General features: G+C 42.2%; 1 protein-coding gene and 1 long non-coding RNA gene across 2 annotated transcripts in view; both read left to right on the forward strand.

Annotated features, from left to right (window-relative positions):
* LOC146583984 (uncharacterized) overlaps nt 1-10,808 on the forward strand; it is a 13,753-nt gene extending 2,945 nt beyond the window's left edge. Inside the window, exon 3 of the long non-coding RNA XR_014898298.1 lies at nt 10,002-10,808. This is a non-coding gene — a long non-coding RNA (uncharacterized LOC146583984). The remainder of the gene's footprint in view (nt 1-10,001) is intronic.
* An 18,529-nt stretch (nt 10,809-29,337) lies between these two features.
* On the forward strand, nt 29,338-55,648 carry TET2 (tet methylcytosine dioxygenase 2). The gene is made up of 10 exons (XM_085325659.1): nt 29,338-29,421; nt 31,188-34,569; nt 36,849-36,939; nt 40,517-40,610; nt 41,789-41,997; nt 42,820-42,970; nt 45,097-45,186; nt 47,700-47,837; nt 49,352-49,712; nt 50,970-55,648. Exons 2-10 carry the CDS (start codon nt 31,233-31,235, stop codon nt 52,370-52,372), a joined length of 5,874 nt encoding a protein of 1,957 aa, XP_085181785.1. The 5' UTR covers nt 29,338-29,421; nt 31,188-31,232; the 3' UTR covers nt 52,373-55,648.
* Nucleotides 55,649-68,961: the final 13,313 nt, after the last annotated feature.

A 68,961-nucleotide genomic window follows, 5' to 3' on the forward strand; every position in this document is an offset into this window, starting at 1 on the left:
AACTATGATAGAGTTTAGAAATCCTTTAAATTTGTTAATTACATACATCAGTTTGCATTAAATGAAGATACTTGGGAGGGGGGGAATGGCAGGTCTTCTGTAAGGGTTACTGGTTCTCTTGTGCAGAACTAGACAGGGAAGCGCTGCCTCATCTGCATGTCTCCCTCCCTCCAGGGAATTCAGCAGTTGGTTTTAGCAGTCACAGAGGACTGGTATGCAGCTAGTACACTAGTACCTGGTTGCAGAGTCACAGAAACTGGGAGGCAAGAAAAGTTTCAAAGTAACTATGGAAGTACTTTAAAAAAWATATATATAAAATAATAAAAAGTTAAAATTCCATGGAAGTACATTAATCTGATGAAAAATAGCACTTGTAAGAAATATTCATCCTTCCATAAAATCTGAGTATCTTGTTGGAACTCGTATCTTGCAGTTTAGCTAGCAGTAAGTGCTGACCTGGACTAGCTTCAGAGAGAACTGGAGACAACTTTGCCATTCCCTTTGCTTCAGCCTGCCTGTTTGTTTCATTTCTCCTAAACTCAGCAGATGTTTGTGCTTGGATGTTTTTCTTCCCTTCCCGCTTTAAAACACATTCCTGAGCCTTACCTAAGCTGGGCACATTGTTTCATGCTTGACCTTTCTTATTGAAGTAAGCACACTGTCACTTAAGAAGCCCTGAGAGGCATTGAACTAACAGGGTTTTCCTCTACCCTCAGACGTGTTTCATTGTTTCCTGTTTCTGTATGGTTACATCTGATTCTTCTACGGGCTTTTTCTATGACATACAAAACTTTCAGAGGAGGAAAATCACGCATGACCTAAAATACCTCCCACTTTTCTTTTTTGTCACTATGGTCCTCACCACTATCATCTTCTAGAGACCAGTCACGTACATCTTCCCTATTTTGCACTGTCCTTTAGTTCTCTTCCTTGGAAACATTCACATATTATACTTTACCTCACTGGTGAGTCATGGACTGCCCCATTCCTGGTTTTACTTTTCTCTCTCACAGCTAGTGCAAAATATTACTCTGAACAGCACTGCCCACAGCTTCGCAGAAGTTTAACAAGTCTAGAGTTTAACAGGTATTCCCTGCCCTGCTTTATACATTATCTGCTTTGTTGCAGATTCATTTGTAGTGTAGCAGTACATCTAAAATACACTGAAACAACTATCAAGCCCTTGTTGATTTTTACAGTTTTAGATAATTCTTCAGTACAACTTTCATGTTCCATAGAGTAGGAAGCTTACCCTGAGACTTACTCCACTTGCACTTACATATACACTAAGCATACAGGCACAGTATACACAAAACCAGACATAGTATCTYTGTTTTCATAACAGGAATATTTTTAGGCATGACAGATAGTGTGAAGGAACTCTGCCCAGCTGCACTCAAGATGGATAGGGCAGGCTATTTTAGATTATTACATAGCAATTCTCAAAAAAGAAAGCTTTGTAACAYACAGGCTGAAGCTCAGCTGAAGAAATCAGTCCCAAGGACACCAACACAAGGAGCAGTAGGGGAATGGGTACCCCAGTGATCTTCGTGTAGATCTACCCCTGGAGCAGCCTGGGGCCTCGGGTGGGCTTGCGTTGTCCTTGAGCACCTCTGTTCTGGTCAGAACTGCTGGCCCGGCCTGGCCCGGCCCAGTCCTGCCAAGCTTTTTCTTYTTTTTTTYCCCCTCTCTTTTACCCCCTCTCCTCCTTTTCCTCTCTCTCCATTAACTATAGACCTGTACATGAGTGCTTTTTCCACRGTGATGATTAGCTAATCTYACAAATGGTTTCATTGACTGCAGTGAGATCACATGTGATTTTAACTGCCTCAGTGTACGAAGCTCACAATATAGCCCTTTAGGAAGAAACAGATAACAGTGAGGGGAATCAAAAGCACATTATACATTCTTGCAGTGTTTAATAGAAGGAGGCCCCTATCTCAGCTGAGGCCCAAAGATATTGCTGTAGTCTATAAATAGCACATGAATAATCATTTTTCTGTATAATCTGTTAATTATTTGTAATTGCAAATACTGGKTAGGGATGCAGAACTCGGGACTCCACTGGGTAAGATGGTGTAAAGCTGAGAAAATCCTTGCCCCCCAGAGCTTAAAATACAGGTTTTATGGTAGAATGCAACACACACAAGAGGCAAAGATCTGTCTCTGCAGGAAGAGAGCAGTGAAAAAATAACCCAGGTTTAGCACAGTTTGCAGTAGTAACACACTGCTGCTTGTCTGTTGTGCAGTGGCTTATCGTTCACACAAGCAGAAACAGCAAAGAAAGTCTAGTGCGCACAACCTCTGGGAGCACTGGTGTTCTGATTATCTCATAACACTATCTGAGTTAGTCCTAAAGGGCTGAAAATCTTTTCTGTTGATGCAGTCATAATTAAATGTGATCCCATTGCAGTCAGTGGAGCTATTTGTGGAATTAACTAATCACCAGTATGAGTAAGGGGCTCATAACTCAGCCAGTAGTTACTGTGGAAAACCTTTGTGGGTTGAACTGAAAGCTGTTGAGAAATGTTGATATTTAAATGGCAGTCAGTACCTCAAGAACATGGGGAGTAAGAAACTCTGCTTCTAACATTTCCTGGCATATGACAGTTTTGATAAGGGGATTACTCTAAACAAAATTCTCAGGCTGCAAGTATGTTCATAGCTTTAATTAGACCAAGCATAGATGGAAATTTACAGTCTGCTTAACCTTCTATTTAAAWCTCTCTGATATGTTCCCTTTGCACACCTGTTTGAAATAAAGTATGAGTGGAAAGTATAACCTCGTGATGCTCTTTCAGGCTTTCGTTGTACAGTTTAGGTTGTTATGTCTGGGTAAGTTGTCATTACTAGAGTAATTTTTTTTACTAGACACAAAAGGCATCTATGTGTCTACAATTCTTATTGGTGAATACAGTGGGCAATTGAAAGTAACAGGCTATAAGAGGATACTGTGATATAAAACAGCATGAAGACTGTACACTAGCTAAGTCTCATGAAGTTGCCACAATAATTATGTTACTGATGTATAATCCTTTGTCAGTTCTGTCTGTGAAATTATATTCTCTTGAGTGAAAATACACTACTCGCTCTTCTAAAACTGTACATGAATGTTACAAGCTACTTGTATTACTTCTTATAGGCAGGACCTACCCTTGTAGGTAAAAGTGTGACTATTAAGACTTTAAAAGTGATTTCACATTAACTTTGTAATACTTACTGTGTTTGCTCAAGCAACATGKTTTTTTTTTTAATCTTGAAAAAATATATATGCAAGGGAGTTAAAGATCCTTACTGCAAAATAAAAATTCACTCATGTCTGGTAAAATTAAAGGCCTAAAGTAGCAGCTGAGAGATTATGGCATTGTAAAGATAGCACAGCTGTACCCACCACACCTACCAACCTGACCGAGGAGACGACAACCTCTGAGCTATGTTCTAAATTACAGGCATTGCATATATGCTGACGCTCTTTTTATACATAAGTTCTGAAAAGACCTTCTTACAAGAAGATGTAACCACATGAGAGGACTCTTGATTTTATAAAGGGCAAGAGCACATTCCTTCCCTGCACGCACACACACGCACARAAATGGTGCTTTTTAGAACTTAATCCTGAACCCACTGAAGTGAATGAAATAAATCTGATTTAATGATTTGATCCCAATATCACTGAAGTTTGATTAAGCAAATGCTGCTTAAGTGTAAGGACATGAAGAACTGTGTTGACTGCAGTTAGAATGTTCCCATTCTTAAAAATCCCACCTGAATTATGCATGTAATGAGGGAAATGAGCCCACCAAATTTATAGATCAAAGTCTCTAATGATTTACATTTTAGCAGTAAATTTACTTGGCCACTGAATATGCTCTTTTCTCTGCTTGCCAACTTCCCTTCCCCCCCCCCTTTTCCTCCCCCTTATTTACTCTGTTCTTTTCCTATCAGTACGTGCCACTGTACTGTACATTGTGCAGTTATATTACCATTTATCTGATAGAGCTGAAAGCCTAGATCTTTCTCTCTAACTTCTGTGAGCCAAACTGTAAAAGCTTCTCCCTCTCCTCCCCCTCCTAGATCCCTTCAGGGAAGAAGCAATATGAACAAGAATACGCACAGATCTCTCAAGAATACAAATTATGTTCTGAACAGAAAGTTGGCTCATGCATGTCAATTACTTGTTACAAAGAATGAAACGTTCACCTATATTTAACCTTTAGAGGGAATGGAAAAAATAAAGTTATTGCTTGCTATGTGCTGTTTACTAAAGTAGCAACTGGCAGGATGAACTTTAGAGAACAAAAAAAAAAGTTGCTCTAGAGGATTCTGGGAGAGTAATTTTGAGCAGGCAGAGAAAATCTTACAGCAAAAGACAAAATTGATTTGTTGCCAGGGTGTGCAACATGGGAAGAAGAGACATGCTCAGCAGTGATGCTTAATTGTCCTTTTTATATTCACTACACTGTCTGTAGTCAGGCAAACTCTCCTGAGTCAACTAATGCAAATTCAGAGGAGTTTTTAGCCTGCCTATTGCAGGGCAAGTTCAAGTTCGTTACTTACGTTAATAAAACACTAGTGGTTTTGATCACTAGGATATATGCCATGGATAATCCACTTGAGGAAAGCTTGTTTCATGTGTATCTATTAGTAAGTGCCTTTTTCAAATGATCTTGTTTTTTTTGTTGAAGAGGATCAATCTTCTTGTATTAATGCAAGTAGCATTTGGTGCTTTATTTATTGTAATCTCTTGCCCTCTGTTGAGGGTTCTCAAAATAGTATTATCTTTAGGAAAAAGTTTTATTGGCCCATAGTGGCACAACTGGAAATCCACTACTTTAGTCAGATAAATGGATTAGCCCACACCGTGAGCTACTAATATAAACATCTAGCAAAATAATAATTAGGAGGGCAGAGGGAATAGAAAGTAACTGGCCAGTAGTAAAAGCATAGTTTTTCTTATAAGATGTGAAATACAATTTGAGTACTTAAGTTTTAATTTTCTTTGCCCAACTTTCTTGAGAAACAGGGCCTTATTCAGTTTTCCCTTAGAACTGAATAAACCTAATTCCAGAGTATCAGGGAATACAGACTTGTACACTTCACATAAGTGTTGTCCTGTGGACCCCTTCAGACATGGCAAGGCCAGAAACATCCATTACACATTAGCTAAAACAAACTTCTTGTGGCAGGCTGTAAACTACAAATGAATAGTGAAGAAATTTTACAAACACAGTAGAAATACTATTTGCTTGAGATAGGTCTTGTTTCTGTGTTTAAGTCTGGATTAATAACAGAAACTAAAGTCTTCCCTATTCACAGCTCAGGTCCAAGTGAGAAGTTAATGTGTGAGTTGATTTAGTGGTCTAGATACTGCTCTGATGATGTGTGCCTCAAAATGCATGAGAAGTAATTCAGTCCCATGCTTGCTCTAGATGTTCACATTCCTGAGCAAAGAGAGACTGATACATAACTATAATATTACCCATGCTCACAGTCAGGTGATGAGGGTCAGGGGGCAGGTTTAGCTCAGCTGGTTAGAGCATGGTGCTGCTAATGCCAAGGTCACGGGTTCAATCCCCGTATGGGCTACGCTGAGGGCTGGACTAGATGATCTCCAGAGGTCCCTTCCAACCTTACCCTTCTGTGATCTATGTGGCTGGTCTTGCTCAGGTCTTTATATTACTCTTGATTTCTGGTTATGGAGGTGAAAGCAGAGCACTTTAACTAGTTATCCAGCTAGATCACTAGGATATCAAAGGATATAGGAACCGTGATAAGTCATTCCTGGTTTGTTTGGGGTGGAAGGTGTTAAACAAGGGCATTTCCTTCTTCGGGAAATGGGTACTTGTAATAGAAAGTTATTTTTAGTCACTCGCTGCTCCAGGAGTTGATATATAGAGTCCTGACCTGTCTGCTGATAACACATTACCTCATTTGCAGCTCCACTGTTGACGTGTGCACCACTATGTCCTTGCTTGAACCTGGCAGGCACTGTGCGGTACAGTTGTCGTGGCATTGTTTAAAGGATTGAACWGCAGCTGTGAGGTTCCTACCTGTTTTACCCGAACCCGAAACAGCATCAAAGCATCTTAGTAGTAACAAGGGAGGGGACAGATTTGCATCTGTGTTCTACGAGGAATATCTGGAACGGTGTTGTCCGAGATGCTCCAGCGAAACAGTCCCATTGTGCTAATGCAGTTGTTCAGGCCTTGAGGTAAAACTCAACAGACGTAAATCAGTACGGCTTTACTGAAATCGATGGAATTACCCCGATCTACAGCAGCTCAACGTCTACCCTGTTGTCCCTCCATTTCTTGTGAAAGTATCAGAACGTGTTGGCCAAAGCAAACAGGACATCTGCTGTAAGCATTCGCTCTCCTTAGAAAGCTGGATACGGAGGGCCAATGACTATCGAATAGTCTCTCGTCCTCTTCTCACTCCTGTTTTTAACTGCTGCCGGCATAGTGCCACATCCATCTGGACAGCCAGACAAGTCGCTCCCGTTGGAGGCGGCACGGTTGCCTTTCCATGAATTGGCACGGGGACGGCGTGGCCGCGTGCCGATCGGCTGGAACCCTTCCGCCGAGAGTAAACGCGTCACCTCTGTGAAACGCTCGACATCCCTTGGCCTGCGGCCCATGGCCTGTAATCCCGAGTCAATGCTCAAACTAGGTTTGTCACCCAGCTGACAGTGTAGTGACCTTACTCCATGACACAGATTCAGTTCCATGGGTCACGGGAAGATATCGTATAAACCATTTGATCATTTTGAATGGGAAACTCGTGCCGTCCATTATAAACCAGCTAGACGTGTAAATTCGTCCTAACTCATTCTCTTGGGTTGAGTGTTTCTTTGCCCATGTAACCATTAGAGACATTGGTATAATTGTACTCATCACTATATTATTTGGTCACACCACACTAGCCTTAGAAGTAGGTAAGAGCAATAATCATCATTCTTAGAAAGCCAAACCTCACAATTTTCATAGTGATATGGCTTTAAAAGGAAGGAAACAGAATCTTATTTCTTTATAGTCTCCTTTCTTGGCTATGTAAACTTTGTTTCACCTCTTGCTTGCTCTGTTCACTTCCTACAAGCTGAAAAGCATCACTGCTTTATTTCAAAACTTGCCTTCATAAGCTTTTTCCTCCACTGTGTCCATAACCTCTATCTTTCATATCTAACCTTCCCCATTTCACATTCTCATTCATCCATTCGTACCCTTCTTTAAGATCCTTCCTTTTATCTTGCTGCTTTTTTTTTTCCCGTGCCCCAAAGAAGGCCAGGCATCTCATTTCTCTAATCTAATCAAGCTCTGCATTTGTATCTGGATATGTATGGCACTCTCCTTAATTCATTACAGCTTGCTTGCTCCCAAAGTACCTACGCATTTTCTGCATGTGTGACTACACTGTTTCCCTTCACATCCTTCAAACTTCTCTCTTTTCAGTTGTTATTGCCACACTTTGCAAACACCTCCAACTATTTCCAGAGGAATCTAAATTAAAAACTAGGAAGGGACTTCCTCTTAACATACTCCTAACTTCCTTTTCCTTTTGGCTCTGAGAATCTCAAGCCTTTCATGTTAACATGTGTGAAATGGTTCTCTGGGAGAACTCAGTGACTGACACAAATTTCTTATCCTGCAGTTGTGTGACTTAACAAGCAGTAAAAACAACATAGAATTTTTTTAAACTGCAGCACCTCTTTGCACTATTCCTGTCCGAAGCTCTGCTCTGACTGTGTGGTCAAACACTTCTGACTGGGTTTCCTCAAATCAAGAGTTACTAAGTTTCTCTGCCTGCAAAACAAGAAGACTTTGAATCCAAAGTACCACCCTCTAATGAGCCAGTAACAAACTGTAGTAAGTCTCTTGCTTGAAAAGGCTTGCGTGTTTGTACTTCTTACCTTCTCTCCTGTCTCAGTGAACCTAAGCACAGGCTGTCTTCCAGTTGCCTCCGGAGGAGGTCCTCTCGCCCCATTAATGCCAGTGACCAGTCTGCTCACTTTCACTAGCTACTACCATCATACATCCCTCCTGTAACTAGAAATATACTTCAAACTGTTTTCCTAGCAAAATGGGTAATACATGGTCGTACTGCCCATATGTGCCTGTCCCTCCCCCACAATCCCATCAAAAAGAGTTTGAGGCAACTGCCTGGTTTCAGCAATGTTTGATAGTTTGGTGCTCTAGGCTTTATGAAGATAGGAAGCTGAGTAAAGGAGAAAAACCTCCGTAAACTTCCTGAGTGAGAAAAGAACTAGTGGATAACCTCACGTGTTATTAAATGCCAGAGAATCCTCAGGGGAGAGAGCCTGTATACATGTTCCAGCCATGGGAAGAGCTTCTCTTGCCTCTTGCAATCACTCAGAAGCAGCAAACCCATTACTACTCATAGGCTTCATGAGTTTTGCTGATCCCAGAACTACCTGCTTGAAAAGTGCAACATGGAGCTCAAGTCAGGACTGGTTACCATTCCCGTCAAACTTTGCATTTAGGTGCGAGAGTAACCAATACTAATTCACAGCCTTGTGTTCTTAAACCTCAGAGCGTACATGACATAGCACTGAAACCACTTGTGTGATTGCACTGGCTAGAAAGACTTCTTCAGTGACTGTTCAGAACTACAAAGCTCTGTAAGCAAGTCAGGATGAGAACAGACACATGTCAGTTCTGAAGGAGTCATCAGCTTGTTGGTATATCGATCTACTAACTCTTACATCATAGCAATTCAGCTCTCTTCTAGAGATGTTTTTTTCACAACCTGCTCATTGCAAAATAACCTACTCTATGGGATAGAGTTACAGCTTTAAAAGATCCTAATAAAGTATTTATTCAGTAGAAACTGTAAGATAAACTGGGCAGTTTTGAGGAAGTCTCAGAGTACATAGTATTCATACAGCAATAACTACCATAAAAGGCAACAAAATTTATTGTAGATAATGCTAAAGTGATTTAAAGGAACCTATGCAAGGCTGCAGAGGAAAGAAAGCCTACATGGCTGAAAACACTGGAGAATATGCTGGTTTGTACACACTGTCATGTTCAGTAATTACTCACATTTCTATTCTAGCACTGTGTATCTCAAAGATTGTCAAGGTWTTCTGTACAGTTTATGTGGATAAAAAAAAAGAACACCATATAGAGATCATTTTCTGCACTCCCTACCCTCCCCTTGCTCTGAGCAAAAGTGTAGTTAACTGTTTTGGAGCAGGACGGCTTTTTGTGTGAAAAGCCAACTAAGCTGCTTTGTCTTTCTGTGTCAAGGGTTTGGTGCTAAGGTACAGAAGGATGGTCTTAGGTAAGAAAATATCAGGCCTACTTCTTGCAGCATATGTTTTATTCACAGCATCCCAGAGTAGTTGGGGTTGGAAGGCACCTCCGGAGATCATCTAGTCCAACCCCCCATGCTCAAGCAAGGTCAGCTAGAGCACATTGCTCCCAGCTCCCCCCAGCTTTGTATCATCAGCAAACTTGCTGAGAGTTTCCCTTGTAGCTTTGTTAAGTTAGTTTACCTGCTTAGCCAGGGAAGTCTAGTATCACAGCTCAAGGTGGAATTGCTGCTGCGCTTTTTACTTTTTGCACAACTCTGACCTAAGTTTCATAAGGCTGATCCTGGCAATTCTCTATATATTGACAAGATCTCATGGAGGTCAGTGGAAACACCATCAACTATATACAGGACTGATGATCAAAATGCTAGAGACAGAAGTTTCAAGGACCTGGCTACAAAAAGCACAYGTTTGGTACACAGCAGAGCTTAGGTACTGTGCAGGAGAGTTGTGTTAACAAGCATCTGATCTGGTCACTGAAACCACATACCTGACTTGCTGAAGAGCAGGCCCTAAGGAATGTCTCTACTGAGGCATATAGATGTCTTGAGATTCAGGACAGGTACTTTTGCAGTTCCCATGAAGTACGTAATTATGTTAACTGCAAACATGATTTCATAAATCCTCACTAGATGCCTATCTGCATGGTATGTGCTTAACACTGTTGCAGGTCTTGGCCCACCTTTTGCTCCAGCCTCGTTCTTGACATTTGTTAAGCTTTCCCATGCGACTGCTGAGAAAAGCAACATCCACCCGCAGCCTGGAGGGACGTCCCTGGGTYGCACCATAGTCCCTTTCCATCATAGGCAGAAGAAACACCGCTTCCTCTCAGCATCCCTCTACGCCGTGGCCACCTGATTAATAGCCAGGCTACATGTGGAATCAGGGGCTGCTTTCTCAGCATGTTCCTATCTGGTAACTGGCTCAGACCCAGAGATGAGACTGCCTCCAAAGCACGTGGATGCACATGCAGCTTTTTCCAGCTCGGCAAAGCTGTTCCTCTCCAACTCTAGAAATCAAGGTCCTCACAAGGAGCCAATTCCTTTCCCCCTTGCAGACTGCCCACTGTGCCTACAGAGAAAGGTCTCCATTTAAATAAGTCTTAGGAAAATTCCTATTGCACTTAAAGTTTCACATAAATTATTCCCAAGTTTACACAGAAATAAAGTCACATTCTATAGACTCATTCCTCAGCTTTTTATTTACACACTGAGCTTATACATTAGTCATATACAACAGCTAGATAAAAATCTAGTGCCTGTAGCTTGATGATCTCAGATCAACATGGAAATCATTCTGCTGCCCATTTTGTAGCAGCTGCCTCAGTGTTGCTTGCTCTCGTGCATTTGCTGGTTTTCCCCATTATACAGTCCAGTTATTTTTCCTGAATTAAAGCTACTCCCATTCCTTGCATGTTTCCGTGATTACCCCGTGATTATCTATGATGTAATTAAGAACGCTGCCTATTTGGCATCTTATGCACTTTTTTGACTCCAATTTTGTGTCTTCTCATTTCTGAGCAAGGCTGTGAGAAGATAGACATTAAGTTGAACGGAGCCTAAAGAGTTTCTTCATTGAAACCCAGTTTTCTTGACAACTGTCAGCTCACAGAAAGTCAGTTTATTCTCATATCACATATCCAAACTGCTTTAAGGCAACAGAAAAACAATTCTTAAACATATTTCCTCCTTTTTTCACTATAATTAAAAGTTGCCTCGAGTGACCCACCTTTTCCCCTACACCCCGTTCTTGCATGACTTCTTCTGGGCTTATATTTTCCCCGCAATGCAAGCTGAAAAGGCTGCCAGTAGGGTGCAGGGGAAGAAAGGAAAGGCATGACCACTTTCGGCATTTTCTGCCGATGAAATTTTTCCTGAAGTGCTCCTTCCTTAACCTGTTCATTGTTGTTGTTCGTAAAATAATAAAAGAAAAAATAGTGCCTACATTAACTCGTCGAGGGAAGGAAGCAGGGCGAGGCACTTGTTTTTAATTAGTTATTTTGTGAATGTTTGTGCAAGGACGCAGTCTGCTGCCAAACAGCATCTCAGTTAGCACATCCCTGTGGGCAGCTCTTGGTTGATCTGGCTCTGTGGCTTACAAAGGTGGCAGGCGRATAAGATAGAGAAGGGATTTTGGGGGCTTTTCTCCCCCTCCTTTTTGTGTTACTAGAAGAGGAGACAGTGGGTGGTATCTAACTGGGACCAGTGACCTGCTCTAGTCAGTAAACTTGGTTTSGCCTCTGTAGGATCAGAGAGGGGTGGTGCAGAGCAGCTGGCTGGGACACCACTACACACTGAGCAAGAAGCTATTTCTCGTCCTTTGTTACTGAAGACACATGAAATGTCAGCAAGCGAGACGAGGACGAGGAAGGATCACAGAAAGCACAAGGACACCAAGCAAAGACATGCCAACCCAGCCAGCAGTTTTTGTCACTGATGAGTATTTCTTTGCAAAGGCTACTGTACTTATAAAGCTCTCCAAAGGTTGGAGGGTTGTGTTTGGGTTTTTTGTGGGGGGAGTGAGGGTGATAGAGAAGAGATAGAAGGAAAGGGATAATTTTCCCTCCAAAAAAAAAAAAGCTTATGAATATTTTTTTTCCTGATGAAAACAAGATGTGCATCCAGGCTTCAAAAACATAGCTTATTCTAACACTAGCAGGTTTCAGCTTTTTTGTCACACAGCAAAACAGTGTTTTGCATCATTGAAATTCCCTGAGGAGTGCAGTAGCATTTCTCAGCATGTTGGCTGTCAGATAATGCACCCGGTGGCTTCTGCTCAGAAGATGGGGGTGGCAGTGAAGAGATTAAAATGATGATTCAATCGGGAGACTCACAGAAATCTGCCTAGTGACAACTTTTTGGTTGTTGTTGTTTTTGAAGACTTAGGCTCTGTGGCATCATTACAAAGAGGGAGTCTTAATTAAAATTAGCAGGCAGATGAGGCATTTGAATGGGCATAGTAAACTCTCCTSTCCTTTTCTTATTCTCACAAGTAACAGTTTAAGTCTGCATCAACGGTTTCACTTGTCCATTTTCTTTCCATCACAAAAAATCCCTTAAATTATGGTCTCTCTAGAATGTGATGCAAGTAACTTGCATTTCTACAATTCCTTTCAGCTAGGAGTAATTTAAGACTCAGTTCTGCTTCTTATCATCCTGTGAGTTGGCCTGTGTATCACTATCCCCTGGTACAGCTTGTGAAGCAGACAGAAATTAACTTAGGGTCTGCATCACGATTAGCTTTTGCTGCCTATCCGTACCAGAAGTTACATGTGGTTTATTTGCAAGTTTATCAGATCAGAACAGAAACCTTGTACAGCTCCATTTCCAGCTCTTTCCATTTCTGACACCTACTGACAGTTATGGATAAAAATTCCTGCACTAGGAAAAGTAAGTAGACCTGTGCAAACCATAAAGTAAAAATAAAACCTTGAGCATTCATTTTATATATGTGTGTGTGTGTGCATGCAGCATTTTATCACTAATGGCAGAATCATGTCAACTACATGAATTTAGGTAGTGCTGTTAAAACTGCGGCTAGTTGGCAGTTTAATCTGGACCTGCTGGTTTGTTTAGCTATTAGCTGTTCAGTAAAGCAGGCAAAGTTTCATTGTCTACTTTCRCCTGAGAAATGAAGTGCTTTTTTATTTTTAAATAATGTCACTTCCTTAAACCAAGTTGTCTTTGCAGAGCAGATAAAAAAGAAGGGGTGACAACATTTAAAGAACAGACTGATGAAATTTATTTTCTGATTATAATCATCTTAAGTCAAYTGGTTAAATGGAGCATAAGGCCAGGTAATTTGGCTTTAAAGTTTGTTACATTCCTGAATTTTGGAACAGCTTTCAGTCCAGTGACTTGTTCTGTATGTACTTTGCCAGGCATAGCAAAAGCCAGTTTGCTTCATTTCTTGCTAAGATTTGAAATTAAAATGTAGATTCAAAGCAGATGGGGAAGTTTCCGCAGCAGCTAAATAGAAATACACAGGAATTGAGAAAACTCCCTCTTTCTTCCCCTCCCCCTTCAAAACCAAGTCAGCTATCATGCAATTCTGACAAAAGCCTGTTCTTCTACAGAGCACATAAAATTATCTATCTGGTGAAGATGTGAATTTATGTACTATCAGGYCTTTTGGGAAGAGCCCTTCAGTCAGCAGTAGCGTTGCTTACAATGTCACTAGCACAAAAAGGAGCAGGGTGACCTCAACTCAGGAACTCCTTGAAAATTTATTTAACATGCAAATAGAGGAGAAAACAACAAACAAACAAAAAAAACCCCAAATCAATGAAACGGAAAATGACTTCCTAGGTGGCTGATACCTCATCGGCAGTTCAATCTAGCCTTGCTTTATTGGAGCAGCATAGCAAAACAGTCCTCTCGGATTAGAGGTTAGTAAGTACAGACAGCTGGTCTCCCCCTGGATCTCTCTCCCACACTGACCTTGCATAGGGAATCCCTCCCCCTTTTATCCTTAGATAAACTCCCATCGTCCCTGAAACGGGAATAACTGTGCCATCTCGCAGCCACACTGCCGCTGCATCTGTCATGCGTCATTGTGAATCACCTTTGTTTTCAGCAGGGAGTTTCAAGTCATTACCTGCCTAAAATAGGATTTATTCAGTGCATTAGCGACTCTGAGGGATTTGTAAACCAAGCCACAGAAAAATTTCCTACTTTTGCCTTTTTCTTTTCTCCTGTAAGCAAACATTTCATCAGATGCTAAAATGAAAAAAACTCTTTCTTTTTATAAAAATAGAATTTCAATCTGAACACTGATCTCTCTGCCATTTCATCACTGGTGGGCACAATTTCCTTCTCCAAGCTCTGGATTCTCCCTACTCGCACACAGATACAGACACACACAGACACTTTCCATCTCTTTCTTGTGCAGTCTTTTCAGAATAATTGATCTCAGCTGTGACATTACATATTTTCTCCTTTTTTGGGGCAACATATCTCCCCAAACAGTTTTTGTCTGTTCTTTCCCTGCCCCCTTACATAACCACTTACCTACCAGGAAAAGACAGCTCTCTCCCCTGTGATACCATCTTTATCTCCTTCATGCACAGCAATAACAAGAATTTCTGCTTCTAGAGAAAACACCACTAAAGCTCAGAGAGAAAGAAGATCAACTGTGACAAAGATTCCACATTTCTATAACTCCTTTTTCTTATAATCTAGAAAGATTCCTATTTTATCTCTGAACTACAGAATTAGTTTTCCTTGGAAAACTAACAATTTCACTACTCTATTCAGATAGCCTACAACAAGATGAAGCTGTTGCTCTTCATTATGACAGATCCAAATTTCTGGATTTCTGAAACACCATTTAAAGCTAAACAATAAACCTTCCCATCCCTTAAATATGGTCAAGAAAAAACTATTTTAAAACTGGGAAGAATAAAAGAAAAATAAATGCACAACTTTTCTCATAGGACAAAAATATAAACACAGATTTGCATAAATTTTCTTCCTTAGTGACTCTAGGTACAGCTAATACTGAAATGAAAACAATAAAAATAAGCCAATTGTAAGGACTGTGAACCTTAGGAAAGAAAAAGATGTTTGCCCTTGCATTATTGATTTTGTCTCCAGTTATTCTGCTTGTAATAAAGACATTGTCTGTAGACTACCGTTGCGTGAGATATGAAGATTCACATCTTTCTGGATTTGCAATATCTTTTAGGAACTTCCTTTTTATCTAAGAACTTGCAGTGTCATTTGACTTCATGGGGCTCTGACTCAACTCTCAGTTCCTAAGTTGTTGTGAATGGTCACGTCGCCATACAGACTGGTGGAATTTGGGACTACACATGCAGGAGTAACATCGTACAGGGCATGAAGCTCTAACATGAACGCTTGCTGCACTTTAAGTCAACAGGGAGTTTAAGTGAAGCAGCACGGAGCTTCTAATTTGTCATATATGACGACTATTTTAACGAGGCTTTGTGTCATAGCTAGAAGAAAACGAGTGAGAGAACTGCATAAATCTTCCTAGAAGATGATCTATATGACAGCGTAACGTTGCCAGTGTACTTTCTACTATAACAGTGAAGGAGAAAGTTGATGATCTTTGCTCTTTGGAGGTGTCAGGTATTAGCCATCATTTTTGCTTTATATAGATGCTGTAAATCTACTTTTTCTCCTTTCTAGATGAGAAATATAGAGAATAGACTTCAAAATTACAGTGTATTAAAAAAAGCTCACAGAAGAGTTTCCCTTCAAGCAGAAAGAATGCAAATAAAAATTGTCAAGGAATGAAAGGCTTGGTATTACAAAACAAGAGCACTCTGGGAGCTACTGGGACACGACCAGTATAAAAAAAACATACCACCACTGACTATTTTTCCTGTTACTGAAAGTAACACCTCTAGTTTATTAGCATTTGTAATGTCCATGCGTAAAATCTACTCTCTGCTCTGGTCAATGTGAGTTTTCCTGTCAATTGCAAGGGAGTCAAAAGTTTGTGGTCTGCCTTTGCATTTATAGTACCTGTAAATGACACCAGAAATAAAGTATCACTTTGCATTTATTTTCTAGTAGCTGTATGCAATGTGAAAACTGCCTAAAACTGAATCCAAACAATCATGGAAACACAAATGAGGATAAAGAGTTAAGAACAGATGTTGCAGCTGCCCCTCTTGAAAAATAGGGGGCATCTACTGAAAACCCCTACTAAATATCAAGCCAACAAAGTTCATTTAAAACTTTAAGCATAGTTAAATGCTTAATGTTAAATGTTTAAGTATAGTTATATGCTTTTATGATATGTCTAAACAGTTCATCTCTGAAAATTTTCAGTTAAAAAAGATCCTATATCGTGTACCATATGCTGTATGTTTTCCCATGCAAAGCTGTGCGGGATGGGTAGTCTCTGGCCACTGCTTTACACACATGCAAATGGCAATTTGAATAGGCAGATGCGCAGCCTCCCACCTTTCATGCTAGGTCATAGGTCTTTCTCCAGTATTCAAATGAGGAACTGTGCGTAGGTACAGATACGCCCCGGCGTGCCTTCCAGCTCTCCCCAGGGGGAGTCTAAGGTGGGAGTGACGTTTTGCCAGTTGCGTTCCACAGGGATGGAGAAGGTGGGGGGGTTCCCAACCAAATAAACCTGGGATGTGGTGGCAGTCTAACCACTCTGAATCCTTGGCAGAGACTTACAGTTTAGCATAGCACGCACGAGTTACAGCCCTCATGGTTTTGTATGTGAAAAGCAAAACTGCTCTAAAAAGATAAAGTTGGCATTACTTGCTTGGATTAATCTGGATCTATATATTATAGATATGTATCTRTATGCTTAACTGAAAGCAGTTTCCTCAATTTTGCACAGTTATGTATATATGTTGTAATTCTTGCGAGTCTACATCAGCAACTGTGACCTATATGAACGAAATAATTAACTAAGGCTGATGCCCTATTTCAGCTAGAATGTAAAATGAAGGCTAAGTGATACCACATGCAATCCACAGTATCATTCAGTAACCAGCTGCTCACTGGAGGGAGAAAGAAGGGTTTCCAGATAGTTAGCCTCAAAGAAATGGCTTTATAAACCCTGCAGTTGGTAACTCAGGTCAAATGACCATGTCTCTAGATACAACACACCAAGCTGGATCTGAGGAGATTTCAGTGCAGATCTGTGGGTTCAGGAACAAGTGCAAAGTGCTGTGCACTGAAAGACACGGAGGATCGCCCGTGAGAGTTCACATGAAGATTGATTTGAATCAAAGTAGTTCAGTTACTTGGAAATGAGCGTTGTAATTGCAAAGCAAGAACTTAACTTTAAATTAAGAAGGAAGGCTTTTCTCATCAGCCATGTCCAGAGGAATTAGCTTGATTCTCCTGCCTTCTTGGGGCCTTCTGGGTAATAGACACACAGGAAACATAACAGATAAAATGCTGCCATCATTTAGCATGAATTTCACTACAGTCCTCCTCTATTTGACTCCTTTACATACACATTGTTTTTAAAGCAGAAGTTTTTTATAAKCTGTAAAAATAGTAGTAATCTTTAGTTGCACAATCAGCACAAAGTATGCAGTAAGTTCCTAATTTTCATCCTTATTAACTATTTGGGCACTTGAGCAATGGGGAGGCCTTCTGTAATAAACACCCGCTGGATGCTATAGGAGCACCTCACCAGGGGAGACTTGAAGACTAAGTCAGTTGGCAAACCTCAGTAATTTCATCTCCCAAGATTAACGTCAGCATTTGCAATCATYGCAATTCATGAGCTTTAATTTCTAGTTATTGTGCTGCCTTCCTTCAGCTTCAGCTTCCTGCAGCTCTGGAGCACATTCCCCCACTTCCCCATCCACTTCCTCTTGTTAACCTTGTCTGGAAAATCTCTCTCAAACCCTGTCTCTTTCTTTCCTCCTTGCTGCTATCTGCAGTGCGCCAATCTTTCCTCCAACATAAATACAATCTAAGACAACAAACACAGTGAGAGTCATTACTGTTGACCACATATTTTAATCTGTTGTAGCAATTTCCTTTGTAATCCTGAGCAAGCTTTTCAGCATTTGTTAGATGCAAGCTCTCCCTATGAGTCTCTTGGAAAATAGGTCACAAGTCTTGGTTGTTGTTTGCATTTCCCTCCTTACAAACTAGAGCATTACCGGTATTTAGAAGCATCTAGTTCTRTGCCTGCTAGCCTGTTAGATCAAATCAGATTTTGAAACCTAACCCCAAAGAAGCACTCCTTATTCTATTGCGGATATTCTATTCTTTTGCAAGGCTGCATTTGTTCCTCAGCACTAGGCATGGTTTTAACATAATCTCAGGATCTTTCCTTGAACTCATTGGCAACAGCACTGCTAGAGTTAAAGATTTTTTTTTTTAAAGCTGTAACATCTTTTTGCTGATTCCTGAGTATCTTGTTTTACAATAGCTTCCTTCAGGCAATAGAGTCCAGAGCAAAATTTAATCTTCAGAGAGCATAACAAAGGAAATCAGCCTTAGTTACCAAAAGATCATTAAGTAGTAGCAGCTGTTTTAAGACATCAATTTTTTTTCAATCAAGCCAAAAAGCTAAGGCATAGACTAGAATTTTATGCTGCCTGGTAGAAGGAAGCGGGGTGGAAGGAAGAGGAGCAAACAAACATTTCACATGAGGGTAGCCAGCATCCTGATCCTACAGGTCATGTGTCGTAAGCTCCCGACAGCTTTGAGGAACTACGTAGCCCCGGGAGCAAGGGCCGGGGCAGAGGAGCTCACGCAGAGGGGGCAGCAGCTGCTGGGAAGCCCGCGCRGGGCACTCGCCTGCCGCAGCGCCGCGTGCCAGGCAGCCCCCACCGCCACGCGCCGGCCCCTCGGCTCACAGCGAGTTGCACGGCTTCGCTGGCACCGTCCGGTTCAAGGCTGCTCCCCACGCCGACGGGCAGGGGGAGGAACGGGAGGGACTGGAGCCGGGCGAAATCGGCACCCTGAGCACGGAGACTGATGTGCAGGCTGGACAAAATGCTGCAGAGTTGTCTCAATCAAGATGCACAGCAGTATGGAAGCACGCATCCAGACTTTGGTGCTAATGTGATTTGCTTTAGTCCTCCTCAGACGACTTTTTTAAAGTGTAACCGCAGGTACAGCAGGATAATTTTTCCCATCTCATTTTTAGTTCCAATTATAGGTGCCACTAACTTTGCAGAACTTTTGCTTAGTCATCAATACCTATCTTAAACTTTAAAGATCATTTTGGTCTGGGGAGTTGAAGCATGTTTCTGATTTATTACACATCGATTACACGTAGGCTTTTGCAAGCTGGATGAGGCTGTTAGGAAGGGTTGTTTACTGGGGAGTGTAACGAGCAGATAAACTTTGTCATTGATCATCGCCCCCCCACAGTAAAATTACTAGCTCATTTTCTCATAACCAACCTAGCAGGCCCTCAAAGTGTTAACAAACCAAAAATAAAGTGACCTTATATGCATTTGACAACAGCATGCATTCCAGCTTAAGTGACTGCATTAGACATTTAGTATCCTGATAGCTGCCTCTTCTCCCCACCCCCCACTTTTTTTTTTTTTTTTTTTAATTCTTTTTTTTTAAGGCAATGCAGCTGTTCATTTTCCCCAAAGGCTGTGCAGGAGTAATACTACCAAATGCAGGCTGTGCTGTGCTGTGCTGTGCTTTCTTCTGAGCAAAACTAGTTGGTATGTCAGAGCTTAAAGCCTCTCTTCCTCACTTTACCCTCAGCCCTGCTCTCTCCCCTATAGGCTTTGGGGAAGAGGGGTGGGAGAGGGGGCAAAGGTTTCTCGTGGCAAGCAAAGGAGCGACTGTGCGATGCAACCACACTAAACGCAGGTAGGGCCCGTGGGAATTGGAGCAGCGCAGTCTGAGGGGTTCCTTCGGCTGCATACCTGAGCTCAGGACCACCAGATGGATTAGACTTACGGCTGAAGGGCTCGACTGGCAAACACTTAACATAATCTTTCCAGCTGTGAGTAGTCCCACAGGGCTTGCAGGATCAGGTCCTCATTGCTGAGTGTGTATATTTAAATAAGAAAAACAGCTGCCTGATCCTTTTGAGCAGAGCTCACCTGTTGCCCTTTCAAAGAAGGGTAAAGAGAGGTGTTTAAAATACTTCTATTATTTTCACTGTCTGTAGTGAGATGTTGACCTAAGCTGAAAAAATCTCAGCTATGATTAATCAGTTTCCTTCAGAGAAGTCAAATATCTTAGATTCTCAGCGTTCTAAACCAAGTTGAGTGTGTACTTCACAATGGTGAGCTTCTTACCAACACTGCCTCTTTGTACGCTACAAGCAGGACTGTGTTACGGACAGACAATAATCAATTAGTGAAATAGGATCTCGTGACTGAGAATATGAAGCAGACTTTGCGGGCAAGGACAACAGTTCTTTTAACTTACCCATTTCTGTATGTCTCTTTTAATATCCCCAAATATCAAGAGTCTTTCATAAGGTCTTTGGCAGTTTCAAACTCTCTCAAATCCACTTGGGCTACTGGATACCTTGGAAGATTATGAACTGATTTGAGCTGGCAGGACATGGCACGTTGCCAGAATGAAGAACAACCGACTGTTTTCAAAGCTTTGAAAATATTTTAAAAGGAATGACAGAGAGAGGAGTGTTGAAGTTCCCTTTAGGACTGTTCARATATCACTGTTCCAAGTGTCAGCTGTGGGTGTCAAAAAGTCTTAGCTAGAGTTAAAACACAATCTGCTAGATTTTTTTCCTCTTCTAGTTTAGCAGCAGTGAATTTTCTATCTCTTCATGTTGCATCTTGTCATAAAGAGGAAAATTTAAACAGGAGAAAGAACATGCTTTGAATTATTAGAAATTAAAGGAAAGTTGGAATGCCAGCTCATTCTACAATTCCAGATAATTTTAGAACTGTACTTTTAAATAGACATCCTGTCTGTAAGAACTCCACAAATTTTTACTGGTTTCCAGTTTCCCTGAAACTCTGGAAGCAAAGTTTCCATAGAAAGGCAAACACCTGTCCCCCTTTTCTTTTCCCAGTAGCTTTCTGATCAAATGTTTTTTTTGGCATAAAATGCATAAGTTTACCCATATGCTGTCAGTTGATTTTTAAATAGTATGAAGTTTTAAACAGCCATAGATAGAGAACAAGTTCTGTGTAAGTGGGAATGTAAAAGACAAGAGAGAACTCCAAAACTGCCTCAGTTCTGTGGAAACAAACTGAAGTCCCTAGCTTGATCCCCAGAACTGCATTAAGAGCAGCCTTCCAAAGAAAAAAGATAAGCTCTCTTGCCAAATAATAAATAGATAACATTAGAAGGAGGGAAAAATACTGTAGTCAAGAYGGTAACTACAGAGGACCTGTTTTTTAAACCAGCCTTAGGAAGCTAGGCTGTAACTGCTTGATAAATACTGGCATGATGTGAAGTAGGTGTCTCTTGACTTGCAATTTGTTTGGGTCTTGGGCCGTTTTATCTGAGATTGGTTGATGATCAAGTCTTTTCAAACTAGTATGTTGAGTATTCAACAATGAACATTTAGTCCCACATCTTCATCTCTAAGCTAAAGTTGAAGGGGGTGGCAACAGTACCCACGCCAGGCACTTCTGCATGCTCCAAAATGTGGCGAGGCGGTGCCAGCTCTCGTGTTTCTCTCCCAGAGTTGTGCTTTTATCGAGGTTAGGTATTTTACTGCTCTTCGTTCATCAGCTGGCTCTGGTCATCAAAAACACCTTGTCTTTCATCTCTCACACATCTGGTAAGGCAGTTGTAACTGTTTTCTCAGATGGAGATTGCAGCAATGGTAATCCATGCCATTGTGGCGCCTAGATTACAATAACCCACATCAAAACTACTMCTGAAGACCACACACAAACAGAAAGAAGTGCAAGTGTAGCTCCGGAGAGCATCTTCTAATGGACCTTTAAAAATGCATTAGATTCTTACCTTCTGCAACAGCACAAGTCAAGAGAGATGTTTGTGCCAGTAGTTCCAGACTTAAACATACTAAAGTTAAAGGCTCACCGTCTTTAAGGAAAAAACCTCCTCTAAAAGTGTTGTTATGAGTTCTGAGTTGTTTCTGTTGGTTTCCATGCAATTTATTCAGTCCCTCTCTTACTACSGAATAAAATTGTTGCTTTAATTATGAGGGCAGAGTTAATTATACAGATAAGCTATTTAAAACCTTATCTAGACACGTATTATAGCTGTTTGTATATCAAGTATCTTAACTCAGGGAAAAGCTAGCAAAATGTATATTGCACGGACATAAGTTCTGCACAGAACACACTGTTGCGTTTGCTTTCTGCCCTTAGCGCAGCTGGTCAGGGAACAAATGGTATGTATATAGATCCACCCGGGAAGATGATCAGATGTTGCAAACTGGGTTGTTTATTCTGTCTAAGAGGGGAACATTAATAACAGTCTTCAGTTACACGGCGGGGGGGAGGGGAGAGCAGGAAGAAAGGCTGTAACATAGAAGAATAAACTGTTCACATGTCTCTAGCAGATAGGAAGAGAAGAACAAGGTTTATAGTTTAAATAAGATGGTAGAAGCTTTCTAGTAAGTAAGGTTAGTGAAGCATTGTAGTTAACCATGGATTATTACGCGACCTCCACCAAGAGAGACCTTTGCAAACAGGCTGGATTGGAATGATACAGGTCAGGCTGGTGCTGCCCTGAAACTGAGCAGGGTGCTCGTCTCAGCAGCTCCCTTACAACCCTATTTTTCCCATACATTTATAAGCTRTTTTTTCCTAAGTCACACATGCCACTAATTGAAAAAGAATCACAAGTAGGCATGAAAATGMATCAAATTATGCAATGATTAAAACACCACAAGATCCTTCCAAAGAAAGTAACCYTTGTTTTGGCTCAACTCCTCCATCTTCCGCATGTGGAAGTAAATCCTCAGAACGAACTAGGAAACCAAGCTAAAGCTCCAGTTGTGAATGGTATCTAGCAYGCTGACATACAGGGATCTCCCATGGAGGCCCAGCTCGCTGGCTTGCCGCCCCCAGCAGGGAAACCCAGCACCTGCTCCTCGGGCGCCCCAGAGMACGCTGTGCCTTCTGCATAGCATGGAAGCAGATTCTTTCTGCTACCTGTCATTGCTCAATGGCCAAGAATTGTAGCCAAAAATTTGGTTCATTAAAGCATCCCCACCTAGGCGTGGTGGAGGCATGAAAAAAACATGGGAGGAATGTGTTTAAGGGTGTAAAGGCTTCAGTGGTGAGGCCAGCGAAAGGGTGCAAAGCTCCGCTTCAGACTGAAGTTTTGTCATCTGGGCATGTGAGCGCATCAGAGTCATCAGCCCTCATTACAGTCTCTGCACTTTCCCCGGCTCCAGTCTCCTCTAGGGATGACCTTCACCTTCAACTTTTGGAGAAGAAATGTAAGATAACTGCATTTCATCCAAAATGCCATTTTGGTGAGAACTAAGAGACAACACATTTTCTATTTAAAGTTCAAAGGATAATAGAAGGCAGAGCTCTGTAAATAGGCCTTCTGAGGACACTTTAGCCTGCAACATTTTACTCTTCTGTCAGTTTTTCCCCCGCATGTTGARCAGGACCATTTTTGTCCCATTTTCTCATATTTCTGTTCCGACATGATGAAACCCTGAAATCTTTAGCAGGTATTACAGCCTGCCAGGTGTTTTCCTTTGGGTCCTCCCTTACTTCTTTATAAAGRGGTGAAGAGAGCCAAGAGAATCTCACCCATTGCTTCTGATTCTCAAGGACGACGTGCTATTTAATAGTGAATTACTTAACTCTGCCGACAGCTGTGATGAAATCACCATGGATAACTGACCTTCATCTGCTGTCAGGAAGTGATCAACCAAAGAAATCCAAGCAATATCCAGGTCTGAAGCCAGATGGACAAAGATCACAGAAACTGGAAGATAATGACGACACTGACCTCTTGATAACCTTCCCTCAACAGCAGGTTAATAAAATCAAGTGCGTCTTGAACGGTTCGGCCACCAACGCTTGCTTATTCTGGCAAGCTCGGGTGCTCACAAAGAGGCACTCTGCACTACGGAGCTCGGCCACAATAGCGTTAGCAGTTAGTTATTGCTCGTAGGTGGCTGTTTTGGGGTGTTTTTTCGTTTGTTTGTTTCTTAAAATGAGTGGCCCGTATCATGATTACCACTTGACACATGGGGTAGTTGAAGTACAGAGAGGAAAACTATGCCTCAAATGTCTCCATTTTTATAGGAACCAAAAGCAGGTCTGGGTACCAATTCAGTGTTTATGCACKTGGTAAGACAACCACCCTACCTTGCCAGCCTTTGCTCAGGAAGCCTAACCTAGCATAATAACTGACTGAAATGAAGAGGGAAAAAAAACCCAAACAAGACTTTAAGTAAGTCTCTTTCTACTTTCCCACCCCAACATTTGCCTTATGCTGAATCCACAGGCATAGTGTATTACTAAGTGATACCCTGCGTCAGCCACAATTTGAAACAATTTTACTGGTCCAGACTTCCTTGGCACTTAAGAAAAGCTTCTGTTTTTGCCAAGGCATAGAAACGTCTGACTCAGAGCACGCCTATTTTAACATCCCCTGCTTTTGGGACTCTGACTCTCATCCCTGCAATTTTCCTATTATGACTATAAACTGCAGTGACTCTCAAGAACCGCAAAGGGAAATGGGTGTTTTAATTCAGCTTCCCTGGATTTGTGAAAGTTGTATTACAGTCAAGGTTGTGCTCAACAAATTGAGCAATACTGTTCTTCGAGTGTGTCGGCATACCAACACTCGAGGTGACGCCGGATAGGCTAACTGGGAGGCAATATAGCTATGGGTAATATCAGCATAAGCCACCTGGATCTACCACCCTGCAAATCTAAACCACAGAAATGAGCCTGAAAACCAGCAAGAACAAAAGTAGGTGCCAACATTATCTCTAATATTCTGGTCATTACAACAGGAAGAGCCTTTTGTCTCTGAAATCCAAGCTGGCTCTGAAAATCAACTTTCAGAAAACRTTTCTAATACAGTAACACTTAGGTGGCATTACAAGTGACTTGAAGATTTGTATTCTTCTAATAGAAGTGTTACAGGGTACAATTAGGTGCAAAGTTTGTATAGGATATAAATCAACTGTCCTATTCCTTTTTTCTTTTTTTTTCTATGTGCTGTGATATTATAATTCCTTTTTACTCACATTTTATATTCCTGAATTCATTCCTGTCACATAATTGTTCTCCCTTCCTGCCATATTGTACCTGGCATTTAATTTCGGTTCTCCTTGATTTTATGCAATTGCTAAAATAGTGCCATTTCTCATGCTTGCATAGATATTATGCAGTATCCAGTGTTGTTAATAGTTATATAATGTAGTAGGGAGAAATTGCTGTGCAGACCACTTTAGCTTTACTTTCCTGCACTTTGTTTTAAGGTCAAAAATCAAACTGATTCAAGTGCTTTTGCGATTAGATCATTGCATCACTGAAATGCAAGAACTGGTATCAATAAACTGAGGGTTTCTTAGCACTAGTTGAATTAAAAATGCATGAATTACGAGACTTCTGGCTTGGATAAGATTTAATGAATTATTAATCCTCCTATTTCACAAATCCCATGCTCTTCACTCCCTTATGTCTGCTTATATCTATATTAGCTAGTCATCATGTCCCCTGTAAATTAAGGATAAGTTAGCTACAAATTAGGTAACAAATTTTAGCCATCCCACATTTTCTCTTCTGTTTGACACAAATTATTCCTAGATCTAAATACCAGAGAAGACAATTATATTCATGTAATATGATCTCCTGCAGAATACAACCAGAGTTTTATCCACTAGTTTCTGTATTAACCCCATAACTGCTATTTAAATCTATAATGCATATTTTGGAAAGAAATAGTCTTGATCTAAAGACTTCAAGTGATGGACAGTGCCCTGTGTCCTACTGAAATATTTCCACAGCATTTCTAATGCTCTTGAGTAAATATACTTCCCAAATGAAATGACAGCTGAATGCAGTGCAAAAGGACCCTGTCGTAAGGCATGGTCCCAGCTAACTGAAAGTGTCCTGGTCTTTCTGGAGTGGCCTTTACATCCACATTGGCGTTTCATCAGCCACCACACTTGTGAGGGGCAGCAGTGCGTATTGTGGAGTTCAGTCTGCAGTGATCTCTGCATGAATGCAACCTCATTTTTGAACGATAAATCTATTTTGTACAATAAGGCTGAAGGTTTTTCTCATGGATGCCCTGGCTTCAGAAAAGCGCATTAAATCCATATTTAAGCAACAGAGAAGTTATCACATGAACATCCATCATATGAGTCATTCAAGGTAGTCTGCTCTTCTGTGATACTTTCTCATTTACACTTTACAGAACACCTTTACAGGCCAGCAAAGGAGGTGCTTTTTGAAAGCACTGTATTTATTACCAACTACTAGCAATCCTGATTTAGAAAAAGACCATTCTGCAAACTACAAATCATCCAGAAAGTAGGCAGGAATAATCCTGGTTTTGGCTCTCCTATTAGGTTCTGTTTAAAAGCTTTCTTTGTTCTTCAGTGTATAAACACAGTATATCTCAAGTGCGAAACAAATACGAAATCCTTAAACTACAAGAGAGTTTTCATGTGTTCAACATTTTATCCCACCCACAATGAAAACATCTCACTGATAATCAGCTTGGATGTGTTGCATCACCTAGTAGTAATCTGAGTTAACTGCACCTCTTCTCTCCTCTAGAGGCATTTGCAGCTTGCTTGTAGGAATTAACCCAAAGCACAACTGAAGCAACTAGAATTACATAGGCCAGAGAAAAATAACATGCCATGATAACCACACAATTATGAATCATGGTGTTCAACATCATTATAACTGCTTAAACCACTTATTCCAGAATAAATAATAAAAAACCCCTTTGATACAGAGTTAATCAGAAACAATTTCATGTGTATACAAGTCCAGAAGATTGCAGCTTTTAATGCTGAAGTTTTTATAGTGAATTGTCTGCAGTCTGATGAACTGTACTTGGTGGATTACAAAGGGATTCGGTATTTTCAGTAGACATTGGGACTGAAATTTCTGTCACATACTGCTTCTTACAAAGACTTGAAGAGTGAAAACATGAGGCTTTCCATACTTACCTGCAAATGGGGCTTTCTGGTAACGCCATGTGTGAATGTTCTTGCTCAGGGATAACTCTACTTATGACATGTATTTTCTCAAATTTTCATTCATTCTTCAAATAGGAAAAAATAAATCCCTTCACTTAGGAGCTTTTTCCTTAGTCGGAAGTTCAGGGTTTTAGACCTCATCGCCCATGGCATGAGCTTCTGAGGAAAGAAGCAATTGGACGACAGCACAAAATAATACAGAGCAAATTAAGCCAAAAGTAAAGTCAACTATTTATGCTGGCAATAGGAGCAAGAGAATGTAAATATAAAGTGTGCAACTTACCAAATGGCAGTTTTGCAAGACATATAAACTCACGTCTCTTCTAGAAAGTGATGTATGGGTTTCATGTCTGGAAGCAATTTAGACCTCCGTTTCATCCAGCAGTAGCAGAAAGGTGCCAGCAGTTTGGAGGTTGTGGCCGCGTTCCAGTAAGAGCCCGAGGAGCCATCAGCTAGCTCCCAAGTGTCCACTCCGCTGATTCTCATCCTGATGATGACCTGAGCACAAGCCGGCTGAGGTCGTGGTCCAGGAAGGTGCATTTCTGCAGGGGGCTTCCCTATCCCAGCTCGCTCTCAGGAGGGGGAATCAACACAGCTGATATCCCACCTTGACTACTTTTAGGGCCGCAAGTACCTTAACACAACATAACTGCGCCTTTTTCTACTGAGATTCTTCCCCAGCTTTACAGAAGTGCCCCTAGAAGATCATATTCCCTGCAGAGGATGTATTTGTTCATTTACACGAGCATTCATTCACAAATTCCTGAGATACTGGTGCTATACAAAATGAGGTATGAACCTCTAGCTCTGGCTTAAAGTAAAGAAAGATTTTCCACAGAAGAAAGGAGGCTACATAACCACGAACACTTTTGTTATTGTTGCAGAAATATTTGCCGTGTTCATAACACTGCCCTCACAGCCTGTGAAGCTCTTTCAGAGCTTGATATCCAATTTGTGCCCCATATGTGGCAAGAAATAAATGCACATAGCATGTATTTCAAAAAGTCAAATAGTGGTGGACTGAATTATAACTTGAATGCATATTGGTGGAATGAGATGCTGATCCATTTGCACAGTAATGTGCTATATTTAAGTCATGCATCGTGGCATCTTCAAAGAGGCCGGTCATAATTATGATGGATTAGACTGCAGAGTCAGTCCTAGATGCAGTAATTGTTTCACAGATGCTGCTGATGTGACTTGAATTTCTAATGAATTATAGCTGAAGAAAAATGTGTAGAGCTCCTAAATGATCTGGACAAAATACAGTTATGGGAAAGAAACAAAACTAACTGCTATGCTTGGGGAAAGATAGATTTAGTCTGAAAGACAGACAGTTTACCCCCACAACAATTATAAAGAAGACTGTAGAGACTTTGTAAGCCTAACCAGTTCCACTCAGCAGTAGCACCAAGAATATCTTCGTGGTGCCATGGCTGAAACCAGTAATAAAGGTATTGCTGCCATTTGTCTTTTACTGATTTTAAATTACAAATAATTGCTGTGATTTGTAACTGCTCAAGCAAGATTTGTACCAAGATGTGACTCAAGGGGATTATGAATAACTGAGTGTAGACACAGGGAATGATGAGTAACACAAAGTCACCACAATCCTAGATGCATTTCAGAGAATGCAAATCTGGCACTTTTTAATCAACAAACTAACTGCAGATTTTAAAGAACCAAATGACTACGTTGTCCTTTGCCGTGCTTGCCACCAGTGCCTTTTACGCTGGAGATAATCAGCGTTCAAGGGAATTGGTTGACTCATACTGTGAGGTTTTTGAGAAGACTGAATAATAATCCACGTCATGCAGTGGAAAAAAACTCATGGTTTTAAGGATGGCATGAAYGTAAGAATCTTTCTGAAGCACAGGTGCACTCCTCTGAGGCATTTGCATGCCAAGCTTAGAGAAGTCAGCCCCCACTTCTAAATAAAAAGGTGGCTTTCCCTGTCAGTAAAAAGTTAAGCAGAAAGATTGTCTGAAAACTCTTGGAAGGAATTAAGTTTTAACCCATATGGTATGCCAGAACCACAACCAAGACTTTGGCTGCAAGACAGACTTTAATAGCCAAAGGAAGCTTCTCAAGGCTCAATCACACAGATGAAAACATTTTTTTAAATAAATAAATATTTTAGAAGCAGTTTGACAGTACAGTGTTAATTACTACGGTTCCTTTTATTTTGTTTCATATTTGTGAAATACAGCAGCCTACACACTCATGTCTGAGTTGTGGTTCAGCTGCAGTTTCTAGCTATGAAAGGTGTGAAGGCAAAGAATCATTTTCAAATTAGGCTGACATTTTATTTTTGAGAAACTCTGGGAGCATAATTCTGCAGCCCAGCCTAGAATGACACATCAGAGGAATCCTTTTCACACTGCTTTCTGTTAAGCGTGGAATATAGTCCCCTGGGAAAGCTGCAARGTCTTGTGGCACTTTAAAGCTAGATTGAGAAAGATATTAAAATACACGTGGATGGGAAGACGCCTGCCTTGTCAGGAAAACAGGTAGGATGGACAAACATTCTTTTCCATCTTCTTATTCTCAGCTTTTACTTCAAAAGCTGTGGGTTTTCTGTTTGTTTGTTTGTTTTTTTGCTAAGTAGCAGTATTTGGCAAAACAACTTCCGTCATACAAAAGGTAGTCTGGAGCACAGACAGAAAAGAATTTCAGGAGGTTGAAAGTAAATCTAAGACTAAATTTAGGATAGGGAGAAAATAGGTGCAAGTCATCCCAGAAGTGCTTGCCAGTCAAAAATTTATGTTTGAATATTCTGATACTGAAATCAGAGCTTTGAGTAGTGAGGATTCTATGCAAGTAATGAATCTCATGAACTAATCTTACGTTAAAAAGCATTTTAGAATTGTATTACTCACTTTAGTAATGCAGTACTGCACTTAAAACTGTATAAATGAGATATTCCTTAGTACCATTTTAGTAAAANAAAAAAAAAAAAAAAAAAAAAAAAAAAGTGTAGGATAAATATGTAAGCAGAGCAACTGTGAAAGGAGAAAATTTCCACTCTAGTAGTTCTTCCTGTGTAATGGCAGTAAGAGCCATGCGATTGTGCTGACTCTGTAGTTCAACCAGGTATGACCTGGTAATGGAGAACCCTTCGTTTTGCCTCTTGTACAAACTGAAACCTTCCTGCCAAAAACACGCATGAGCCAAAACCTTCCCTGTGCAATCTCACATCTGTAACCCCCTCTGTCAGTCTGTCTTGTGTCATTTGTAACTGTTTGAGAATCTCAAAGCCAACAAAGAATAAATTACGAGCAGAGTCAAACAATGGCTTTATCTGTGTTTACAGGGATTGTGAATCTCGGGAAGATCTATGTGAACAGGATTAGATTGTCATTACATGGAATTTGTTCACTGCACATTGTCAGTACTTCTATGCAATGAAAATTTTCATTTTATAAATAAAATATAAAGGTTATACAAGAAAATGGGATTTTCCATCCAAACAGGGAAGAACGAGTTTTAGTTCCACAGCTGTGGGGCTCAGTTCAAAATCCATATGCATAGTTTAAGCCATGGCCATATTTGGTGGCCATAAATTAAAAAGAAAATTAATACATGAAAAATGTCACTTCTATCAAACCTTTTAGAAATCTCTTAATTTGTTTCTATCAACATTATTAAGATGTTGATGAACTGTAAGAATTTCTATGGACAGCAATCAGGCATAGTTTTGTCTCACATGTATGTATTGTGCCACTTGTATGGTCTTTGGAATGCCAGTTCTAAAAGACCCTGTCAGACAGCTTAAGAGTAAAAAAAAAGAGGGTTTTTTCTCCTCTAATTGGCAAGCTTGGTGGCAATAATCCTTCAAGTCAGACAAAGGAGGTTTGGCACACTATAATCAAATAACAGGATTAGCACCAAGTCTGGGAACCACAGTTTCTGCATGACTTTCCGCCTTACTGAGGAGTCTRTCTATACAAATCACACAAAAGCAGAGAATACTTCTTGCACCATTATGAGAGATTTTTTGGTAAAATATCTGTTTGTGTCTTAAATGGGGATATGGAGCTGCAGTTTATTTTCACACTCTCTTTTCATCCCAAAGAATAAACGCCCAAGAAAAAGGGATAAACGGAGGCTGCAAAATCTGATAGCATTAGTGAAGTGAAACCCCCTTAGGTGTGCCTGTGAGCTCACGYTGCATGTGAAAACGAGTGAGGATGACAACCACTTGAATGCTGCAAGAATTGTCAGTAATCTGCTGTCCATCAAGCAAACCCAAAATCCCATTTCTTTTCTCTTTCAGATACGTTCAGAGGGTAGCCTTGTGGATGGCCCCGGAGCAGGCCAGATGGAACAGGACAGAACCAACCATGTTGACGGCAATAGATTGAGTCCATTTCTAATACCGCAATCTTCTCACGTTTGCCAGACAGAGCCTTTTTCAATGAAGCTACAGAATGGAAGTCCAGTAACAGAGAGGCCTGAAGTTGAAGTAAATGGTGACCACGAGTGGCTATTCATTAAAAGCAACCACGGAGTGCCCCACGTGAAGGGAAATCCAAATAACCGAGTTAGCCCTGACCTTTTACAGGAAAAGAAAGTATATTCTAAATATATGCAAAATGGTGGGATAAAACGCACTTTTAGTGAGCCCTCTCTGTATGGACTTCATCAGAGCAAGAAATTTAAACAAGACAAAGAAGTAAACGGAGAAAAAGCTGAGCCAGAAGATAATTATGAAAAACCAAGTGTCTCCAATTGTTACAGTGAGAAGAAAACTGAGAGTTTTACAGGACAAGAAGATGAAACTCCAGATTTGAAACAGACTTCAAGATACAACAGTGTTGGTTCAGAAAACCCTCAAGACCTCCTGGTGCAGAATGAGCAGGAGCGGGAAAACGTTCATTGTCACAACAGGGACATTGTCTTACTACTTAAGAACAAGGCAGTGCCAATGCCTAATGGTGCTACAGTTTCTGCCTCTTCCATGGAAAGCATGCATGGTGAACTCCTGGAGAAAACACTGTCTCAATATTATCCAGAACATGTTTCCATAGCAATGCAGAAGAACACATCTCATATCAATGCCATTACCAGTCAGGCTACTAATGAGTTGTCCTATGAGACAACGCATTCATCCCATACCTCAGGGCAGATCACTTCCCCACAGACCTCAAACTCTGAGCTGCCTCAAGTGCCAGCTGTAGTGGTTACTGAGGTCTATAATGCAGAAGACTCCAGTAAACCACCTGTATTGCCAGGTAGCTATTCACTTCAGAAACCAGAACTACAGCTACAGCAGCAGATTCCAGGCTATGATACACACCAGTTATCTGTAGGAAACAGTGCTGTTCRTGGAAATATAGGGCAGGTTCCCAACCAAGACCTCTCTCTTAGTTCCAGCAGTAACCTGCAAGCTCAGAAGGCCGCTCTGGAAAGGTTTTCTGAGCAAGCAGAAAATAATGGTGCTTTGTTTAAACAAAACTCAATGTTTAATAACGATTCCTCCGCTCCTCCTGCTCCAGAAATGAACAGTGCACTATCCGTTGCGGTGCAAGAAGGACACCATTCCTATGACAATAGAAGCAATGAAACTCTTCCTAAAGAGATTAAGAATGAAGGGCAACAGCAGGGACCAATGTCAGGAAGTCCCGGCCTCAGCCAGCAACAGCTTCACCCTCAGCAGAGACTTCCACAGCAGCCTCAGGCATCACAACAAGATGTCAGTGAAAGCAACCCGCAAGCTGCTACGGCCGCCTCAATTCAGCAGCGCCCAGAAGAAGTGATGCCAACATCAGAGCCTCCCATCCAAAACTTGCAAGTATGTGGAAGTGACAGTGAGTTGCAGCAACACTATCAGCATTTCCCAGAACAGMGCAAACCCGATATTCCTCCCGAGAAAGAAAAGGACCAAGTGAAAGAGTCTGTGCAACAGGCTCCACATTACTCAAAAGCAGCCTGGATAGAGTTGGTCTCCACTCAGTTTCGCCAGAGAGAACCTCCTCAGAAGCCCAACGAAGCATTATTACGCTCAATTCTTCAATTCCAGGCAAATACAGCCGAACCAGCCTTTACAAAACAGTATGCTGGAAGTCCTGATGCATTAAAGGGGCCATCGGGACAGCCCCAGAACCAGAAGATAATGCAACAGGAACAAATTCCTCTGCTGTACAAAAGCGAGACCTCCCAGCTACAGCCGCCTCCCCCAGCTGACCAGCAGCTGCCGTTCCAAAAACACTCACCACAGCCACAGCTCACGAAGATGGATTCCCTACTCAAGTCCCAAGTGCAGCAACACCCTACGCAGCAGCTCCATCTCCAGCAAAGGCAAGAACAACAAGCCGAACAGCCTTTAGGGCCCCCACTGAAACAGCAGCACTTGAATCCCCAGCCAGGGGAAAATGAGCAATTCTTGCATTCGCACATTTTACAACAGATGCTTCAAAAACAGGCACAGCAGACACAACTGTCACGCAGTCCGCAGCTAACCCCAAACCAGCAACAGGCTCTGCAAATGAAAAGTAAAGAACTGCCTCAAACCCGCTCCCAAAGCAACACCGAACAGCCGCTAGACAGGACAGCCTTCGGTCAGCTTAAAGCAGATGAATGTTTTCAAACTGGGAATAAGTACATGAAATCAAATGCATTCCCATTGCATAACCCTCAGCTAGGACTAGAGCAGGTCCAGAGCGTGAATAGCAAAGCTCCCCTTTACAGTCAGAAAACGAATGCTGGTCTGCAGCATCCCTGCCAAAACAACGTGCACTTGATTTCTGAGAAGAAGGAGAACGCCGCGAATATTGAACGCTTTGGAGCAAACAAAATGCAGGACTTACAACATGTGCAGTATTTTTCAAATAACTTGACCCCAAAGCAAGATGTGAATCACTGTTTTCAAGAACAAGAACAACAGACACAACAAGCTTCAGTTATACAGCTACCACTCCAGCAAACACAAGGCTATAGCAGTAGCCTGAATCAAGATATCCCTAGCCAACAAGCTACACAGATTCCTCAGCGGTACTTACCACACAGCCAGCAAACTCCCCTACACTCACAGGACCAGAGAGGCTGTCATTTTCAGTCCCAAACCCATAAGGATTTTCAAAAGCATGCTGCTCTAAGGTGGCATCTCTTACAAAAACAGGAGCAACAAGCATATCAGCAACCCAAAACCGAGATTGGTCCCAGTGCCGTGCGTAAGCCTATAAAAATTGAGGCTGGCTTAAAGTCTAATGTCTGTATGCGTCCATCAACTGGCCAGTTGGAAAACAAAATGTGGAAAAAAACAATTAAACAAGAGAATCAGCACTTTGGCTGTGAGAATATGCAACAAAAGAGTATCATTGAGACAATGGAACAGCAGCTAAAACAGATACAGGTCAAATCACTGTTTGATCACAAGACTTTTACTATCAAATCACCCAAACATGTGAAGGTTGAAACAGCAGGCCCCATTACCATACTATCAAGAAATACCAGTGCTGCAGAATTTGACAGTCAGACCCCCATCTTAGATCAACAAGCAAACTCCTCTGCTGAGAAAACCCCGACCAAAAGAACAGCTGGAACTGTTCTCAATAATTTTTTAGACTCACCTTCCAAGTTATTGGATACTCCTGTAAAAAATTTATTGGACACACCTGCCAAAACCCAGTATGATTTCCCATCTTGCAGCTGTGTTGGTAAGTGCTGAGAAATGTACTAAAAGAGACTAGTTCAAAGTAAGGAAATTAGCCTTCAAGCTGAGATTGTGGGGGATAGTTGGATGTTTTTGTTGCARAGTTTTTTTTTTCAGAACAGTAATTAGTAAAGACTTATAAACCTGTAGCTCTATACACTTATGCRTACTACACTTATCCAACACTACAAATGGGCTCCTTTCAATATTTCATAAAGCAATTATCTGTCTATTTTTTGAGTCAGAATGTTTATGGATGGTATAAAAATATCTGATTTATCACCTCATATCCATTCTCCTTGAGCAGCAGACAGATATCGACAACATCCTGATAAAAAGTAGGTCAMAACTTCATAATCTAACTTGTTAGCCAAGGTCAGATATAGCATTTATAAAATACTTGGGTCCAAAACTTCAGATCCTTACTCCAATTTGCATTCAAACAGTGAAATTACTGATGTTTGCCTCAGTCAGGCCTAGGCAAAGAAGGGATGCCAGATTCCTGACTTGCTGCAAAAGTTTTTCCTTCCTTTCACTTGCTTGTCATACGCAAAGCAAAACAAAACAACAGTTGCTTTGAGAAGCTACAGAAGCAGCGCCAAAAGAGCAGTGCAGGGGCCCTCACTGTCCATCGCACCATGCCTSGTCCCCAAAAGCTGGAAGAGTAGAGCAGGGGGAAGAGAAGCAGCAGGCCTGGCCCCATAGCCCCCGCTGCCCTGCAGCACCGACACTGCACCCTGTTAGCTCTAACAGGCACTTTTGGACTCTGCTTCTGGATGAATTTTGCACTGCTGTTTCAGGCTGAGGAAAAAGGTACACGTGCTTCAGCACCACCACCACCATCATTATTGTAGTTTCCCTTACTGATAGCCCCCAAAAGCTTGGAATTTTGTACCAACTGAAAAGGGAAAGTTGAAACTGCAAAACAGACCTTTTTGCCTTTTTGAATGTTTAGGCTGTGATCTAGATCAGTGCCTAGATCAGTGATGATCTAGGGGAACAAAAAGAGGAGGTAATAAATTTCCAGCACTCCTAGGAAGATAAGAAAACTGGAAGCCAGCTCCTTGCTGTTTCTAGTTGCTGTATAAGAAACAAACTACAAAATGTAGCTTTTTAAACTCAGCAGTTCTGGGGGCTTTTTTTAAGATCATTTCTCCAACGGAGTTGGCACAAGTTTTTTTTTTTTTTTTTTAGCAACCATTCATTCTTCTCGCTGTCTTTTTATCCAGTACAGCAACTGGGAACTAAACAGAGAGAGCTTATTCTCCTCTTACATTTTAATTCTTCAATATCCATTTTAGCAGACCCTCTAGGAAATAATGGAGCATTAAACCTAGTTCCTGCCCTCTTTGAAGAACCTAGTGCCATGAAGTGATTGATAGGGCTTACTGCTCTTTCCTACTGATACTTCTTTTTTAGGGAGATTTAAATTAAGCCATTTCCCCATTGACATGTTCAGGTTTATAGCGTGCCTTCATCCCACTTCCAGAGGCTGTGTGTTAAGAGCAACATCACCTCATTTAGCCTTTGGAGTTAACATTGCAAAAAGCATAAAGTCGGCTCCTTCCACTACCCACTAGTGAACCCAAGCAGAGCTCAACCGTTTCTTACTTACTGCTGGAGCCTGCCTGCTGCTATCAAAACAAACGTATAGCGTATATTGTGAACGCTGACGTGGGCCAACCTAAACACAGAGAACTGAGACAACATTCTTAGCATACAAGTGTTTTGGCTAAGCCTTGTGCAGGATTTCTTTCAGCAAACTTGCTTTTCTCATTTCACACAGTCTCTTTTTGTGAGTGGCAGGAATTCTGTACGTAACCTTAACGGCCACTTTCTCAAGCTGCAAGTTCCTACACTATAACACGTCCGCAGAAAAGCAAATACCGTACAGCTCACTAAGGTCAATATTTGCCATTGTTATCCCATTTATCCTCCTTTCTAGATACTGGGAGAGGAGGAAGCGGGAGAAGGAGAAACAATTGTTCAGTGATAACTGGAAAAGGCCTTTTGAATTTCAGTGTAAAGCCTCAGATGTGAAACAACTACTTGTGCTAGCAAAAGGCACACAGTCTGTATCACAGCTATTTGCAGAATTAGCCACGTGCTTTGCATGTTTTGTACAAATTGCATGAGCATACTTTGGACATAAGTATTTGAAAACTCAGCCCTCCCAGACCAATACAGCACTATTCCAATTAGCTAGATGTAAGCTTTGCAATGTGACTTTTTACATTAAAGAATTAAGCTTCAAAGTAATAACCTTTATTTTGTTTTAAACAGAGCAAATTATTGAAAAAGATGAAGGTCCTTTCTATACCCATCTAGGAGCCGGTCCTAATGTGGCAGCTATTAGAGAAATCATGGAAGAAAGGTAATTAGTGCAAAGGCACAGGGCAGATTAACGTTTATCCTTTTGTGGATGTCAGAATTTTTCCAGCTTTTGCACATAAAGAAATAAACAATTGCAAATCAAGTAATTACTTGTAGGCTTAGCTACTCCAGTGTTGCCAACATTACGCGCTGTGCTATTCACCAGAGAGTCACAATATTTGACAGGGCTAATAGTCTGCTGGCTGGCAGGCTGTGCACTTTGAGACAGATGCCAGCAAACCCAAGCAGGAGCAAGTATTCACCAGCCTGCCAAGCAAGACTGCTGGCAATGGCCGTGAAAGCAGGCATGGACCTGGTGTTCCCTCTGGGTAGGAGAATGCCAAGGTAGGGGGACGATGGAGAGCAGAATACCAAACTCCAGTATTACCTTCTCCTCCCACCATTATTAAACATATAGTATCTCTAAAGAGAGATACCTARCTCAGTCACTTCCAGAGGACTACAGAGTTACTGGGTGGGATTTACAGGAATCGGTAAGTAGCTTTTTGACAAAACATCCCCCTTCCACAGAGAATTGCATATAAACAGCCTTATCTCGTGTGGGGAGAATTCTCMTATCATGTTGCATCCTGTGATGTATTTATTACATCAAATCCAAGCAAACAAGTGATTTTGGAATGGCACAGAACGGACACCTGATCTGTGTGATTTAAAAAAATGCCCAAGTGCAAAACACACCATCATTTCAACACTATTTAAATTAAGAACTCCATCACACAGAAGTGTCTCCTCCACTCTGAATTCTGCATTACTTGTGGCTTTTGGCATGCATWGACACTAGTAGCCAGATTTTTAGAGGTATCTGGGAATGCAGTTCCCCCTCTGAACAAACAAGCAAACAAAAGAATCTCCTCAGTAAGTCGTAGACAAATGGAAATTTGATTTGTTAATACCTTAAAAATCTGGACTTCCAGAATTGTGAAGAAGCTCAAGCTAGCTGTGGAACCAAGAGCAAAGAGGTGTCACGGCAGTGCTGTGTCTGAGCTAAGCAGTTGTTGCGCTGCTCTCAGCAGGGTCTGCTGGCCTGCACTCATTACTGCGCGACTCTGGACCACTGAGGGCRTTTTAAACCCTTCGTATTAACTCTAGGTGGTTAGTCCAAAGGTCCTTTCTCTGCTTTCTTAGCACTTCCCTCCCTGTGATTCCTGTGCAGGGCTTGCCCTGTTTTCAGCTTTGAGAGTGGCTCAGATGCATGCAAGCTACCTAAAGCTGCTGCTTCCTGTGCAGGGGGAGTGAACACTGACCCTCCTGAGAAGCTTGCTACAATTTCTTATTTCCAGAGCTCAAACTGACCGATTTATTCCTTCATATTTACAAATAATAAATAAAACAGGGAAGTCATTCATGTCATGCTGTCAATTATTAGAGATGAAATTGTTTGCATTTCTTGACTTTAAATCGTGATTTTTCATCCTTAATATTGACCTCACTTTTTTTTTTTTTTTTTTTTTTTGCATTTGATTTCATTTTATGTTGGCAGAAGGAAATCCTGAGAGATTAGGTAACATGCAAATACTCAGCAGAGTACAATAGAAGCTAATTGAACAACAGCTAGTTTACAATTGCTCATATTGCATGGAGTGTGTGATTCCATGACTGAAAAACTCTGGAGCTGTTTCTTATTAGCAAATTTTGCATCCCTAAGTGAAAAAAGCACTTAGCTGTAAAGGTACTCTCAAGCACAGGGGTGCAGTTGGTGACGTATAGTAACGATTTAAGCACTTTTGAACTAGCTTCCCATGAATGTGGGTTGATTTTTAAGGTATTACCACTGCCAAACAAAACAGAAATGGAATTCCTACTTACAGTTGATATTTTAGCTATACTAGAACAAATATCTTGCAGAATCTGTAGTGGATGCCTACATTCTACCTTTTCCTTCTCCCAGTCCCTACTTTGCACTCAGTGAATTTTGCTCAGATTGCAAAGCCAGTCAGCTTTGCTCTGCAAGCAAGCATGACAAACATCAGGCGCAAATTCCTTTGTGACAGTTGAAAAGAATTGAGACAAAGTCCATTTAATTTTCAGTGTGTAATGTACAACATATTTCTACAGTGGCATACAAACAGTTGTGTTGCAATCGAGATTAGCAAACTGATAGAAAACATTAAGACTTAAAAATGTTTTTTGAGAATAATTAAAGAAACAAAAGTATACTAACATGCTAGCCTAAGTAGGAAAAAGTGACTTAACAGTTGCCTGCAGAACATGTGTATTACAACGCTATTTCATTCGTATAATTTCCTGTGACACTGAAATTTCACAATGAGATCACATATAAGAAGCAGCATTTTTCATTTGCTTTAAAGGACTGAAGTTTAAATACAGGTATTATCTCTTAAATGTGTCACTAAGATTTTAGTGCACAAAAAAGGGATGAAAGTTCATAAGTTCTCAAAGTGGTATTAGACGTCTGTGTTACATGAGCAAATATTGTGGAGTGCTATATAGGTAATGGGCAAAGGACAAGGAGACTATGATTTAGTCCACACACTTGGTTATTTTAAATAATGTAACACCACTGAGGGCAGCAGAATTTCAGAAACGCTGCTGAAGTAGAGTTTGCCCAGGCCCCGAAATGCAGCCGAGTCRGCTCCCTAGCCGGACGCGTACGACTGCAGATGCTGAGGTTTACARCCGCGCAGCCCGCCAGCCCCGGGGCGCGCTCGCAGATTGGCACCCCGGCTGCGGTGGGAGAACATGCTTGGGAACAGCCTAACAGGCCCGGCACTTCTCCTGTTGAGCCAAGATTTGCTTCACTTAGCATTTGTCACGTATTTCCAACCRGCAAATCAGAGGCCATAGAAAGGTGATCTCGTTTGCTCTGGGTAATAGCACTGCTTGCTTTGGGGGCTAGATTCTGCCTTGAGTGCATAATCCCCTTGGCTGAAGCGTCACCTTGATGCTTCAGCAAGAACTAAGCTTGCCTGCCTTAGTCTCAACAGCCATAYGAGTGACATCATTTGAGGGCATCTTGCAATCCTAATTCAGTATAGAAGTGAGGCAGAAGTACAGAAATCATAATTTTTAAATGGATGATAAAGGAAATAGATACAAAGCAAATTAATCATGGCATAACTGATTCACATCGTATCAAGCATAGAAGCGCAAGCACAGAAAATTAATAGAGCGACTACTGCATGCCAGCCATTCTGTGACAACTTCATTATTTATAYTGCAGAGTAATAACTTTAAATTTAACCTAGAAATTAAAAAAATATATATATAAAATTTTCCCAGAATTAGACTTCAAGTCCACCTTTCAAAATGCCAGCTGAAACAAATTCTCTACAGAAGCAGTTAAAAGGTTTGGGAACATTAATATGATATGGRCAAATTTTACTCATCTATGATGCCTTAAAAACATTCTCTTATTTCAACACATCAGTCCGCCACCATAATAAAACGAGCAGGATAAACGGTGTTACATATCCCTCCCTGTTTGTAATTAACAGCGTGTATTTTTTTAAGATAAGACTCACAATGTGCTCCATCTTTTAAGTGCTCATGCAGAACCAAAGGAATCTGCTTATTGTACATATTTTTGTCTGTTTAAGATTTGGACAGAAGGGTAAAGCTATAAGGATTGAGAGGGTTGTCTACACTGGGAAAGAAGGCAAAAGCTCCCAAGGATGTCCTATTGCTAAATGGGTAAGTGATGTCCACAAACATTAATACCAATCTAGCTCAGCGTGATCGTCCACGTAAGCAGATGGCAGTGACATGTTGTTGTTTTAGTTAATGCTAAGAAACGTAAACCAGCTGAGCAGAAAGCCTGTAGCCTGCTCCCATTGCCACTCATACTCCATTTACTTGAGTTGCCTGGAGATCAGCAGGGATAAAGTTTGGCCTAAAGGTATCAAAACCAGAGAAGGAAAGCATTTTCACTTAGATCTAAGATACACAACATCAGACATTCTCCTTCCTGCTTAATTTACTTTAGAAATAAGCCCTGCAAAGTGCACCACTGTGGTGTTTTTAAAATGCACTCCCAGTTCAAGGCAGTTGTTAGTACACCCTCTTAGCAAACATTGCCTTGCTTTGGCACAAACATTACTGAGTAGTTTGGGTGGGTTGGGGAAACACAGGATGAGGAAAAACTGATACATAATTGCAGTCTTTATGCATGCCAGACTGCACCTTCTTTCAGCAATGCCCACAGTAGCAAAGGCACCAAGCAGCAAGGACACCCTTTTTATTTGAACAGTATCTCCTGCTTTGTTGTTATTGCTGCAATGTTTGTACGTAGTAAGGGCGGGCAAGGTCACAGCATCGGGAGGCTAATCAGAAATTTAGCTGTTTAACTTCAGGAAGAAAAGGGAGAGAACTCCTATGTCGAGTTACTCGGTCCCTTCCCCTCGCTCCCTTCCTTTCCCCTCGTGGCGCCTGTCCTCAGTGCAGATGTCCGCGCTGCGGAGGTAAGCGTCTCGCCGCTTGCTTCCTCTTGCCCCTAATCAAAGCGGGCCAGCTGTACCGTAACGTAGATTCAGGAGAATGTTTCTGCCAAATCCGAGCACGGGGAATGCTTCTACCAAGCTAGTGTCCGCCACCGTGGCTTTCCATGCCATCAGTAAGGATTTGCATCTCGGAGCCTGGCCTTGCTTCATTACATGGAAAGGGGGGCCCTGGCCCATATCACTAAATGATAACAATCTGCGTTGCCAGATATAAAGAGAAAGTAGAAGCAACTACCCTGCCCCCTGCCCGCCCTCTCTCCCCCCCCCCAAAAAAAAAAAATAATGCTGAGGTTCCCTCCGCTCTTGCTCTTCACATTAAGAAACACCCTGTTTGGGTTGGGGCTCTGTGGGGGTGTGTTGCTGTGCACGCAGGTAGTCCGCAGAAGCAGTCAGGAGGAAAAGCTACTGTGCTTGGTGCGCGAGCGAGCAGGCCACACGTGTGAGACAGCAGTGATCGTGATTCTCATCCTGGTCTGGGAGGGGATCCCGACAAGCCTGGCCGACAAGCTGTATTCCGAACTCACTGACACCCTGAGAAAGTACGGCACACTCACAAACCGGCGGTGCGCCCTGAACGAAGAGTAAGTAAAACAAAGGGGACGCTCAGCAAACGTACAGCTGCACCTCCGCCCGCTCTCGTACCATGAAATGTGCACACCTTTCAAGCTATCTCTTTCAGACAGCTTGAAACCCCATAAACCTTTTGAGAAAAGCAAAATAAACATCCTTGAAAATAAGAGGAAACATCTTCCCAGAGTTAAGAAGCATCTCAGTATATTTAAAACACGGCATCTCTGCTGGGCCTAGGACAGCAGATACCTCTGCCTCTTCTTTGTCATAAAAATTAGATGCACTAAATCATACTGGAGGCCTTTCTGGCTTCTACAGAAGCTAGCTTACATCTAAAGGAATTACCATGTATCTTTTTCCCCATGTCTTTCTGATGGTGAAGAACACTTAGGCCAAAACTGACTTAGTAATGACTATGTTTTACTTCCTTTGGCTTTGTGGGTACAGTCTGATTTCAGAAATTGTTGCCTAACACCTGCCAGAGCACTCCACATGCTTACAGTGCCATCCACAGAGACCTTGCAGGTACCTTTCATATCACTGCCTAGTGAGGCACCACCTACCTAAACGTATCCTCTTTTTGATCCAAGCCATGTTTCTCACAGAAGTATAGGAAACCCATAGACCTTGCTTTGCTGCCGTGAAGTTATTCATTCCGATAAATTCATCTGTTACAAAACATGCAACTCCCTCTTTCCTTTCTTCGTTATTTACTGGTGGAAGAAGATCTGAGACCGGTGGCTTCCCACAGCACTGGCAGAACACTGACACCCACTCTGAGCGCTACAGGCTGCCTCGCCTGCTGCTAATAGCTGTATTCTCTTATTCTTTAGACGGACTTGTGCATGTCAAGGGCTGGACCCTGAAACTTGTGGTGCTTCATTTTCCTTTGGTTGCTCCTGGAGCATGTACTACAACGGTTGTAAGTTTGCCAGAAGCAAGATTCCAAGAAAGTTTAAGCTGATGGGGGATGACCCAAAAGAGGTTGGTGCCCATTTTTAAAATGAAACTTGCCTCGTTTGCAATGAAATGTTTTCTGTCACTCTGCAAGTAAGAGATACACTACAAGACACCAGGGGCCAGAGCCCTGCTAGAATTGCATACGTGCAGGGTGATTAAATAACTGCCAGTCAAGACTGATTGATTCCAGTCACTGAGACAGCTGAATTGACTGTCTAAATTCTGACAGCTGGTTAAAGCCCTGAGACCTGAAACCATGTTTGCAGGCTTTCGCAATTAGAGGAGAGGGCACGGCCTGAATAATTGTGGCTGCGTTAGGCCTACAGTCGGGCATTCCCCAGTGACAGAGTGGAAGGTTTACCAACTGAAGGCATACAAGATTGCAACTGGGAACCGGAGTAGACTTCATGCAGACAAGTATGTTGAAACTCTGAGATTACAGTAGGGAGACTCATTCTACATACAGTCCCGCCCCACAGACTGGAGTCCAGACTGGACTCTGTATTACAGCAAAAACAGTTGAAAACAGAGTAAAACAACATTGATTTTACCTTAGGCACACGGTATCTTTGAAGYTGCGGTCACAGTGAGTCCTGGACACCTCCAGCTATTCATGTGCCTGGGAAGGTGTAGTGGCCTGGTCTGTTTTTAGCATGCATATGCCAATTCAGTCCCTAGACTGCTGCTTGTGTGCTGTTGCATAGGTCCACAGCTTTCAGTGTGTTCTGGCATCTTAAACTCGAGCATTTCTTTTACAAGCTCAGAGAGCTGGGCATGTTTGCAACTTATGGACTACGCTGAGAATAGCATCATTAACATTTTTCCTCCCCGCTGCCCCCGTCTTGCCCCAGGAATTATAAAATTGCTCTCCTACAACCGTGTGGCACAAAGCCCTCTTTATCATAACCTGCAGCCCTAAGCCCCCCAAATTTTCTAGGCTGCAGATAAAGGCCAGAGCCAACCAGGGCACCCTCCGAGCCTGCATGGAAGAGATTTACTTCCCATGGAAGCCAGAACTGGGCAGGGAAAATGTTTTTACCCTCCAGTCTCGTTCCCACACAAAGTCAGGGGGGCGGGAAAAGCACGCATCCAGATCAGGGGGTGGTTAACACACAGCAGAGGCAACCCAAATAGGACCCTCCCCAACAAAAACTAGAAGTAACACAAATGGTAACCTACAGGCTGTACAAAAGCTCCAGGTTTCGGCAGCAGCCACAAGGTCACAACAAGATATTTTTGACCATTTTATAATGTCATTCTGGATTCCGACAAACTCAAAGTTTTACCAGGAGATACAGAATTGTAATGTACCAGACAAAATGCACCCTCAAACCCATAGCTTTTTAACAGCTCTTCACACCTTCACTGAAATATGCAAATTTCTAAAAGCAATTACAGCACTCCCTGACACCTCTATTTTTTTATGCACTTGAAATGAGGCCCTTATTTTTAACTAAGGAAGATTTTGAATATGGGATTCTCATCCTGCAACAATGGGGAACAGCTTTGGAGTAGATTATTGGAATACTTTTTTTTTTTTTAAGAGCCTTTCATTTTGAAAGCTTGTACCTCTCCTTCTTAAAGGAGAAAGAAAAGTGGTCATTCCTAATTCTGCATCACTGACTACTAGACATGTCCACAGTTCTTGATTACTAAAGAACTGGGAACTTGGAAAAGTCTGAAGGATTGTAGTAATTGTAAATTGCCGCAAGAAAAGATAATTTAAACATGTTGAAGTGTTATTATCTCAGTAGTGAAAACCCTTAAATTAGTCAGATTAACCTGATGGAGCATTCCCATATTATTTCTCTTGAATTTTCTAAAGAGAAATATTATTTTCCCAAAACTCCAATAGGAAAAATAATGAAGGTCATCATGCTTGGATCTAAAATATCTCCGTGTTGAAGAATGTGATTCTTTTTAATATAAATCAAATTGAGGTTATGGTATGTTATGTCCTCTCACGAGGATCAGAGTTTTGTGGAGATCAGCATAATTAAAAGAAGATTGACAATAGTTGTTGTGTAAACAGGAATGACAGTGATCTAGACTTTACACAACTACCTATGAATTGTAACAGACCCTAACTTGTTAGATCCCATGCATATGGTATAGACATGTCATTGAACTTTATTTCATCTGGCTAACAGGAAGAAAAACTAGAATCCAATTTGCAGAATCTATCAACCCTGATGGCACCCACCTACAAGAAGCTTGCACCTGATGCATATAATAACCAGGTACGCTGGGGGGAAAAGGAGCCAGAGCAGCCATGCAAATAACTAGATTTTTACCATGTTTTGTTAATGCTTCATCCTTTGGTCAAACCATTACGTACATTTTGCGCTAGTACTACTTTGACATTGGGCTAAAGCCAAATGGCAACAAACAAAATCCTCTGTTTCAATTTAAATGCCTTCAAATGGTATATATGTGAGCCACTAAAGAAAATTAATCTCTGTACCTGCCTAATGACAACAAAGTCCTGCTTCACGCTCGAGCAGAACTCTGCAGCTCTACAATATAAAGTATCTGGCTTTAGCGTGATTCACAAGCCAAACTAGCAAAACAGCTACAAAGATGGTGTGAGATTGCTAACAGTGTCAGGAGGCCGTGTATTATATTCATGTACTTGAGTTCTGAAACCACAGTTTTGGTTCTGCTCAAGTGGCAAATTAATTTAGCTTTCACCAAAATAGCCATTATAGACATGCTTTTAAAATGAAGCTTCGTATTTAAACACACACATGCACACAAGTGCCAGCACCAGCATTCTTGCACTAGGGGAGAACACATGCATATTTTCTGTCAGGCAGTAGTCACAGATGTTGGCACATTCTAAGCCGTATGAGGTCCCCCAGTTGTGGCTGTCTCTCACCTCTACTTCTTTACCAAATGTCTTTCAGATATCTGCATCAAAATTTGATACCATGCCCCTTGCAAATGCTTAACTCATCTTCTTCCTTGTCTTTGCTGAGGTTCAAAACCCTTTGACAAAGTTTATAGTCTCCAAACTCTATCAGCATTACAGCAAACTATGACATTTTCTTGCTGTCCTATTGACAACACTATGTCTAAACAACCTGTGAAAATACTCTCTGCTGTAGCAGTCATCAGAACAAGCTAGGTTTTGGAATGCAACAGAAACAGTAAACTGTAATACAAGACTGTCCATTTTAGTTTTATTTGTGGTAAGATCTACTCTTGTACTGCATATTTGGTAGCAACTAGGCAGAGTAAGCAGGTTCAGTACAGACTCACACGATTTCACTTACTTGATCAGATAATGTTTGGAGACTCATTATGGAGGAAATTGTGGCTGTGTGCCCATTAGCTGTGGTTATCTCTCCAAATATCTGAGAGTCATTCTGCAAGAGAAGAAAGGAAGAGGAAGAAGAAAAAATGAGGGGGTGGCGAACAATAAAATGCTTCTTTGCTTGGGCTGCTTTTCTTTCCCCACAAAATTCTCTACAGAACTTTTCTCCATGTAAGATACGGTTCTGCCTGATGCTTGTTGATGGTATATGCTTTTACGAGTTTCAGTTTTTATCTCATATAATAAACCATGCAAATAGCTTGCCTATTTCAGGAATTTCATGCAAACTTTATTTTTGGGGGGAAACCCTGGTCAAGCTACTGTCATTGGCTTTAAAGAGAGGTGATCAGGGCCAATTTTTCTGGTGGTGGTAAAAAGTTATAAAAAGAAGCAGCCCTAAAACCAATACCCCTTTGAATCCTGAAAAGAAATGCAAATTTAGATTAGAACAAATTAGATTTGTAAATCTAAACCAAATAATAATATTTCAAAATATTCTTTTAATTCCAAAGTTTACATGTTTCAAGTTTTGTTTTGCTTTTATGTTTAGATACCAGTGATAATAAATACAGCAATAAGTAAATATTCCAGTTTTAAAAAATAAAAATCAGAGAGCAAGCTAAACATTTTATTGATGAACTTGGATCAAAACTTGGCAAAACCTCTAATTTCACAGTAACTTTTAAAAAGTTCCATTAAATGTACTAGTTGTTGGTTTTTTTACATTCATTAGAAAAGTTTAGGAATTTCAGCAAAGCATTTTACAAATTTGGTTTAATTTTCATTTTATAAATAAAATACGAAACCAAAGGTTGTATGAGGCTTGGTATACTTTTAGGTATGGTTTATTATTTCATTATAAACTTTTGTAACGCTCCTTAATAGTAAATATATGTATAGAAAATACAGTCTGGGCTGAATTCTCTCTCTTTTTGGTCAGGGGTTAGTATTATACTGAAGCTAATGAAATATACTTCTAGTGTGCCAAAATATTACAAATCAAAAAGCAAATTATCATTTTTTATGAAATCATTCTGAAGTCAGTTCACTAAAGTCATTTTCCCTAAATAACTTGGTTCTTTTCCAGTCTACACAAACTCTTCCAGTGTCAGACACTGAAACTATGCACTTTGTCATGTAAAAACACAAACTATTGGCAGAGAATCAAAAATAATATGTGAGAAAAAGTGTTATTGGCTAATTTCACAGTCATGGCAGTGACGGAAGGTAACAGGGAAGAAAGCAACAAGGAATGACGTATGAGTAAGAAACCTCTATAAAATAATTGCTTGATTTTATTTGCCTTTAAGATCTCTATGTTACTACCTCCAAGATGCTAGGAGACTTGCATGTTACAAAGACCGAGTGCTCAGTGCTAATTCCGTGTAACAGAGTATCTGCAGGTAAGTTCCTGTGACACCTGTGCTCTCTTTCCAGATCGAGTACGAACACAGAGCACCAGAGTGTCGCTTGGGTCTCAAAGAAGGCCGCCCGTTCTCAGGGGTCACTGCCTGCCTGGATTTTTGCGCTCATGCTCACAGAGACTTGCACAATATGCAGAATGGGAGCACACTGGTAAGTCAGTGATGCACACAGCCTCCTTATTTCAGCTGTAATTTTATATATTTTATTCATTATTTTCAGCCTGTTTAAATTCATAATTACGTAATGCAGAATGATACAGAAAAGAAACATTAAGCAGTAATTGAACTAACTTATTACCCCCTACACAATTGTTCATTCAGATGAGTGAGGCTTATGATGGATTAAAGAAAGGTTTAATATAGAACTCGTAAAAGAAAGAAATTGTGGAGACAACTGAAGGAAGGTTCCAGCAGGGCCAAAATGCCCATTTCAACATTTCTGGAACAAAACATTTTATAAAATAAAAATGGAAACAAATGGTAGAAACAAATGGCTTCTTTCCATAATTTTCTTTTGAAGAGATTTTTGAAAGTTGGGATTTCGTTCCTAGTTGGGATGAGCAGAGAGTCTGTAAGCCTTACCATCGTTCTTTTGTTCATCCAGTTTACTCTCTTCTATTCAGAATTTGAGCATTTTACAGCAAAGGTTCTATAGAAAATACCAGGAAAACTCTGTTTTTCAGTGTACAGTAGATTACTTCTGTTCCCTGCATACTTCCTGCATACTTCTGTTCCCTGCATTCTGTGACAATACAGTTGGGATAAACAGGGAAAGAATAATTTCAATTTTGAATAATCATTGTAATTTGACATGATTGCCTTGATTCCTATACACAGAGGAGTTCTTTTATGACTAAAGAGACTAACCACTTTAAGATCAACTAAGTTTGTCCTGTTTCCAGGGTTTGACTTTATTTACAAGGCAACCACCACCACCAAAATATRTATTTCTAGCTGAGCTTTCTTCCCAAGATTGATTGATGCAATAACTTGGCTATRAAATATACCTGTATCAGCCTCTTTTTCCACTGAGATACTCCCAATACCTGTTTTAGCTGGAGCTAACACAATAAACCTGCTGCATGATGCAACAGTAGCTTCCTTAGATCTCTATGCAGTGTTCAAGCATTGACATTGGAATGACTTGCTCCTTTGCAAGGCCCTGGAACCTCCCACCATAAGGGGGTGTGAAATACAATGGCACTATTTGATATTCTCCACCATTTCCAATAGGCAGCTACCTAATGTATTATAGCAAAAGAGAAACAAACAAAAAACAAAAAAAACCCCTTTGGTTGAGTTCAAAGTGCCAGTTCCTGCTGTTTTAGCATCCCAGCTACAGTACCATCCACCACAGTTCATTTCAGCATAAGCAGTACGTAACTATAGTTTCAGCACAAATATAAGAAACATAAATATATATTGTATTGTATTGTTCATGTATTTTGTATTTACATGAACACTGTCAAACAGAGCAACAGAAGACATGAGACTGCAGGCTTGCTGTGATTTGCATAAATTGTACAGAAACGTAACGCTTACAAGTAACTCGCCAGACGGCGACACTGACAGTGCGAGCGCAGGGTGAAACGTGCAGGCTAGCATTTCAGGTCTCTGCTTCTCAGGTGAGTTGGAGAGAGTTGCGCTAACCTGCCCTTTTGACAGGTTTGCACACTAACTAGAGAAGACAATCGTGAAATTGGCCAAACACCAGAAGATGAGCAGCTGCACGTGCTCCCATTGTACAAAGTCTCTGACGTAGATGAGTTYGGAAGTGCTGAAGGCCAGGAGGAGAAGAAGAGGAATGGCAGCATCCAGGTCCTTACCTCCTTTCGCCGGAAAGTAAGGATGTTAGCAGAGCCTGTTAAGACCTGTCGGCAAAGGAAGCTAGAAGCAAAGAAAGCAGCAGCAGAAAAGCTTTCCTCCTCAGAGAACGGGTCTAGCAAAGCTGAAAGAGAGAAGGCTGCTGCAGCACGCAACAAGCAAGGCAATTCAGAGGCAGCTGGCCATGCAAAGCAGCTAGCAGGTAAGCACATGAATCCGATCAGGATCTTTATCAGTACTGGTAAGCTTCCTGGAAATTAGGATCATTGATAATGAGTCTCAGAAAAACCCATTATTCTCAACACAAGCTCATTTTCAAGTAAAAAGCAAAGGTTCTTGAATGTAAATGTGGATACTGTACATTTATAAAGTGCCAAATCATGGTCCACTCTGTAGAAGCAGAAGAAGAGATGCTGTGTTGAGAAGTCATTCACTGTTGGTTAGTTAGCACCTGCAGAAGTCAGGTGCTTTTGCAAATCCTGCTTGCCATCCAGTGCACTGTTAAGTATCTTTACCTGACTAACAGTGACAGAAGCCATGAAGGAAACAGTGTGATGCCAGTCCCCAAAAAGAGTGACCTACACATSACTCATTGGTTGCTGTAGATTCAAGTTTAACCTCTTTATCACTATTACTATTTTCTGTTTCAAGACCAAAAGCAAAGCAAGTTCTTCCCCAGTGGAGTAAAAGTTTACAAATCCACTTAATCCCTGGCAGTTTTCATCAACAGATCTTAAAGAGTCCTGGGCATAGGAGCTCATCATGACTATTTTGTTGTTACAGTAACTTTGTCAGAGAGGAATAATGTGATTCATTCAAGGCCACCCAGAAGATCACTGAAATGCCCACAAATGGATGTCAGCCTTTCTGTGACTCAGTCTAGGGAACCCTAACCATTAAACTATGCCATTTCACTTTAATGAATTATATTTTTTCCTCTTTTCTATGTTTCAGTTATTCTCAGTTGCTACTGAACTGTTATCCTCATCAGTGAATGCCACTTGTTTTTTTACATACAGCAAGGGACACTTTTGAGACAGATCTATTTATATGGCTGTTCAAGAGTTATTTATTTCTTCCCMGTAAAAGACAGTTACCTTATGCATGGCTATTTGGGTGCACTTTGATGCTCCATTTCATGGGCTACTTAAATGACAACTCAATTCGCTGGATTATGTGCGTGTGACTGAGCAGATTGCACTGCCCTCTTTTCCTCATGGCCACTAGCGTCTGATCTCACTGGATGCATGCCATAAAGGAAGAGTAGCTTTAGTATTTATTCAGCTTCTGAGAGGATGGTATTTGAGATAGTAGAAAGGGAACCTCTGTTAACATATCATATGATATGCTTAGAAATTTCATAGATGGTTATCATGAAGACACTCTATAATAGAAAGCATGCATGTTAAAAAAAAAGAAGAAGAAAAGCTTTTTTGTTTATTTCTTTTTACATCTACAGATCTTTTACGTCTTTCAGGACCGGCCACACAACAGCAGCAGCATCCACAGCGCACTCTCCCTAACAACCCTCAGTCAAATCCTGTTAATTCTTACTCGGGTTCAGGTTCTGCAAACCTTTATGCGAGGTTGCCTAATCCACCCAGTGCTTACCCAGGCTCTTCGTATACTTCAGATCCTTATGGAGGGTCCAGTCCCATGAACCTCTATACAACCTCATCACAGCCTACAGGTTCTTATTTGAATTCTTCCAGTCCCATGAACCCTTATTCAGGATCACTAAGTCAAAATAACCAATATCCACCCTACCAATGCAATGGAAACGTACCTATGGACAACTGCCCCTCTTACTTGGGCTCCTACTCTTCCCAGCATCAGCACATGGACTTGTATAGGTGTCAGAGTCAAGACCCTATGTCTAAACTAAGTCTACCACCCATTCAAACATTATACCAGCATAGGTTTGGGAATAACCAGAGTTTTGGTCCCAAGTACTTGAATTATGGAAACCAAAATATGCAGGTAGACTCCTTCAGTAATTGCACCATTAGACCAAATGTACACCACGTAGGGTCTTTTTCCTCTTACTCCACCCATGAGGCTGATGGCCATTTTATGGAGGTTGCCTCAAGATTAAAATCTAATCTGAGTAATCCAAGCATGGACTATGCCTCCATGAGTAAGAACAGTGAACATCACCACGTGCAGCCCCCTCCGCATTTGGCGCATGAATACCATTCTGCTCCAAGTATATTTAGTGGTGCTCCTAATTCGCTGCATCTCCAAAATAAGGATAGTGAAATGATTTCACACACAGCTAATGGTCTGTCTAACATGCTTCCAGGTCAAAACCATGATAGGACTACTCCCCAAGGTGGTTTAGATAAAACTGATGTGCTGAATCCAGAAAAAGCAGAGGATCCTGATGAAGTCTGGTCAGATAGTGAGCAGAGCTTTCTGGATCCAGAAATTGGAGGAGTGGCAGTTGCTCCATCTCATGGGTCAATTCTCATAGAGTGTGCAAAACGTGAGCTCCATGCAACAACCCCCCTGAAAAACCCCAACAGGAACCATCCCACCAGAATATCCCTTGTCTTTTACCAGCACAAGAGCATGAATGAGCCAAAACACGGTCTGGCTCTGTGGGAGGCGAAGATGGCTGAGAAGGCGAGAGAGAAAGAGGAGGAGTGTGAAAAGTACGGTCCAGACTACGTGCCTCAGAAATCTTACGGCAAAAAAGCAAAGCGAGAGCCCGCCGAACCTCACGAACCCTCAGAGCCAACATACCTGCGCTTCATCAAGTCTCTCGCGCAACGGACACTGTCGGTCACCACAGACTCCACAGTAACTACATCTCCATATGCCTTTACACGGGTTACAGGGCCTTACAACAGATATATCTAACATCATACCTTTGTCGGTTACCTCATCTGAAAAAACAACACGGCTGTAGGGTAGTTCTTGTCTAGGTTTGGGGGAAGATAAGGGTGGGGAAGGAAACAGTGTTTTCATGAAACTCATCAGTGGGAAAAGCCTCGGCACACCAGCAAAAAGAGGTGATCTTACTAGCGCACTTACTTTCCACTGATTTTTTTAAGTGGTCACAGATGGCACGTAGGAAACAAGACCAAAGCATCCTATGCAAAAACAAAACAAAAAAGTGTTTCACAATTTACATTTGAAAACACTGGCTCCATTACTGAAAGAGATAATCTGCAAATGGATTTTTTTTTCTTACAGTTTTGCACATCTGTGACCACTTTTAATATCATCAAGTTTGCATAGTCATGGAACAGGAGCAAAAAAAAAAACACCCTAAAAAATAATACTGTAGTATTACAACCGCAGGAATCTTAAAATAACATCTGGTGCTGAATCTATGATGTACTGAAATACTGGAATTATGGCTTTTTAACATGCAGTTTTTACTGTAATCTTAATAGTCTCTTCATTTTATTTAACAAAGTAGATACATATAAAACATAATGAATAGACAGCAAAACACTGAATTTGTTTGGATATTCTAAAACATGGTGCTATCTAAGAGAATGGTGTCTTTATTTTAACAGTTGAACAGTTAATGCCTTTATAACAGTTAAAATGTCAATTATGTACTCAAATGTTCTTCAACAACAGGGAGGACCTTTTCATTCATGTATGTATTGAATTTACCTGATGTTAAAATAAGCTTCTTTTTAACATATGGGAATTACAAAGACCTCTGGATTTTGCTCATCCAGTCAAGTCCTAGAAAAGGACGATAAAATATAGAGAGATATTTTTTTTTAAATAGTGTTTCAAAAGCACTTTGTCTACCTAAGCTTGGCAACTTGAACAATGCTAAGGTACTAAGATTTTAAAATGCAAAGATAATTTTTTTAAAAGAAAAAAAGCTTTTAAATACTTTTGTTTTAGCCGTGCATCTGCTAGTGGGCTACATATCCATTTTTAATACAGTCAGTTATGGTAAAAATGGGGCTTACTGGATACAAGGGAATACTTTAGTACACAAAACACATGTTTTTCTGGTGCTCATCTCACAAGCTATACTGTAAACTGTTTTCTACAATTATTATGACAAGTTCATTGCTCAAATGTGTACAGTTTTAAGGAAGGAATTTTATATTAACCACAGGTAATAATTAGCAGCATGCGACAGATTACAACTAGTTAGCTTGGGCTTCTGCTGTTTTTAAAGATCTGTATGCTCTTCAATATCGAATGGCAGATTGCTTTTGTGTTGATAATTATGTACATTGTGGTGTAAGTCATTTCTTGGTGCAAGTGTCCTCTTTTCCAGGAAGATTGAGCAGACTGATGCCTACACAAGATGAATGAAACAGGGTTAGTTCTGTGTGATTCCGTTGATTAAATAGAAAAAAAAAATAGGCAGCTGGCTTGCTGTGGTGGTTTTAAATCATTAATTTCTATTAAAAAAAAAAAGCAGGAGAGTTGTATAGTAAATTAAATTGTAAACAAAACTTTTTTTAACGCAATGCTTTAGTATTTTAGTACTGTAAAAATATTAAATCTATATATATTTGGGTTTTGAGCTGAATTCACATCATGGTGCTACTCAGCCTGCTACAAATATATCATAATGTGAGCTAAAAATACATTAAAAGGTTTGAGTGATGTTCCTACTTGTCATATACCTCAACACTAGTTTGGCAATAGGATATTGAACTGAGTGTGAAAGTTTATATATTGTATACCATCTTTCCCCCCCCGATAGCCTTTGAAAAAAAAAAAAAAACAAAACAAAAAAACTCTCTCAATACTTGACATTTAGCAAGTATAACTTGAACTTCAACTTTTTTTTGGTTCTAAAAATTCAGGGATATTTCAGCTCATGTTCTCCTATGCCAACGTGTCACCTGTGTGTATGTAAAGCTGTTGTAGGTTAAATATATTATTCTTAGATTTTCTGTTTTGTTTTTTTTTTTCAGGGATTTAATGCTTTTCTTTTGAATCCCTCCTCTAATTTTTCTTGTACATGTATTGATGTAACTAAAACTAATTTTGTAAATTTGTTAGCTCTTTTTATTGTAATGAAAGTGTTTAAGAGATTTAGAATGTTTTGCCTGTTTCAAATGAATAAACAAGAAGAAAGTAGAATGCACTGAGCTGATTAAAGGGAAAAACGTAAGGCAGGGGTTTGGCAAGTGACTGTTTGCTAGAGTTTTTCAAGTCACTCTCTAAACAAGGCTTCTTGGATACTGTAATGAATAAAATAAAATATAGAAAGGTACAGTCTGTACAAGGGCTTCCCTAAACATGCAAACCTCCATGTCCCAGATATATCTTGTGCAATATACTGTAAGATTAAGTTTGGTCGAAATAAATTTTATCTAACAGAATCACAACCTAACTCAAGTGAATCAAAGGAGGCCTTTGGGTTTTAATCGTCAAATATTTATTATGGCAATTTTGTTTTTTAATTCCCAGTCTGTGACTTTACCCACTGCATTGAAACAAAAGTTTCACTTTTTTAAAAAATTTTAATTATGGCTATATATCAGATTAATTAAATCATTATAAATCTTCATCTTCTGGTGATTTTTTTTTAATCCTATATTATTCACCTAATCCGTAGTAGATGTTTGGTTAATATGCCGTGCACCGTCATTTGCCAAACTGCTGGCAGCAAGAGCAGGAAGCTTAGTTGGCGAATCAGTTATGTATTGTAAATACCCGAATTGTAATTTTTGGTGTACAGAACCCTGCCTCAGTTGGAACGAATGACAAAGCAGACAGAATTGCTTGTATAGGATTATCAGGTTGACTATAGCCATACTTGAAGATGCTTCTGAGTGGTGTCAACTTTACTTGAATGAAATTTTCATCTTGATTGACGCACAGTGGTATAAAGTTCACTCCTAAAGCTAGTGGTTAACTTGTGTAGGAAACTTTAGCAGTTTGACACTAAGGTAATGAACTTCTGTGTGCATTTTCTATGCTTATGTTCTACTTTTTTTTTTTTTTTTTTTTTTTTTTTTCTTTTTTTTTATTCATTTTCATGAAATGTTGGTATGTCTATAAAAAAAATCTGAGGATGGTTATAAATACTGTAAGTATTGTAATGTAATGCAGGTTATTTGAAAGCTGTTTATTATTATATCATTCCTGATAACGCTGAGATGTGGGTGTTTTTAATAAAATTTATATTTATTTAATGCACTCTAAGTCTGCCTTGCAGAAACTTATCTTTCACAGTCCTTATCACCACCTCCAAGCGACAGTGCTTCTGTGTGCTGGAACAGGCCCCCGGCACCAAGCCCAAGCCAGGAGCCCCAGAGGGGCTGCACAACGGTGGGACTGCTAGCCTGGGGAAATTAATCTAATATCGTGCTATGGAAAAGAGAGGAAGCTGCTTACGTTGGCAGCTCAAACTGAACACATCAGCTGCTGTATCAGGATAATCCCCTGCTTAGCTTTAGGAGCAGCGGGACACACACAGGCCCAAACATTTCAACACGGCAACTGTCCACACGCATCCAGCTGCTTTAACCCACCTCCACCCTCCTTGGCGCAAGAGATTAAAGTCTCTAATGCTGTATTTCCTAAAAAAAATATATATATATATGTATAAAAAAAGAGTTCTAGACATCAAGCTTTTTCTTAGTTCTGTTYTGACTCTTGCCTTTGAAGGGTTCAGACACCAGCTACCTCGCCCTGGTTTTCGCAGAACAAAGTCTATGGTCAAAGAGAAGGCGGGAGGCATTTTAGAGAGGAAGAGGGTCTAGAGTGCCCGTGCTGGGTTCCCACAGCATTTGTGGCAAYGGACGGATGCTGCCTGCCCACCCACTGCAGCTTCCTCACTGCCGAGTACGAGGCGCAGATACATACAGACGGAGGGGAGGGACGGGACGGGACTAGCGGCGTCTCTGCCGTGCTTGTTTGCACGACCCGTTCGTGCAAATTCCTCCAAACGGCAGGATACTCCAGCATATAGCATAAAAAGCACCTATAATCTTACGTATGATCTTAATCACAATCAAAAAAAGCAGAATAGCAGTAAGTGTCTAAATTAATAACACGACGTATATCCTTGCACTTGTAGGCACAGAGAAAGGCTTGTTTTTATGGAACCATCTTAATTTGAAGGGCTACCACGACTGAATCCTGAAATATTCCGTCCTGTGGGAAAAGACAGAAACCGCTCTCTCCATGGCTGCAAAACGTTGCTGCAGCAATTGGTACTTYGAAGCTTTTCGAGCTTTCTCTTCTAAGCGCCCGCGTTGGTCGCCAACCCCAGGTACCCCCTCCGCCAGCTCTGCGCACCCGGGGGAAGCCTCCCCGCCCTGCACATCAGTACGGCCCAGCCGCCCGGGCAGTCAAAACGCAAAAGCCCGGGACGTCGGGGCCGGCTCTCCGCGTATTCCCGGGGCGGGGGATGCCTGCGGCAGGCTAACACGCTGCCGCCGCAGCGCACCACGGTCATCTCCTCCGCGCGGGCGCGCCTTCGCGCCGCGGCCAGCTGGGACCGGCAGGCGCTCCGGCCCTCGCAAAGGTTTGTCACCCCTTGGGCTTCCCGGGAGAGAGTCCTGGCTCATCCTCGCGCCCACTCGTCTCCTTTGCCTCTTCCTGCCTCGATTCCTCAGATGCACCGAACACGACACGGCTTTTTCTCAATGGGAATGACCGAAATAGCTCTGATGGCAAGCGAAGCCCAGCCAGGGCAAACAAATCCCAAGCAAAATTAAGAGCAGCTAGTGAGATTTTGCTGAAAGATACAGCAAGGTTATCGGCATGGCAGAGTCAGGGAAAAAGGGGAAAACATCAAACAAAAGGACCTATATTGAAGAGGTGAAACATCTAACAAGAAAAGGTAGGGATTAAGAAGTGGTAGAGCTGTGCTTTCTCAGCATGCAAGTTCTCCCCATTACTTCAAAATACAACTCAGGGAATACTTAAAGGAAAAAAAGTTTTCATTTCAGTAAAACTCAGGGAAAACAAAACCACGGATTTAAACGTGAACTTTGTGGTTTAGACCTAGCTGCAAAACAGAGCAGCAGGGCACAGGGCATTTCAGAAATGCCCGATTCCCTCCTCCCGGGGAGCGCAGCCCGGGCGCCCCGCTGCGAGGCGGCAGCCTCCACCACGGCTGCACCGGCGCCGCGAGCGTCCCGCGGGGACTCGCTGCGCCTCCAGYGGCGCGCAGACCCAGCCGGGTGGATATCGCCCTCCGAGCGGCGAACTAACGCTGGTATTTAACTGACACGGTAACGATCTCCTCCCGGAGAACACGCACGTGTCAAACACCCGCCGCACGCAGCCGCGGTTGCCCACCACGGACGCCACTGCTAATTGAGCCATTCAGCAAGCGACAGCTCTGCCGCGGACGACTGGCGCTTCCCCGTCCCTCCCCACCGCCGCGCGCTGCCGCGACAGCTCTCTCCCCGCCGCAGCGGGGTATAAACATACCGAGCTTATGTATTAAGTGGGTTTCTCAGCTCTGACCTGTAAATGATTCCCGAAGTTCGTTTAATTAGGGCAAATACTGCACTAAGGAGCGACTCCTTCAGAGTCGCAAATAATTCAGGCAGCTGCGAGCTTCGCTCGTCTCAGCTCTGACCTGCAAAGGGAAGAACAGTTTTGTACGAGATCAGCACAAAAAGCACTGCTGAACTTCTAAAATAAYTTCTTTCTGGTTGCAGGGAGCAGGGGGCTCACACCGGTGTAAGAGCGAGCCCTAGGAGAAGCCCCGGGGCCGTCAGGAGGGGAACCGCGGTAGGAAGCGTGCGTGGTGTGTAAATGCACACGCAGGACTTCAGCGGTTAGGGATTGCCTTTGCTGCAAAGGGCCACCACCCGCCCCGGTGTGCCAGCCTGCTCGTTTTTCGAACGTAGGAAGGAGGCCTGCGGTACCACTCTCTCCCCCAGAGCGCTCTTCCATTAGGCTAGCGGTTCGAGCACTCAGGACACTGATATTCAGGCCCTCCCTACCTGAACTGCCCCGCAGCATCACTGTAAAAGGCTCAGGATATTCTGGAGACACACATGTATCGCCACCCTTCCCTCCTAAAGCTCTTCCACTTCGTCAAAAATGCTTCAAATCATTACATCAAGGGGGAGGGAGAACCTGCTGTTTCACTTCGTTTCAAAACGGGGTTTAATCCTTGCTGTAAAAACAGAATCACTCTGGATTCATAATCCCAGCAGGAGCGGGGCATTTGCTGCCGGAGGAGGCCGTGAGAGAGCTTGCACTACTTTCTTTACAATCTTGCAGAGCTAATTGAGGTTAACCTGTTTCACCCGCTCAGGATTTGCTTCAACTAGCACATTAACCACTTTGTCCTCGTAGGATTTTACACCGGGGGAGCCGCCACGGGCTGAGCGCACTCCTTCCAGCGTGGTGGAAGCAGAGCTGCWGGCTCCGACACCAGGGCAGCAAAGCCAGCCCAGCGGCCGGCAGCAACAGCCTGGGGCTGCGCTTCAGCTTCCTCTTAGCTTCCCCCGCACCAGCGAGCGCAACCTCCTCGCGCTTCCAGGCACAATCATCTTCCTCTTATTTTTCTGCTCCTGTCGTGATTATTTGTAAAAATGACAGCACCATTATCGTCTCGTATGCAAGCCGCCGCACAGACCACTTTGGTAAAGAGATTTAACTGGAGGGRATGGCTTCAAGTGCAGCCTGCTCTGAAAAGGCACCGGCAAAGTGGCATCCCGGGGCTGCGTTTCGGAGCCGGCTGCAGCCGGCCTGGCGTGCTTSATTTGGCAGCGGCGGTGTTTCCCCATCCACCCCTCCCCAGGCAGCTGCAGCGCGCAGTCCCGCGGACGAGCCCTTTCCCACCTGCGCAGCCCCGGCTCTGGAGCAGAAAGCCGGGCACTGGCAGCGATCCACAGCTCATTAATGGGAGCAAATGGCTGCTATAAACAGAGGAAGGGCTGGGGTGGGGGAAGGTGGCAGATGTCAGGCAAAGGGAAAACATCTATTAGCTGTTCCCTCCACCACCACCCCCAGCACATTTGTTTTGCATGAGAGACCTTCAGTTCAGGCTCCTTGCTGGGTCTGCAGGGCCAGCACCGTCTTCCAGGGCTAAAGGACCAGTGCCAGGAGAGCCCGTACAAGGGAGAAGTTTAAAACCTCAAGGCTTGCTGCTCATCAGGCATTTAAAGAGTCTTGTAATCAGTAACCCTGGCAAATCTCCCTCCGCACGTCGCTCTCCTGTTAACACTCTCCATACCAGAGGAAAGCAGGTATTTTAGTCAGAGGGCTGCAGTTTCTAAGCATCTGCTCTCCTGGCTCATTGAAGACTGAACAACTGCCCTCTCCACCAAGCCACTCCAACGGCCCGGCACAGCATACCAAAACCAGCCTATCTCCACCTCGACAGCGGCAGCTGCTGCTGCGCATGAGGCAGAAACCCCTCAGCTCCACTGCTCCGGGGCAGCCGGTGGCCACCGGCCATCACCCAGCACGCTGCGGGCCTGTGAGCGCACCGGGCTCTTCCCATCCAAACCCGAGCGAGTCCCCACAGCAGGCGGCGGTGCTAAAGCAGCCAGACGCAAGCTCCAGATGYGCCAGGTGACAGGAGAGCGGCCAGCCCCTCGCTCAGGGCTACCTGAAGGAGGTCTGGCAGGTTTTGAAGCACGCAGGAGGCACTCGTGGGCGCTCTCCCCGCGCGTTTCCAGCAAGGCGCCCAGAGCCGCTCGAAGGCGGCGTGTGCAATACGCAGAGCGCTGGGCACAGCTGACGTTTGACCAGATGAGACCAGGAGCAGCTGTTCGCTGCCCGAGAAAGAAGTYTGTCGCCAGCTGATGGTCACCAGCTACACTCGACTCCGCGCTCTCCCGTAGGTGCACCCCTACGGGACGGTTTAGGGACTACTGCTCTCAGGACGCTGSCCTCTTTCAGGGGCAGTTGCGCACTGTACCTTGTGCCGACCAAAAACAAGCCGAGAGACTTGCCGTCTGTCTGACACCCGCCTGCTTGCCCCTAGCACAGGGGCAGCAGAYACCGTCTGATCCGGGCAGGACCCTCCTGCCGGCGAGCTGCCTCAAACAGCTCCAGGTAAAGAGCAAACAACATTTGTGCTTGTTAAGTTAACTCAGACCAATCAATTACAGTTAAAAAGAGAGATTGTGTGTTACACATGACCTCTTGCCACATGATCCATCGCCTACCAAGCATGCAAACATTTTCCCCAGACAGAGCCAGTTGCTTTTAGGAAGCATAGTGACCGTTTCTAAACTATGGCCAGAGGAGATTCAAGTCTTCCATACAGGAGAGCGAGTCCACGATGCTCCACTCCTTGGGGAATGAGATCGCTCCTGCCACTCAGCCTAAACTATAATACTGTATTTGCTGGGCCAGAGAGAGAGAGCTCTGCCTAAGGGGAAGCACTGGCTTTGTTGTGTGGCGCTGGAGAGCTCTGCTGCCTCTTCTCATTTCTGCCTACGGATGTGATCTCAGTGCTAAGCAGCACAGCAGAAGACAGTGCTGAAAGACGGCACCTGACCCCCGTCGTCGTCTTCAGAGACGAGCTCCCTCCCCACCAGGCTCTCTCCTTCTCCAGTTATGCTTTCAAAACAGCCAGAACTGAGGTACCTGATGCTCGCCAAGAGCTCAGCTCTCCTAAACAGTGAATGCTTTGACCAAAACCTGGGTAGAGGAAACCTCATTTTGGGTCAGGTCACGCTTCACCATGAGCATCCTGAGCAGTCCTGGGCAAGCATGGAAGCAAAATCCACTTGTTCAYAGAGGTCAGAGAGATTCCTCATCTCCAGGGCTAGGTAAGAGCTGAACAGGGAGGATTAAGGCTGCAGTTATGGATTTTGGCATCTAAATTCTGCTYAGACCCTGCTTTAGGTACCTAATTCCCTTCTTTCTAAGGGTTTCTAAGTCACAGTTCCCTTGCAAGAGTCTAGCAAACTAGTACTTCCCACACCATACAAGAATGTTGTTGCAATAAATACATCAAAAATATAGGTATTCAGACACTATGGTAATAGGGCTTGAAATACATATCCTTGAACTAGGAGAGCTCAGCTGCCTTTTCTATTTATGTTAATTTTCTTCTTTCTTGCTTCAAGCTTCCACCCTTGATGAGAGGCCCCTTTTAAAACACTTTGCTCTTCCATGTCTTCCCCTCAAAAAAATGCCTCCTTCAGAAAACTGCTCCATTGTCAACCTGCAGTTTATAAAAAAAAAATAAAAAATAAAAAAGGAGGGAGGGAGGGAGGGAGGGAGGGAGAGAAGCCTTTCTATAAAATCTTCCAGTTCATCTAGCCCATCTCAAAGCAGGTATAGACAAGAATAGCTGCTCAGTGTGCGTGGAAAATTGTTTTACTAAATGTGGAAGGAAAAGCATTGATTCAATCTCATGGCCATGAGAAGTCCAAATTGCACAGAGTTGCCATTAGTGCTCTCGCTGCTGTGAAAGCTGAAAGGAGTGGAGCAGCCACTCGCTCCGAGGCCAACATAAAGGCAATGAGGGAAGCCAGAATTACTCTTCTGAATTTCCTCTCGCTGCTGCAATAATTGGGCACCCCAAGGTATTCTCTTCTCAGCCACAATGGCGAGCAGTCAAACCTGTCACTGTATATATAGTAGGCAGCACAGAATTGACAGCCAGGGCAACTTTCTCATTGATTTCTCATAATGCGATCAATAAAATATTTCATTAYGGCCCATAAAATCCTATGTGCATCACCAAGAGATGGGAAAGATGCTGTCATACCTGGGAGGGAAAAAAGGAAAAATGCAGATTTGCTGACTTGTTTCCAGTAAAAATCCATACAAAATTATTTCTTTCCTGACTTCTAATCCTGACTTCCAGCTAGCCATATCAAATACTGGCCAGCTGGAAGAAAAGCGGACAGAATTAGCTTCCAGATAGAGAAGTCTTACACAATTTGGCAATGATGCTTCTAGGTCTCTCAAATAGTAAAGCTTAATGTAACAGGGTCGGCTTTCAGCATTATGCATGTGCTGTACTGTCTGCCTTGGAAATAGCTTTGAAAGGAAAAAAAACAAAACAAACAAAAAAAAAAATTAAGCAAAACACCCCATTGCGCAAGACTTTTCCAAGCCTTCTTCAGCAAACCACCCCCACCACAAAGCTGCGAGCACTCCACCTCTCCCAGCGCCCTGCGGGCAGAAGGGCAGCCCCAGTGCCGCACCGGGCAGCGGCCCCAAAGCCCTGCCGGGACTGCTAGTGCCACTGGGGGCAAAGAGGATTTTCTGCTTGCTTGCACACTCTAGTCTATGAGAGCAAGGTAACTGGACGTGAAAATATTTAACTTCTCTTCCTAAAGTTAAGTCCGTGTATGTAGAATCCACCTTGTTTTTCCCTCTCCATTTTTTGCTAGGGGAGGGAGCAAAGCAGCWTTTTGAAGTCTATAGAAAGCATGGGGCCAAATTGGCTACAAGCTCTTGGAGCCATTTGAGTTTTTCAGAGTGCACAGCTTGAAACCTTTTAAAGCCACCTGGAATACAGACAGGTACTTCAGCTCCTTTATAACATCTCACATTTACCATCCAACAGTCAGCTAGGCACTTTGAAAAGTGTTTGAGTGACAACCTAATGGAGACCAGACTACATAAACATCTGAATTTCAATACTACTTAAAATGCCTTCATTCTTTTTTCATCTTCAATTACAAATTTAAAGAGGTAGACCTTGTTTCTACAACTTTGATTGCTCCCAGAATAGCTTGATAAGCTATACAGATTCTGGAAGAGAGGAAAAAAAAACACGCGTTTAATAAACTACAAATGGAGCCCCACGTATAATGCYGAGCTCAGACCGCAAGAGCCATTTAAGACAGCGCTGCCCGAGCACTCCCACCATTTCAAGACGCAAGCAGCCCTTAGCTCTCCAAGAGTCTTTCCAAAAARGCTGCTGGTAAGGTTCTAGAGAAGGAAGATCATACAGGATACAGGACTCCTGTTTGTGGGAAAGGTCAAGGCTAAGCAACAAAACCATTCTGCGAAGCTCTACAGAATAGCTGTAGGTGTGCAGGAAATAACACAGAAGTGAGGGCAATGCACTCACTGTTGCTTRTTTGTTAGAGCACTATAGCCATCAAGCAATTTTTGCTTAATCCCAGCCAGGCCCAATACAGTTTTTACCCCCAAATACATCCAAGCTCCACACTGAACAAGCAGCACCATCTTGTAACTGCTGCCAGCTAAAACAAGACACATGCTGCCAACTGCTGAATGCAGGATGTGACAGGGGGAAGACTGGCTTGAAGTAAAGAAAAAGGAGAAAGCTCTGATTCAATTTCCTCCTTAAGAACAGAAATAATGAAAATTGGCATAACCCTGGCATAAGAGAAGGGGGGAGGAAGGGAAGGACAGTCTGAGGAGCGAGACTGCAACACTTTCCTGCTCTGGATGTGATTTTACAGTTGCCTGTTGCAATGCCATCGGAAGCCAGGCCGAAACAAAGAGGATCACTGATAAAGGGAAGGTAATCGGCCGAGCGCCAGGTTCCGCACTTCTAACGCAGTCCTCCGGCCGACAGGCTCCGCAAGCAGAGGCCTGAGCGCAAACCAGGAGCAGACGCTACCACCTGCCGCGTGAGCCCCAGGAGCGGAGCGCGTGGAGGCCGGGTGGAAAGCAAGCCCTCGGGAGCAGCAGGGAGATGGGTTTCGGCAGCCAGAAAGCAGCCTCCGGAGCTGGCACCACGGGAGTACAGAGGTGTCGGTAACGATCACAACCACCCAGCAGCAGCTTCGCATTTTAACCGGGAAAAATTGGGGCATTTCAACACGTAACAGAAGTCTCAATCCCCTTCGGGGCCATACTGATTTCTCAAGTTTCCAAATTCTTGCAGGGACCAGAAGGACTGAAAAGGGAACCTGGCCCACGAAGGTCTGCCTCTCCGCATCCCTTTACAAGTGCTCCAGGGGTCGGTTTGCTCAACACATTACAAACGGGTCTGCCCTCACAGGAAGTATATATAGCATCCTCTGTGYGCACCATTACACCCAGGTTGTTACCTCTGCTTGGGATCTCCAGATTTTTAATGCATCAGTAGCATTACTCCCTACTCCTCCCTACTAAAACATCGCCCCCTCCTCACCCCTCCATTCTCATCACTTTAAACATTAACATGTGTTACCAGCAGCTTTCCAAGGAGCCACAGTGCCCTCTTAGAGCTCTCTACTCCTCTGCCAGTCTCACCACCCTAAATGACCCAACAACCTAAGTCTGAAAAAAAAAAATCCTTCAGAGGAAAAGAAGTAGTATTATGAGAACTTTTAGGAGACTTTTATTTATCGCTATGTTATTTCTGTTCAAAATAGATTATTTTGATAAATTCTTTTGAAGTCTCACTCTGTATGCTTGTCTGCTGCCATCAGCCTACAAAACCTGCCGATGCCTTTGTGATATTTTCTTGCTGTGGAGCCATACTAGCGCGACCACTGACTCCAGAACACAAAAAAAAACCCCTGCCATCAGCGAAGGCTCACCTGCGACACCRGAGGGGAACATCCTACCAGGTTCTGCAGTCTCTGAGACTCAGTGCAAGTACTCTTAGCGCTTGTAACTCAAAATATTTCCAGATCAAAAGTCCATCTGTGTTTTTCCTTTTTCCCCCAAACCCTCCATGGCAACTCAATAACCAATTTATCACTTCTATAGAAGCTAACATTATGAAGAGAAGAACTGTAACCTGTACGGAAATTAATAAAAAGGCTTTTCTCATGGAGAGGAAGGAAATGGGATTTACACTGAGATGCTATAGAGAAATCAAAATTCACCAATATTCCTTTTGACTCTCTTCTGCAGCCTACTATATATTCAGAGAAGCATAAAAATAGGAACATTAAGGATCTTGATTTTTGTTATCTTCAAAAGAAAGTCAGTGAACAAGAAAGCAGTCAAGTCAGCCTCATGTACTCTCACAGGTGAGCCACATTCAAACTGTAGGGCTTTATATTTAAGGCACCTGGAAAATCAAAAAGGAAAAAAGGAGCTGGGGATGACTATGAAATCCCTTAGGCTAGATCACAGCATGAGTACAGGATCCCTAGTAAAAATAAGTGACATTCAGAGAGCCTACAAAACAATTAAAAATAACTAAGTTTCAGGTAAAAAGCAAATAGGAGATAAGGAAACACCAAGAGTGAATGCTAGGACTTCCTTACATATTAGAGAAAAAGCCACTCGTACTCTTTTTCAGTGTCTTTCACAATAAAATATATACACTTAAGTAACTAAAACAGACATCTTGTAAAGTGACCTAACCATTGTGGATACAGCCAGCAGGCAAACTTACTTACTTGGTGGTTGCTGTTGTTGTTGTAGTCAGTATGTTGCCTAAATAAGTTAAAACCATTTACTTCCTCCACCTGCACTGTGCCAGTCTTGCTAACACAGGGCTCCTGCGCACTGAAATTTGGGGCCATTCAGCTTGTGCTCATTAGCCCTGCAACCTCCAGCCAGCACAGCTCGCTTAACCACCTCTTACTTTGAAGCATTACACATCCAACACCATTTGCTCCTTATCAGCTAAAGTGAGGGGGCTGACACTGCAAAGCAAATGCTTTTAAGGCCCCTGCTCCCCACCCCCGCCAAAAAAAAAAAAAAAAAAAAAAAAAGTCTGCTAGGACTTCTGGCTGTAATGCACAGAAAGCACTAATGACATAAGTAAATAGGGAGAAAGGTCAGTAACAGTCAGTTATTAAACTAATTAACACTTCTTACTGGAAACTCAGTCTCTTAAAATTAGTAAGAACATAGCTGAAGTCTGAAAGGTTTCCAGATACACACATTTTCTCCTTTGCTTAAGATCTCAGCTTTCTCTTTGGTAAACCAATATTAAATGGTATCCTCCCTCTTGACAAGATGTTACCCATTTCCTTGGGCCCCAGGCCACAAACCAGGTTTACACATACGATCTTTTGTGCTCACTGCACATTTACTTTCAAATGTGTTAAATACTATACTAAAACAACAGCCCCACCAATATCATATTAAAAATTCAGRCAATTATTAGTTATGACAGCATTTAACCCTAGCCTGAAAACACTTCAGCACAAGTACAGCCTCTTCCATACCTTAAAAAACTTTTCTGCTTCCACTGATAACACATAACCCTTTTACTTCCTTAGCAGCATATCTCAAAATCCTTAGTCATAGCTCTTACATTCCCCTGCCATGCAAAAATATAATGCATCTCACACTCCATACCACGTCACAGCTATGATTTGCACATGGAAGAGGCTGGGAGCCAGCAATAGGGAATTATGGACATCCCTACTCTCTCCCAGATTATTTTATTGCACATGGAGCATGGAAAAAGCATAGATATTTAAACCACAGGACACAGCAGCACAACCCCAGATCACTTTTTTCCATTTTTAACTGGGTTATTTTTTCATCTAGTGAATTAATAATTTTTTTTWAAAAAAAAGTCATACTCCAAAGACAACTTAAAAACCTTGTTGTCCTCTGTCACTTGTCAGGTCCTACATCACACAAAGCCTTGTCACAAGTTTCAGCGGTTCCTCTGCCAGCAGGGCTGATGGCTAAGGACTGAGAGCAAAGGACTTGGCCCAAAAAAAAGCACCCTAACACTTGAACTGGCAGCATTGCACAGCCTGAGCTTTCTCCACCCTTCCAAGGGCCGCTCATGCATTTAACATTACATGCCCAGAGCACAAAACACCGCAGCTTCCCTCTCCCCTTCAGATGCAGGCACTAAGGCCACAACCTTCTCAGGCTGCCAGATTAATTCAAAAGGCTGGATGAAGGYTGCTCCTACTCCACCACAGATTGTTTCCACCTCCCCTGTGAGGCACAGGGTGGCATTTCAAGTCCTGCGCATGAAGGAAGGAGTTACCATTGCCATAGCTCTACAGCTACCTTCTCCTTTTATTAAGCTCTGCATTTCAGGCCTGCTAGGACTGGCTAGGTACAGCTGTCTTTTCATGCAGGGCATTATGTTTCCTAGCACCACAGCAACCACCTTGAGATGGGCATACAGAACTACAGTCCGATTAAGTCACATCAGGTCATTTGTACTACAAGGAAAAGCAGCATATACTCAGAGTTACAAATGTGATGGGAAGGGCAAGAGGCAACAAAAAGACAGCTGCAAGTTCCCTCAAACATACACTTACTCCTACTCTTTAAGTTTTCTTGCCAGTGAAGCTGCTTATGCTTTCCAGACACATGGGAAGTTTAGCCATCCTGCTTTTTCAAGTGAGCCTTTAACTTTAACCAGGCTGACGTGAGCCCTTCAGAAGCTTAGCGTTGCATTAGCATCCAAAAATTTTGAAGCCAGCACACCATAACCTTTACAAAACCAAGAAATACTAAACCAAACTCACCTTGTTAACTGGTCTCTCCCTCAAGGCTGCTAAAATCTACCTTTAAAAGAGTTTTTCCTTCCTTTGCTTCTGTTTTGTAACCTGACATCAGAGGCAGCTGGCCTTTGCGCTGCRGCCCAGCCAATGTATGCAAGCAAGGTACACCTGTGGAAAGCAGGGCATGCAACTACCCCCCTAATTCTGAATTAGCGCCAGTCACACCCACACTCTGCTCAGCTGCAAATGCAGCTAACGAGCATAAGCTGACGGAGAGCAGGCCCACGTACGAGTTGTTACTGCAAAGCTGTAGTACTACGCTCTTGTGTCAAAAACAGAGTAGTTTCATATGGATGCTTTTCTCCTCTCCCCTTTTTTCTTTCTTCCTCAACACAGCCTGTGATTTCCAGCTATACACCACTGCACCCTTAAATAATTCTTTCTCATAGACACGCCAATTCATCTTTAAAAAGTGGAATGACAGAAATAGCTTTTGCATTCCTCCCAGTTAATTGGATTTAGCTGGGTGGGGAGGATAGGAACTCTCTTTACTGCCTTGGTTACTTTCTTTGTAACACTGCAATTCAGACTTTCCCTGCCACTACAGAACAAGCCCATTCCCTGCTTAGTAGCAAACTCCCATTTCTACAGTGAAGACTGTTTTTATGGCTCCATAGCAGACTAAGACTGCTGAGCAGGGCACAGAAGTATAATTATACTAATTATCCAAGAGAAAAGATAACAGATACAGAAGTTCTTTTCCCTAATCAGCTCTAGGTCAAAGCTTTCCCTGCAGCTAACAAGGAAATAATCTATTAATGAGCCCATTTCAGGAACCAGCATAGACACAGCAGTGCAAACATGCAAAGCCATGATTTGCAACAAATGGGTAAGAGCTAAATTTAAAAAATGGTAGTCTTGAATTTATTTAACTGAAGACATAACTATTTTGAAACTACAGTTGCCTCTGTGCTTGGTCTTACAAAGAAACAAGGCATCTATCCAAAGCAATGGATGCAATATGCAGAAACTTCAGAGTTCAGGCCTGCCAGCTGTTGAGTAGATGCCGAAAGTATAGAAATACATCTGAAAAGACCAAAAGATGTTCTTTCTTATTTCTCCAGCTAAGCATGAAGCTTATTCAGGAGAAAGATACCATCTACTCTTACATTATGGTACTATCTACATCATCAGAACTCTGAGTGTTAGACAACCTTAGGCAAC

The sequence above is a fragment of the Rhea americana genome, unplaced genomic scaffold, assembly GCF_003343005.1.
Source record: "Rhea americana isolate MKP2758 unplaced genomic scaffold, rheAme1 scaffold_99, whole genome shotgun sequence".
Taxonomy (NCBI): Eukaryota; Metazoa; Chordata; class Aves; order Rheiformes; family Rheidae; genus Rhea; species Rhea americana.